This window comes from Phragmites australis, chromosome 16, assembly GCF_958298935.1.
Source record: "Phragmites australis chromosome 16, lpPhrAust1.1, whole genome shotgun sequence".
Taxonomy (NCBI): Eukaryota; Viridiplantae; Streptophyta; class Magnoliopsida; order Poales; family Poaceae; genus Phragmites; species Phragmites australis.
Genome location: NC_084936.1, coordinates 15043836 through 15104799, shown reverse-complemented (window position 1 = coordinate 15104799; position 60964 = coordinate 15043836). Strand labels below are relative to the sequence as shown.

Sequence of the window (60964 nt, the reverse complement as noted above, 5' to 3'; positions counted from 1 at the left end):
TCTTTCATGAAACATCTGATCTTTTGTAAGGCAAATAGCACTCTGACTATCACAGAAAATATTAATATAAGAATTATCTCCATAAAGCTCAGTGTATAAACCTCTCAGCCAAACAACTTCTTTGCATGCTTCAGAAATAGCCATATATTCAGCTTCAGTAGTCGATAAAGCAACAATACCCTGCAAACATGTTTTCCAACTAACAGCACAACCACCAACGATGAAAACATAACATGTGAGAGATCTCCTCTTATCCAAATTACCAGCATAATCTAAGTCAACATAACCAACAAGTCCATCTCCAGATTTTCCAAACTGCAAATAAGCATTAGAAGTACTACGCAGATATCTGAAAATCCACCGAACAGCTTTCCAATACTATTTGCCAGGATTAGCCATGAATCTACTAACAACACTCAGTGCATGAGATAAATCAGGATGGGAGTAGATCATGGCATACATAAGTGAACTAACTGCGCTAGAATATGAAACTCTAGACATGTACTCAATATCGTACTCTGACTCAGGACATAGAGCTGAAGATAATTTGAAATGAGCAGCTAATGGAGTACTCACTGGTTTTGCATCATGCATATTGAAACGACGAAGGACCTTCTCAATATAACATTGCTGACTAAGATATAACTTGTCAGCTTTCCTGTCTCTAATGATATCCATGCCAAGAATTTTCTTTGTAGCACCTAAATCCTTCATCTCAAATTCATTACTCAACTGTGATTTCAATTTGGCTATTTCTGATTTATCCTTTGCAGCAATCAACATATCATCGGCATAGAGAAGCAAATAAATAGCTGAACCACTAACAGTCTTCAAATAGACACAACTATCATAATCAGAACGCTTAAAACCATTAGAGAGCATAAAGAAGTCAAACCTCTTGTATCACTATCTAGCAGACTACTTCAAACCATAAAGAGATTTCTTTAATTTACAGACAAAGTCTTCTTTTTCAGGAATAACAAAACCTTCAGGTTAATCCATATATCTTCATCTAACTCCCCATGTAAAAATGCAGTTTTAACATCTAATTGCTCAAGTTCATAGTCATGCATAACAACAATACTGAGTAAAATGCGAATAGAACTATGCTTCACAACATAGGAGAAGACATCATTATAATCAATACATGAAATCTGATTATAGCCTTTTGCAACTAACCTTAACTTATACCTTGCTGCTTCATTAGGAGAAATACCCTTCTTTCTTTTAAAAATTCACTTGCAACTAACATGTTTCTTCTCTTTTAACAATTTGACTAAATCTCAAGTACCATTCTTTTCAAGTGACTCCATCTCATCTTGCATTGCAGTCATCCAATTATTGCAATCAGCAAAAGTAATAGCCTCATTGTAATTAGAAGGCTTTGCATTACCTTCAACTTCTTCTGCACAACTCAGAGTATAAACAACAATATTACACTCCTCAATTGACCTCTTGGGTGGATTAATTTGTCTTCTACACCTATCAACTGCAATAGAATGTTATGTAGGCTGCACAACGGATGAAGAATGTGAAACACTAGATAAATCATGATCAATAAATAAATTTTCAGAAATAGGTGTATCTTGGACAACAGTATCTGGTATACTTTCTGCATTAATAAAATGCTCCACCTGCACGCTAGAACTCTGCTAACTCTGAACAGGAGCATTTGGCAACATAGCAGATTCATTAAAGACAATATTCCTGCTAATCACCACCTTTTGTGTTGCAGGATTCCACAATTATAACCTTTAACACCAGATTTATAACAAAAAAAGATGCACTTAACAGCTCTAGGCTCCAATTTATCATTATCAATATGAGCATAAGCAGGACAACCAACAACTCTCAATTCTGAATAATTAGCTGTAAAACTAGACCATACGTCAATTGGAGTTTCCTTATCAATGGCAATGTTGGGTGATCGATTAATAAGATAGCAAGCAGTGGAGCTTCAGCCCAAAAACGTCTATGCATACCTGCATTAGACAACATGTAATGGGCTCTCGAGATAATAGTTCTGTTCATACGTTCAGCTACACCGTTTTGTTGTGAAGTATCAGGAACAGTGTAGTGCCTCATAATGCCTTCAGACTTATAATATGAATCAAATTCATCAGAACAAAATTCCATCCCATTATCAGTGCGAAGTTTCTTTACCTTCTTTTCAGTTTGCCTTTCAACCATAACCTTCCATTCTTTAAATGCTTTAAATGCTTCTAATTTATGCTTCAAGAAATAAGATCAAACTCTTCTCGAGTAATCATAAATAATAGTTAATATATAACGAGAACCACCTAGTGAAGACCTACGAGATAGTCCCCATAAATCAGAATGCACATGATCAAGAATACCTTCTGTTGTATGAATCGAAGTGTTGAATTTCACCCTCTTATGCTTGCCAAAAATACAATGCTCACAAAATTTTAGCTTACCGATATTATATCCATCAAGAAGACCTCTCTTACTCAATTCTGCCAAACCAAGTTCACTCATATGCCCAAGACGCATATGCCAAAGATTAGTAGCATCAGAATCTGATAATAACTATGAACTTACAACGGCATCACCTGTGATTATAGTGCCTTGGAGATGATATAAATTGGCAGACTTCAAATCACCTTTCATTACAATAAAATAATCTTTTTTACCTTCAAAACACCATCTCCACCTGACCAAGCATACCCTTTATTATCAAGAGTACTCAAAGAAATAAGGTTCCTTTTCATACCTGGAACGTGCCTCACATCTGTCAAAGTTCTAACAATGCCATCATGCATCTTTATCATAATTGATCCAATTCCAACAATTGGATGTGGGTTGTCATCACTCATCCTAACAGAACCAGCATCTTAAACAGAATTATAAGTGGTGAACCAATCTTTATGTATGCATATATGAAAAGACGCAGCAGAGTCAATAATCCATTCATCACCACTACTAGCACATCCAGCAAAAGCAATGAGAGTCTCTCCATCAGAACTATTATCGGAAGCAGCAACAGATGCTTTACCTTCTTCATTAGATTTACCTTTTCTCTTTTCTTTATTGTTCAACCTGTAACATTTAGATATGTCATGATTTTTTTTTTTTGCAATACCTGCAGAATTTTTCTTTGCCTCTGGACTTTGAACGACCCCTATAACCGTTCAAACTTTTATCTCTTTGGCTATTATGCGAATTCTTCTCCTTTGTCCTGCCACGCACAATTAAACATTCTCCATTGGAAGTAGAGCCATCAGTAGACACCATCTATTTCATCTTTTTCTTTGCAGCAAGACCTCATAAAACTTCTTTCAAAGTTAGTGTATCATGATTGTATAATATGATATCTCTAAAGTTTGCAAAAAACTGGGTAATGAACACAAAAGAATAAGACTCAAATCCTCACCATCATATTTTACCTTCATAGACTGTAGGTCAGTAACGATCTCTTTAAAGACCGAAAGATGATTCAACACAGAACCACCCTCCTATAATTTGTGCGTAAACAACTTCATTTTTAGATGCATTTTACTGGTTAGATCCTTGGACATGCAGATCGATTCCAACTTTAGCCATAAAGCAACAGCGATTTTTTCCTGCAAAACCTCTTGCAGAATATTGTTTGATAAATGAAGATGAATTTGTGATAAAGCCTTACGATCCTTTCTCTTTTCTTCACCGGACTAAAACTTTTGACCTTTGTTTCCAAAAGTATCAAGCGCATCATCCAGATCAGTATGCGTAAGAACAGCTCACATCTTAACTTGTCATAGAGAAAACCTTGTATCTCGGTCTAGCAGCGAAATATCATATTTCATAGAAGTCGTAGCGAAGAGTAATCAGCACAAAATAATCTACAGTATCTCTGATACAGGCTGTGTGTAACAAGCAATAAACTGAAGAAGTCCGGTTACGGTTTGTTTATGCTTAGCGACGAAGGCAAAACAAATCTCCTGGTACAGCTTTCTCGTGTGCGCGTAGCAAAATCGCAAAAAGAAGTCAGATGCGATTCCACGGCGGTTGTGTACTGCCGATTTAAAAAATTGATAATGAGAGAGAAAAGCCTGTTCGGTGGAGAAGAAAGTACGACAGAATTAAAAAAAAAATCGACGATTTGACCTGATGGAAGGCGATGGCTTCTGTCAACTCGCCGGACCGGTGCTCAGTGAATTTTTTTGTCTTTGAGTAGATTTGGATGCTCTGCAGCCGCGAAAAAAAAAAATCGATCTGTTTTTTCTAGTAATTCCGTGTGGATCCAATCTAGCTCGTGTATTATTTGTTAGGAATAAAGCACTCGAACATGAGATACGATATTTACGTGAAAAAATTTTGCGAAAAAAAATTACAGACGTCAATCGACGATTTTCAATATATCAGGGATTACAATAAGCATCTCAGCTCTTCCTACAACTTACAAGATATATTATAAGGGTGGACACATACGACTCGAGTCTAATACGAACTGTTTCGAATTATAAACCGAATATGTCCCTTATATGTTCCAACATAAATTCGGATCACAATCAACAGGATTCAAATATTTTATTGGATAATTCCATTTGTACTCCTCTTCCTGGTTTGTAAAGAGCAGAGAGGCCCTAAGTTTTTCAATTGTAAAGAGTTGTCACCTTATTTGATCTTAGTTCCCATGATCACACAACTCCGAAGGTACTGAGAGGCATGATCGTCCAGTTCCTCGTCTGAACTTCAAATAGAGCTGAACAAGTTGATTAAACATTTATGGCCATCCACTTCTGATCTGAATTTGAATAGACTATTACACGTCCATCAATGGTAGAAGCATAATTTAGTTGGACTATAGACGCTCCAACATACGCCTTTTGGTAGTTGATCTGTCATTTAACCGGAAACTGACGCTCAAAATAGTAAGCAAGGTTAAAATTTTCCATTGAAGTTCCACAAGACATGTTCAGAGTTATCACCTAATTTGACTCAGCACTTCATGCTTGATTAGATGACCGTCAATGCACCAAAAGGCTTGGCAAACTACCCCTTGGTCTGAAGACACTGAGCCGAGCGCTTTATCATGGAACATGCAGCTCTAGGTGGCTAGGTGCACGTTTAACTGAACTACATATACTGAATAATTTGATGGAATCAAATAGTACGCTCTTATGCAATATTATCCTCTCTTTTGGTCCATAAAAAAACAGCTGGAGGAGCACAACACCAGTGCTGCAAGCAAAGAGAGATGGATATTTCTTCTTGATGGAAACAGAGATGAGCTGTTTTGGAGTCCACTCCAGTGGCTTGCTATATGGTAGTGGGTTTGGGAGCTCTCATATTATTTTTTGAATAATGGGGAGCTCTCATGTTATGAAATATCATTAGGAATACTCGAAGGCACCGCGTCGCTGCGTTGGAAAATTGGCTTGAACGTGTTCTTGAAACTCTGGATGCCGAAGCGCTTGACTTCAAGCAGTCTGAGCTATTGGATCAAAGCTGAACAGTTCAGATCTGGTGCTACAATAACTGATAAGCAGTAAAAATGTGCTACAGTACCGATTGGAAAATATTATTCGCCAAGACTCAGTTTACTGGTGCGTCTCTGACATCACACGGCTGAAGTTAGAGGATCTCGATCCGTGTAAAGAAGGGGAGTACCTAGTCTAATTTATTTACATCATGGCTACGACATGACATGGAGACAATTTGGCTGCCTAAATCCAAGAGATGTTCAGATTTGTCACGTCAATTTGTTCTAAGCATTTTGAGGCTTGGTTGTATTCCTTACCTAATTTCACTTTAATCGGTTTCCTCTTTAGGCACCACAAGGCCATGCCATTGACTTGCTTGTCTGTACTGGTGAACTGAATGGAACATGCACGGAATCAGGTGGTGCATAATTATGCGATTGTGATACCCTTTTGGTTCATAAAAGAGCAGATGAAGGAGCATAAGTGCCTAGAGTTCAGAGGCGACGGATATGGCTTTGAAATAATATTAGGCCTGGAAGGCATCTGGAGCCCAAGGTATTCTTGCCCGATTTTTTAACGGGATCCCAAGATATTCTATCGCCAGACAGAAACTTTGGTGATTTTTTATTGAAACCAATCTTTTTTACAAACGCCAGGGTCATTATCTTTTACTTAGGCTTACACATCACCCTTTAGCCTACACAAACGACCATATGGTGATTTCGTACATTTTTACTACCACGACGTGTAGACATGCCAAGCCTGAATTGGGGATTTCTATAAAAATTAACGAACCTGTTGCCACCGATTTTTGACTTATGGCAGAAATGGCGGCAATAGAGCCTTAAATATATTAAATAAAATGCCCATACATTTGTGCATAACATAATAACATTTTTTCTGCCCCATCAAACGTCTCTGAAGGAACCAAAGCCGTGGCCACACATAACAACACAATTAATTCTTTTTCCTGATTTCAATCAAAAGAGCCTTGATTTTTTTGTTACTTTTTAGGCAAGAGCTTTAATTTCTATGGCCATTTCAAAAATAGAAAATAAAATCAATGTTTCTAGGATTTGCCATTGAATAGTCAGTTTTTACAATTTTTTAATAATATTATATTATTAAAAAATTGCAAAAAGAATAGCTAAATTCACAAAATTACAAGAATAGTATACTGCCGTCAGGTTAGTCGGTGACTAGTAACATGTCGTCATACCACCTAGCGACATGTCCGAGTTGCCAAATCGTACGGCGACAAGATACGGGCCACGACAACAAATACGGTTGTAGGTATGATAGGTTTCCTATCGCCACACCATATGGCGACAGATTGCTCTGGCCGAACCATGTGAAGATTATATGCTTTTAAGGCATTGAACAGCATGACCCACACGCGTCGCAACCGCACCACTCTCGCACCGCAACGCCGCTCGCCACCCGCCACCACGTGCCGCACCGAAGCCCCCCCCCCCCCACCCCCGCAGCCACGTGACGACGTTGCGCTGGCGCTCGACGGCGGGCTGGGCAACAACAGAGTAGGAGGAGGAGGAGAGAAGGAGGAGGGAGGAAGAAGGAGAGGTAATTCTTTTTTGCTTGTTATTTATGTTTGTAGAAATTTTAGAATAGTTTAGAAATTATTTTAGAATAGTATAGGAAATCTAGAGTAGATTATCTTTTAGAATAGTCTAGAAAATTTAGAGTAGTTTAGAAAATTTAGAAATTAGTATAGTTGTAGTAAAATATATAGCATGATTTATTAATAATTTAGACATTTTAGCAATGTTTTTTGAAACGGTAGTAATATTTTTACTAATATATTAACGTGATTATGATTGATTTGTGTGTTATTTACGAATGAGCGTGATTAATTTTAGCAATTATAGTTCCAATAAATATTTGAATTGAAGCATGATGTAATTTTTTTAAAAAAAATATTAGCAATACTTCTTGGAATGTAAGCGTGATGTATGAATAATTATAGCTTGATTTAGAATTTTTTTTAACTATATTAGTAGCAATAAATCTTGTAATTTAAGCATGATTTACCAACAAGTTTACCGTAAATTAGGAATAGTCAAGGAATTAACAGATAATAATATGATTTTGGATTAGGAAGTGGTTTTTAGTGTGTATTGCGGTGAAGGGTATGTTAAACAATGCGACAATAGGGTAGATTTAAGCAATTTTTGGGGGACTGTTACTCTGAATAACCCTGATGAAATGCGATGAAGTCAAGTGATAGGGATATTGTATGATGTGTTGGGAATTAGCACATCGGAGCAGCTTTTGTCGTTCAAGGTTATGTTACCTAAGTTATTTGAGATTGGGTGGAAGTGGACTTTACGTATTCATCGCAGCAGATATGGACCAGAGGACATGCTTAGACTTGTACTCCATACTACTGTTTTACTTGTTTACTTGTACTCCGTGCTTCTATTTTACTTGTACTACGTGCTATTATTTATATTATGTGGTTTTCATATCATATAGAATGTTTATGTCACTTCTATGTTCTCAGCCATATTTTTATTACATGTGTTCTAATTCCTACAATACTATACAGAACTTGTTTACAATCTCACTCTTCGAAGAGGACATCGGAAGAATCTACGACCTCTGTTAATGTTACCATCATATATCTGCACAACACAATCTTATCCATAGGAGTACTTCGATCGCTCCTCTTTCAGGTGGTCATTAGTCCTCAGATGATGGGATGGCTGAAACTCACTCTTTACTATCAAAGGGAAGTTCTGCAGTGCCTCATCGTATGCACTAGGACCAAAGGAACCCAGTAAAATCACCAGTGCCCTCCCCATGCCTATAGACCCTCTTATTTTCCCTCTCCTACCTCTAGCAGCCATTGTTTCATTATGCCTACGATTTGAACTATGTGAACCATTTTATAGATGCACTACAGTTAAATAATTAATCTAACATTATAGTTAAGCCTTACATACGATGCTTATCGTAACATTTAACCATAATCCAACAATTTAAGAGATAGTCTTTTTAGACGTAGGCTTTTTAGAACTTGAGGTCTTTTCAAAAGTAACATTTTCAGAAGTAGCTTTTTTAGACGTAGCCTTTTCAGAAGTAGCTTTTTTCAGACATATCCTTTTCAAAAGTAACCTTTTTAAAAGTATCCTTTTCAGACGTAGCTTTTTTAGACGTAGCCTTTTCAGATATAGCATTTTCAAACATAGCCTTTTCAAACGTAAGCTTCTCAGAACTTGATGTCTTTTTAGATATAGTCTTTTCAGAAGTAGCATTTTTAGACGTAGCATTTTCAAATGTAGGCTTTTCAGACTTTGGTTCCAACCGAAATCTCCATGGACTCATTCCATGAACCATCACTAATTTTTTGTATAAATAGTAGCCCAGGAGGGAACTTATCCCAACAAACTAAAGTCTTCTCCTCTTACCAAAATGGCACCTAATCCTCACCTGAAGAACTCAATACCAGATATTTTGCCTACCGGGGTTGAAGTTCCAATGTGCTGGTGTGGAGACCTATGTAGGGTTCGAAAGTCCAATGACTTCTCGGATACCTACGGTAGAAGTTCTTTATGTGCTGCAACTACGAGTACAACCCACCGGAGGGCAGCATCCGTGATGGCTACCGCAACCAGGTACTCAAATATTGTGAAACTAAATCACAACTATATGTCGATTACCACTTACGATTTTTTCCTTCTTTGGTAGTTTCTACCGCCAATATACAACTTCATGCAGTGGATCGATACTGAGCAGAGTGAACCAAATGTGTTCCTCCTGCACACCTAACATTGGGTGATATGGAGATGATTCCATGAAATGAAAGCCGATGAGAGGAGAGAGGTGACCCGAAAACGTCTACAAGAGGAAGAGCACAAGAGGAGAGAGGAGCGGAACCCACCTCAAATCAGAGGCGTGTGAGGTAGATAGGGAGCGGAAGAGCGAGAGGGCACATCGGGCTTGTGAAGTTGGACCTAAGACGACGAGAAAGGGAAAGTATCCACGCTGCACTCAGTAGACTGCCAGTAGTAATCGGCTAGTTTCAATTCCCTAAGTCATGTTAGGTTTACAATCAGTACATGTCTAGGTTAATTCTAGAATTATACCATACATGCCAATGTCATCATTACATTCTATATGTGCCTTTTTAAATTTCCCTAAGCCACTATCGCTGTTAGAGTCAGTGTCGGGCTTGTGGTGATTCACGCATTTTAACATTTCAATATTACAAGCGCACTTTAACATATTTGAATTTGTCTATTATTTTTGTAATTTTCCAATAAAATATTATTATTAAAAACAAAAAATCAAATAAAAATGGTAAAGGTCCTGTCACCAATCCATATGGCGACAGTAACCTGCCAACCTGTCACCAAATGCTAGGTCATGTCGCCATATGGATTGGCGACATGTACTATTGCCACACAGGCATGGCAACATGATCCTCCTGTCGCCGTACGATTTGGCGACCTGGACAAGTCGCTAGGCAGTATGGCGACATTTTGCTAGTCACTGATTAGCTTGACGATAGTATGCTATTCTTGCAATTTTGTAAATATAGTTATTGTTGGGGGGAAAATAAACCAGCCTGAGGATAATGGTTGAAGATTACTATCCAGGTCCCTCCGGAGCCTTGATCTCCGGACCCTCAGCTAAAGGCTTGACCTCCAAAGGCATCGGGCTCCTTCGTGCCACCTCTTCGTACCTGCGAAGCCTTCCCACGACACAGAACCACGTCTGGCCCCTCTGAGGCCTTCGGCCTTCGAACTCTCAGCAGCAAGCCTGACCCCCGGAGGTTGTGGACCCCTTCGGGCCACCCCACCGGCGCCCGAGCGGCTTTCCGAAGCCTCGGCCTCCCGAAGGCTCAGCCTCCCGGAGTACTGCCTCCCGAAGCCTTCACCTCCCAAGGCCCCCGTCTCCAGCTGCTCGGGCTAGCTTCCCAGAGGCTATAGGGTGAGTCATTAGGCCTCAGGAAAGATCGTCCAGAAGGGGAGCACCGGTCATACTTTGCCTGCAAGAAAGTGATCGGCATTAAACACCTACGCTGGTGGACGCCGCTCTGACACCCCGGTGTAATGAAGGCTATCCTGGCACCTCTGACAGTGCGGCGCCGGGCCGCAATTGGTGACCGACTCGCCCCCTTCAGGGGGCAGGCATCACGATAGTTACTATGGTAAATATTTATCTCCCAAGTACGGTAGAAAGTAGTTATCCAGAATAAGGCCCAGTAATTCGGTGAGATCCCAGATATTTGTACATTGTGATAACTTGTACGTCAAGCTACGCACGGCCCTACAAATAGGAGCCATGGTCGCCTGGGCTAAAAAGAAGGCCGAAGCGGCAGAAAGACACAGAGGTGATAAAACACCAAGTCATACTGTGATACTCCCCCTAGACCGATCCATTTTTCCTACCATCAATACATTCGTGGTGTTTCTTCCTCTTAAACTTCGTCTCCAAACTCGAGTCTCCTCCTTAGAAGAAACTCTCGCCATACTTGCTGGGGCAAGACAAACTCTTGCTCCAACAGCGCGACGTCCATAGGGATTCGAAAACAAAATGCTAAGAGAGGTAGGAATCCACCAGGAAAACCACCAAAGTGCTAGCCAAAACCGCCATACCCACCGTTGCAAGCATGCAACCATATGCATGGCTGTCTCAGCCATGCACACCGTATGCATGCTCCAGCCCCGCTGCCTTGTGGGACGACATTCCTCCGACCTTGGCCAACCTAGAACCCTGGGCCAGTACAGGAACTCCGGACAGCGCTGAGTCCTTCCAGCCTCTGCATGACAAAGACCTCGCCACCTCTGGAGAGGACGCGGCCGAAGCCACAACCAAGCAGGCCTCCTTCCAGTGGTTCTGGACAGTCGAACCTAGGAGTGTTCCTGCCTGGGCTTGGTCCCAAAGTATCCCCTTCGACAACACCTGGGATACCCCGGGCAAGCCAACATCTTCAGAAAGTCTGTCCACCCAGCGTCCTCCTTGGGCCCCTCAGGCGAAAGAGGGTTCCAAGGAGACACAGGGCTCTGGGGTGCACAGACCCCGCTAGCGCCTCCGACGTCGCCCTTACAACACCAACCGTGCGTAGGGAACCCCAAGCCCACATCGTTCAGGGAGGCATAGTCAGAACCACTTCGGCTCCAAAAGCCGGTTCACCGGACAGCCTCGACGGTCTCCCAAAGGGGAAGGAGACCCTGGGAAAACCACAGGCTCCGGGACACTGCCTTCGGCAGCGACCCCAACGACAACTCCAAGCTCCGGTGCCCTCGGAAGCACACGGGTGCATCCTGCACGGACCAGGGCGCGGCCACAACACCATCGACTACCGCACCCTCATGACCTTCCAGGGGGAATGCCTCGGAAGGCAAGCAGGATACCTGGCCGCAGAAGGAGCCGGCGAAGGATGACACAGGGTTCGTAGGCTTGAGGCAAACTCCCGGACGAATCCCCGGCCCCTCAACCTTGCACCGTCACTACCAACCCTACTACCAACGGTACTATATCCGAACGACGAGAACTAAGTCGGGGACATACCGTCGCTAGGCTCCAGACAAATTACCTTCGAAGCTGGGTAACGGCTAAGGGCCGAGGCGGTCGAGGACCGTCTCTCCCGACTAGCCTTCGACTATGCCTCCAATATGCTGTCGCTAGGCTCCGGACGAATTACCTCCGGAGCTAGGCAATGGCTAAGGGTTGAGGGGGTTAAGCACCACCTCTCCCGGCCTAGTCACAGGCTTCAAGGCCTCCAAGCCTCACAATAGATGCCTTATTTCTACAAAGGTACGCCCACTATTAACTATCGGTAGTTTACATAGTGATATATCTTTTATACAGCAAAGTTAGAGTATGTTGGAGGCCTCCAACCTTACTGCTAGAAGTCTTTTGCAATAGATAGCTACTAGGTAGAAGCAGTAGAACTTATGTTACATCCTTATTTAGCATGAATAGTTATATAACCTAGGTATGTTTTATACTACAACTAGCTTCTTATTGCCAACAATAGATTGCAAAACTTAGCTAATATGACCATGCAAAATCCCTACACTCCCGCAGACGCTTCGTGTCTAGGTCGCCTGGGGGGCGGGTCTGCCCAGGTTTTCTGGAAGGTATTGTGCTACCTCAGAAGTGTAGTTGCCACGTATCAAGGGATTTTCTTGATAGACCGTGTTGTGGCGCCACCCGTGGGACATCTTCGGGTGGCGTGACAAGCCCACGTACCGCGGACGTAGCATGCATAGGTCACCTGAAAGGCAAGACTGCCTAGATTTCTTGGAAGGCATTGCATAGTCTTGGTAGACAGTGAAGCCCACACACTGCCAGCGCCGCTTATGCCTAGGTCACCTGGAAGGCAGATTATGCCCAGGGTGCCCTGGAAGGCATTTGCATAGCCTCGGGTATCGAAGCCACGCCTCGGGGGATGTCCTCGGTGGCGGAGATTCGGTGCTCTGAGGAATGCTGTCGCAAGAAATCCTCGTTGCACGACATGCCTACACATCGCGGGATAATGGTTGAAAATTACTATCCAGGTACTCCGGAGCCTTGATCTCCGAACCCTTAGCTAAAGGCTCGACCTCCGAAGGCATCGAGCTCCTTCGTGCCACCCCTTCATACCTACGAAGCCTTTCCACGACACAAAAACCACACCTGGCCCCTCCGAGGCCTTCGGCCTCCGAACTCTCAGCAGCAAGCCTGACCCCTGGAGGTTGTGGACCCCTTCGGGCCACCCCACTGATGCCTGGGCGACTTTCCGAAGCCTCGACCTCCCGAAGGCTCAGCCTTCCAGAGTCCTGCCTCCCAAAGCCTTCACCTCCCAAAGCCATGCCTCCCGGGGCCCTTGTCTCCAGCTGCTCGGGCCGGCTTCCCGGAGGATACAGGATGAGTCATCAGGCCTCAGGAAAGATCTGTCAGAAGGGGAGCACCGGTTATACTTTGCCTGCAAGAAAGTGATCAGCATTAAACACCTAGACTGGTGGACGCCGCTCTGACACCCTGGCGTAATGGAGGCTATCCCGACACCCCTGATAGTGCGGCGCAGGACCGCAATTGGCGACCGGCTTGTCCCCTTCAGGGGGTAGACACTACGATAGTTACTATGGTGGATATTTATCTCCCAAGTAGGGTAGAAAGTAGTTATCCGGAATAAGGCCTAGTAAGTCGGTGAGATTTCAGATATTTGTACATTATGATAACTTGTATGTCAAGCTACGTATGGCCCTATAAATATGAGCCATGGTCGCCTGGGCTAAAAAGAAGGCCGAAGACCGCAGAAAGACACAGAGGTGATAAAACACTAAGTCACGCTGTAATACTCTCCCCGAACCGATCTATTTTTCCTATCATCAATACATTCGTGGTGTTCCTTCCTCTTAAATTTTGTCTCCAAGCTTAAATCTCCTCCTTAGAAGAAACACTCGCCGTACTTGCTGGAGCAAGACGAACTCTTGCTCTAACAGTTATTATTTTTGCAATTTTTCCATAAAATAGTATTAATAAAAAATTCTAGTTTTTACTCTACGCCATTGAATAAGTCAGTTGATTTTGTCTTTCCAAAACTAATGAACTTTAATTGGGGAAAAAAGAGAAAAGGCACGAACAATTTGCAGTTTTGCACACATGAATATATATAACTGGATTATAAAACCTGCATGACAACACAAGATTGCAAAGAAATCAGGCTTCACTTACTACTACCTTTCATGTTTCCAAGAAGTGGACAAAATCTGCAAGCATCTCTGGCTATTACATACTGGCCGATCGAGTAACATCTCTCAAGAACAAGAATTTGCTGTTTCATAATAATATCACGATAAGGGTAGGAACTACGCATATATATTGTATATTCACAAGACACTGGAAGCAAACAGCACAACATTTGCAGCGGTACATTATAATAGTGACAACTACTACCAAATCCTTATCTTCATTTTGTTAAGCTAGAATAAAGCATAAGTAATTTCTTTTACACTTTCCCCCCTCAACTTGCAGTACAGGTTGTCCAACATGAAGCAGGAAATTAGTTTCGCTCTGCTCGTGTCGTGGGCGGCTCGCTCTGCCTCAACTGCAGCTGCAGCCTCTCTCAGTTCGTCCCTCCAGGCTGAAAACCAGAGCATGAGCAGAGGGAGAGGAAGCACGTCCGAGTTGCAGCTTCAGGCTCTGCTCTACCTGCAACTGCAACTGCACACCCAAGTACCCAACTCGATGTGAGTTGTGATCAGCACTCAGCAGCGACGGAGTTCATGGGGGACAAGACCTGCGTGCTCACCTGCTACTCCTGCAACAACTTCCGAACTGCAGGGCACCTTTGCCACCCACCAGCCATCAGTCCGGGCATCTCTCTTTCTTTTTTAAGGGAAGCTTTATTAATTCTTACTCATATCAAGATGATATAATGTATAATAATTTACTTTCGGTATAAGAATGTACACAGCCAAATAAAAGGAAAAAAAACAAGAACAAAGCTAAAACAAAAGAGAACATGTTTTCAATATTATGGTGGTGGAGCTTTAATGCGAAGATTAGAGCACCACCCAAATCGAATAAAAAGCTCCCTAGCCGCTTGCTCCAAATGTGCAAATTCAGATGTAATAAACTAACGATGTTCCTATCGTTGCATCACTGATCACATACGAAGCAAATATGTACAAGTAAATATAACCTGCAAATGGTGAGCATGTTTCTTTTGTTAAAAACAATATCATTCCTGCATAGGTCTACTCATAGGCAGCCCAACCTAGCCTAGCCCGACCAATGCCCATGGCTGGACTCGGGCTTAAAAAATATGTCTAAAACCCAAAAGCCTAAGCCTAGCCCAAAAAAACCCGATGTCGGGTTGGGCTCGGGCCTAGAAACCCATCCTAGTGTCAGGCTTAGGTCGGACTCAGGCTTGTGATTTTGCTATCCGGCTTTTAAAGCTCAGCTTGGCCCGGTCTTTGAATAGATATATCTCCTGTATAACCATAGCGACTAATTAAAAGAGATCGCTGTCAGTAAAATATTAGCTTTCAAATTTTTATTAAGACCACACCTGCATCATCACCGGATAGATATCACAATCAGGTTGATTCGGTCTGGTTGCTCCTCCTAATCCGCGGCAGGATCGTATGTATACCCCACTGTGTTTCACACAAAGAAATATCAAGAACATCTTCCTCTTCAGAAATACCTGATAGGGTAAACAATACCAAGAACTGAGAAGCGTATCCTGTCCGATGCTCGACCATGACTAGACCAAAGCAATTTGCTGTTTTACAACACAAACAAACAGAACTGGTTAACCGACCTTCAAACACATTATTGTCAAACCGCAGCAACAATATTAATTGTACAACCCCTATGGTAATTACAGAACAGGCAAACAATTCTATGGCCACAAGCTTACATGTTTCTCTTGTACAAAACAAAGACAAATTATTGGGGTTTTCCACAGCTACTGGTGACCACTTCTTCGCCTATTACACCACATCACAAACATAAACTGTAGGCTGCGCCTGACCATGGCAATTGCTGGTTCTCTATTCAGGAAACAGCGCATCCATATCAGCCTGCATGCACCATCTCACTAAAGTTAAAAAAAAAATCTTCGTTTTAATCAAAGTGATTCGGTTAAAAGGGAAAGGAAAAAAAAAGACCTATTTACCTTGCAGAAGATTCAGCAAAGCCTTCCTCTACCAATGATGATTGCTTGACGCTGACAATGTGAAATGTATGGATCTAAATGCTTTAGAACTATACACTCCTATCTGCTTCAAAGGTTTATCATATACTCATTGTTGTCACTAATTGTAGTAAAATCAGCAGGATTTGGTTAGTCTCACAATGTTGACGGAAGAGAAGATGTCTTCTATGAATAAAGTGCGGCAAAAGTCTCTTCTACAGAGGAGACTCAAGCTTGGAAAAAAAGTGAAGAGGAGGGAGAACCAAAAATATGTTGGTAGTAAAAAAAAGATTGCATCTCCTTGTTTGGTGGCTAAGAGTTTGTATTTATAGTGTCATTTAAGGTGTAAATATACAGGTATACCCTTACAGAGATATGGATACAAGCTATTACTACACCGTAGGGAACTAGGACCAGCGGAATCACACAGCCCGAGCCTAGGTAGAATACTTTTACTCTGCTCAAAAGATATTATCTACTATGATAAATACAATAGTGCAAATAGCCCTAGGAACGTAGTACCCAGTCAATCGTTAATTGTGGAGCTGCATTATCCCAGGTGTCAGAGTGGCCTCCACTTGCATCGGGAGGTCAGGGTGACCACCACTTGCACCGGTATTAACTGTTGATCATTTCGTGTCAGGCCAATCGCCTTTGGTGTTCTCCTTTTGATGATATTCTCTCCGGAGGCCAGCTTCTTCCCCTGTCTTGAGAGGCGGTAGCCTGAGGGGTTCACGGCCTTCGGAAGCCTCTGCAGGAAATCCAGGGCCCAAGAGCTCCGGCAAAGCTCTTGACGGCATCCCCTTAGTATTATCTGTGGGCTAGGATATTTCCCCCAATAGTACCCCCTCATTTGTTGGCCCAGAGGCGTAGAGGCATTGGAGCCGAAGGCTGTTTGAAGCCCTACAACGGTCAGAGCAAGCTCTTCATCTTCTCTGATGGTGAGCCTCTTTTCGCCATTTGAACCGTCATAATCGAGATCGTATGCAGAGGCAAGATATCCCCCCCCCCTCATTTTTTTGGCACAAGTACTTAATAGCACGTGGTAACGTCAGTGTGTCTGATGGGATAATGCACTAATTCTCCTGGGGTCTTGTGCCGGTTTGCCCTTGCATGCGCCAAAAGGGATTCAAATAGTAAATGCGACGGGATGTGTATGCAGAAAACTAGGGTGCTACCATAGGGAGTTACCGCGTGTGCGCGGATTTGACCGGGATGTGGCCACGACCCCTTAGAATAATATTTGGAAAGGCCGTGGGACGGCACCTGTGGCTGTTCTGTTTCCTTCCCTAGGTGTACGCAAATGATTGGCCCAGCTATAAAAGCTGAGGTCTACCCAGTTGATCTTTCATTGTTATGTAAGGGAGCAATTCTTCTTTGGCTTGATCATGGCGTCCTCCTCATCATCATCGAAGATGTCGATGATTTTGTCTGGCTTGACTGGGGCGGGGTTACCTTTGGTGCTGTCAATAGTTTCGCTTGTTGTGGTGCCTCTGGGGGCGAGTGGTACTGCGAGCATGCTTGCAAGGTAGGAGCTGACAACCATCGTGCTTCCATCCTTGCAGAGAGAGCTGCCCCCCCCCCCCCCCCGCCACTCCATCTCAATCTCCAGTCTGATTAGTCGCTCTAGTCAAGATTATCAATATCTCTGATGATGGAGAGTAGGTCAACTAGGATCTTTTGGAGAAGGAGATCTATGAGGAAGAGAAGGTGGAAGCGAAGAGGCAGCCTAGGCGGAGAAGAAGAAGGCCAAGGAGGAGGGAGAGAAGGCCGTGGAGGAGTCCTCTTCGTCCTCATTCTCGTCCTCTGACAGCGCGGGGGCTGGCTACTCCATCAACTTTTGTCATGGTAGGCCGCAAATGAAGCGCCACTGTTAGAGCTTGTAGTTTTTTCCCCATCCTTTGTTAGTGCTTTTGGTCCCGAGTAGTCCAGATACTAGGAACTCAGGAAGGCATGTAAGCATTTTTTAGATGTGAAATTTATTAATATAACCAAGTCCTTGGGTCCCCTTAGTGTGTTTTTTTCTTTGATCGAAGTCTATGGCGATCCTCCAGGCATGCAGCCAGACATGTTTTATTTTATGTGCACCTAAGCTCCAGTGCCTCACCTTCTCCAGCCCCCTCGCATGTAGCAGTTGTTAATGGTCAGAGAATGCGATTGTAGGTAATTTTTAGTGCTTTAGGGGTGACTAGAGTAACAAAGTCTTACACAAGTTTAGGCCTCAGTGCAACCGAGGTAGGTGTCATCGACGTGCGGAGGGTTTGGACCCTGACGCCTTTGGCGGAGGATATTGACCACGTTGTTCCTGGCAAAGGAGGTGTAGCCGATAGTGGGGCCATGTGACGAGTTCTCTAATAGAGGCGAGGTAGTTTTGGAGCCTAATGGTGGTAGATGGAGGCAAAGCCGACGATTAAGGCCGAGGGAGGCAGTTTACGACCCCCACAGCCCTAGCCACCACTAGGCTCCACATGATACAAATATTCTTCTATCTGATGCTGGTGTAGACTCCTCTTCAAATTTGTTCTAGATTTCTGACTCAAAGCAATCTATTTGAAGCCCAACGGCAGTTGGAGGAGGTGAAGCTGATGACTAGGCTGACAGAGGCAGTCCGCGACCCCCTCGGCCCTTAGCCACAGTGAGACTCTGGAGGCAAGGCCATCTGGAGCCCTGCAGTGGATGTCAGAGGTGAAAACGATGGCTAGGCTAAGGGAGGCACTCCGTGACCCCCTTGGCCCTTAGCCGTGGTGAGGCTCCGGAGGTAGGGCCATCCGGAGCACAGCGGCGGTTGCCGGAGGTGAAGCTGATGGTAAGGCCGATGGAGGTAGTCTACGACCCCCTCGACCCTTAGCCATGGTGAGGCTCCGGAGGTAGTGCTATTCGGAGCCCAGCGGCGGTTACTGGAGGTGAAGCCGATGACTAGGCCAAGGGAGGCACTCCGTGTCTCCGTGTCCCCCTCGGCCATTAGCCATGGCGAGGCTCTAGAGGCAGGGCTATCTAGAGCCTAGCGGTGGTTGCCAGAGGTGAAGCCAATGACTAGGCCAAAGGAGGCAGTACGTGACCCCCTCGGCCCTTAGCCGCGGTGAGGCTCCGAAGGCAAGGCCATCAGGAGCCCAATAGCGGTTGCTGGAGGTAAAGCTGATGGCTAGGCCAAGGGAGGCTCCTTAGCCCGTGGTGAGGCTCCTGAGGCAGGGCCATCCGGAGCCCGTGGTGAGGCTTGTCAAGCTGAAGCCTATGGTGAGGCTAAGGCAACCTCTTTGGTACTCGGTCAGCACCTTCGAGTTACCAGAGGGTTCTGTGCCTCTATGACAACGATCCTATGCCTTCAACTTGCTGGAGGGTTTTCCGTAGTTTTCCGTACCTCTACTACATCAAGGCTTTCGCCTATGACCTGTTGAAGGGTTTTCGGTACCTCTATGGTATCGAAGCTTTCACCTACGACATGTCGGAGGGTTTCCAGTGCCCTATGACATCGGGGCTTATCCCTATGACCCGTCAGAAGGTTCCTTTATACCTCTACAACATCGGGGCTTTTAACTATGACCTTCCGGAGGGTTTTCAATACCTCTAGAGCATTAGAGCTTTCGCCTACGACCTGTCGGAGGGTTTCCAGTACCTCATGGTATATGGGGCTTTCGCATATGACCTGCCTAAGGGTTTCTTTGTACTTCTACGACATCGAGGCTTTCACCTATGACATGTCGGAGGGTTTGCAGTACCTCTATAACAATGGGGTCTTTGCATACAACCTGTCGAAGGGTTTCTAGTACCTTTACGTTATCAGGGCTGATGCCTACAACCTCAAGGTTTCTTTGTACCTCTACGCCATTGGGGCTTTTGCCTACGACCTGCCAGAGGGTTTTTAATACCTCTACGGTATCGGAGCTTTCGCCTACGACTTGCTGGAGGGTTTTTTTTACTTCTATGACATCAGGTTTTTTGCCTATGACTTGTTGGAGGGTTTTTAGTACCTCTATGGTATCAGGGCTTTCACCTACGACTTTCTGGATGGTTTCTTTGTACCTCTACGACATCGGGGCTTATGCCTACAACCTGTCGAAGGGTTTTCAGTACCTCTACAACATCGGGGCTTTTGAGGGCCCCAACCGCTCTGGAGGCTTAGGTAGGGCCCCCTATATTGGAGGCTTGCCAGACTCTATTTATGGCTAGAGCCTTTTCACGACTCAGTCCTCATCCTGGTGTGTTGCACCGTTGGCGGGAGCTAAATGTGGCATAGCCGGTCGAGGGGGGCTCGGTAAGGCCCGATCGCCCACCTGGTGGCCTGCTGTAGGCTTGCAACTCCTGGCTTTTTCCCTTGCCAGGCATCCCATCTGCCTCTTGAGGTAATCTTCACGGAAAGCTATGAGGGTTCAACAGTCATCTGTATTGTGGTCACATCGGAGTCCATGCAGGATGCACCAGTGCCCTTCCAGTGGTTCTGAAGCTTGTGGTCGGTGCCAAGGATGTCGGCGGGATCTGCGCCCCTAGGACAGGTGGTCTCCCCGGAGCTTGCTTCCACTTGGGGACATCGTCAGGGCTGCCGGTCGACCAGGCTATCGGAGGACACTGGCTCGACAAAGGTGCACTGGGCATCGTCACAAGAGGGGTCTAGGGGATTGGTAGCCATTAGAGTGTTTTTGAACTGATCAGGTATCTGGGTTTACCCGGAGACTCTAGGTAACACTTAGGCACTCAGCCGAAAGCACAAATCCTGAGCTTGCCTGGAGGGTCCGGATGCTCCAGAACCCAGAGGGTCCAGATGCTCTAGAACCTGGAGGGTCTGGGTGCTCCAGAACCCAAAGTATCCGGACTAACTCGGAGACTCTGGGATTAAAATTAAACCCCAACCAAGACCCCGTCCCGGAGCTCTACCCGGACACTCCAGGCAAGACATCAGAATCCGGAGTATCTGGGCAAACCCGGAGACTCTGGTTCAGACAACACTTCCCTTTTTCCCGGTGTCTATGGGTGATTGTGTCTCTCAACTTTTGGTTCTAAAAGGATACTTTGAGTACTGAGACATCATCAAGCCTATCATTACGCATCCCTCTTGATAGTACGGCATTCCTAAACTCAAATTCAACAAAAAAAGGGATTAAATCCTATTGAGTAACTACATGTCGCTTCTCTATTCTTTTTTAAGGATGCCAACGTCGTTTAACTTCTCCAAATAGACTTAAAACCTGTTCATAACCTCAGTAAACTCATTAGTCCCTTAATTGTTTATCATCAATTAGCCAAAACCCACATGGGGGGCCTAGATGCACTTTCAGTACTACTATTCTCACCGAATCATCCGGTGCTAATAGCTTTTTTGAGTCATTAGAAAAACAGTTAGCTGGTGGGTTTGAGGCTATAAATACATCTCCACTCAGTCATTTGACGTGTAGCATGCTGCAGGAGTCTAGAGAAAGCTCATACACACTTGAGAAGACATTCAAGCCACCAAAATGCTTAAAGCGATCAAAAGTCTAGACTGCAGGAGTCTAGTCCGAACGTCTGCATTTGGCTCCAGCAGGAGCAGTATCGCTCTCTACAGTGCTACATCCGAAGATGAATAGTGATATGGAAGAAGCAAATTTGCTATTCCCTCTCCATCCCTTAATACTATTCACAGAGTATGTCTGTGGGTCCAAGAAAAGGAGGAGAGTAATGGAAGGTAGAAAATAAGATAGCTGCTAGAGATGAAAAAATACGAGATGGTGTAATAATATTAGGGGATATTGTAATAGTGTTATAGAGGATAAATTTTTAAGTATCTGCTGGAGATGATCTAAATATTAGTGAGAATGAAGCAGAATAACTAGCTATGTATTAATTATGATTAGATGTTATTAGCTGTAATTATCTATTACTATAGGTAATTAGTGATGAATAGTGATATGTTAAGTTATAATTAATTATAATTAGTAAACATTAGTACTAATTCGAATAACTATCATCCTACAATGCCACTTGTCCCCACCGAAAGTTGCTAGTTTGTCGCTGTAAGGTCTGCACTGGATTTGGAAATCAGAGGGGACAATAACTTGTGAGTTGAGCTATAATAACTTACAGTCGGTTACAACGTTTTGAAAAAAATCAGGTGATCTCAATTCCTAAGCACTTCCCCCCCTTCACTTGGCATATTTTTCGTTTATTTTATTAATTCCAACGTCCTTGCAGCCTCTTTAAGTGGCAGCAGCGACTTCACGAATGATTGAATTTGCTGTGACAATAAAGGACGATAACAAGGGTTGAATTTTACTGAAAAAAACAATCGGCGTTTGGAAAGGAGTAACGAGACTACGCGAGGCCGAATTCACGAGCATCATGGTCAAACTAATTGGGAAGGGTGAGTTTTCTGGTTTCAATACATGCCCCAATTCCAAGTCGCCGCGGGCGCTGCGGTCCCCCGCGCGATCACCTGACCAGAGCTCGTCTCCCACCTAGCACGAACGTGCGTACCCGGCCGGCGGTACCATAAATAAACCACGACGCTACCGGCCTTCTCCCTCCTGGATAGCCATGCATTCTCAAACGCCGGTGGCCAAGAACAAGACCAGCCCATGCCGGGGCCGGCCGACGCCAGCGGCGGCTGCGGCAGACCGCCACGAGGAGCCAGCACGGCACCTGCACGCCACCCCTCCTCCACCGCCGCAGCACCCGCTGACACCAAGCGCGCCCGCTGCTACGAGCGCCACGGACAGCAACGGGAAGGCCGCGGCCAAGAAGCGCGGCGTGCAGAAGCTCCTCAGGTCGGCGTTCAAGCGCGGGGAGCACGCGCCAGGTGCGTCCAGTCGCACCGGATCAGGAGGCCACGCGGGCGAGGAGGCTCAGGACCTCAACTGGTTTTCCTCGTCGTCCGCTAGCGGGAGCAGCGGGAGGAAGGGGCACAAGGCCGGTGGAGGAGGGGGCGATGACGGCTCCGCCGACAGCGACCGCTCCAGCCATGACAGCAGCCTCGAGTTCGAAGGTGCATACTCATAACTCTCTCTCACACACGCACATACGAACGCACATTATCATGCATGACAAATTTTAGTAAAAATTAATTACGCTCTTCAACTAGCTCTACTCTCTTCATTTTATTTTCCTATATAGTATGAAATAATTTGATTTTTCATGAAAATTAAGCTCTTGTCCACAGCTAGTGTAGTGATTAGGAGTCGAAATGTTGGTGCCGCATGGATGTGCAGTTGTAGGTACATAAGGATATCTTCAAAGCTAGCTATGTACATAGGATGGATCTAAGGGGTTGAGGGGGCTCCAACCCCTACTGTTTTGCAGTCGATAGAATCCCTTTCCTAGACCTCTACCCTCCCCGGTTTTTTTCTTTTTTGGTGGTGAGTGGCAGACTGGCATTAGCATTGTTGTCGATGTACCACCGTAAGGCACCGCTTGGGATTGGAGAAATTTCTCGTAATGCATATTCATTGAAATTTCTACGTTGCAAACAGACTCATCTTAGGTTGTTCAAAGATTGGTAATATGATTCCCAACATATAGAGCGAGTTGAATAATAGTTTTGAAGTTGTCGAGCCTAGGGACAATACTGAAATATAAAACTCATTTCTATAAAACGGTCGGTTACATTAATAACATTATGAGATAACCAAATAGCAATATAATGGGAACATAATTAATACTTTTTTGCTTCTTTGCTTCTTTTTTATAGATTGGAATCGTGGCGGCTTATTAAGCTTATTGTCATATTTCCTGTATCCTCGATCGCATATACATGTAGCATGGGCATATGAATTGAATAACGGTAGGCGAAAGCACCAAGATAATTCTTTTTCTCCAAGTAGGGATGTTCTTCAATCAATTTCGGTATCAGTGCATATGTGTTCTTTCTGCAGATCCATATGAATTTATTTGATTAGATCGTCTCTATTTTTAATGTAAGTATGATGATGACTTGAGTAGTGGCCTTCATGTCTGTTGAACAAAAAGAAAAGGAAAACAGTAATAAAATATTGAGAGTCCAATTTCTTTTATGCCTCTAACTATACTCTAGAACAATAAGGTACAGAGCAACCGCTTGGGACATATTTATGGTCCAGTCTGCTTTGCATGTTAATAGTCTAAAAAATACGGGATTTGCTATATTTTGTCCATGTGATTTGAAGCATCTCCACACACCCGATTTTCTCTTCCTCATCTTCACCCTCTTCTAAATCTTCTCCATCTTTAGCAAAACTCTGAGATGTTATGGTATAGGGAGGGGCTTCTTAGGCGAACTTCAACAAGTTAGGGTTAGGGATTAGAGGGTTTGGGGATTGGGATTTCACAATGTCTCCAGGTTTAGAGGGAGTTGTTTAGGGAGGAAGGCCAGCCTAGCGGTGAAGGTGTTGGTGGATGGGTGGTGAGGCTACGAGGATGTTGCCGATCGGGGTGGTGGAGGATAGCCGGTAGGGTGGGGCGGGGTGGGGTGGGGCATCAAAACGAGAGGGGTCAGCGTGCAGGCGGGCTATGACCACGGATCTAGCAACATGAGCCACCGAAGATGGGTACAAGAGGGCAGGGGTGAGCTCACCAGCAGCGGAAGAGATCGAGAGAAGGAAGGAGATCGAAGGGAGAAAAATATCGGGAGGAAGAAAAAGGTCGACTGTTGGATTGAGATGAGGAGGAGGATCCGACGGCTCAAAATTTGTGTGTTTCAGCCCCAAAACACCGAGTGATGAGTAGACTGGGCAAAAAATATTATATACATATTCACTTTTTAAGGGCCACGATATGTGATAAGATGTTACGTGGTCTCAAGAAAATATATATATAGTGATAAACAGTAAGCTTAGGCTTTGTGCTCTTTTTATGCATCACTACGTTTTTTCTAGGAAAATCAACGGTGAGCTTTTTCACCCCGCCTGAACTTTACTAATATGAGTTGACCAGGGATCAAATTACAGCTAGGAATAGAGGCATAAGATTTTAGTGGTATGTCCTATAGGATATTATAGAGATGATTGTATCACTTATATGTACTTTATGAATAATTTGTTATTTCGTTTCTTGAATAATCATTATAGATATTTCTTAGCAAGCATGTAACTTGCTAGTCATTGTTTGATTAATATTCTATATAATGCCCGGTCTCTATCATTATATGGAATAGTAATGATTCGTAGATCACCACATGTATGGATTGATAATTATGTTTCACTGATCATATATAGAGATATCAAATCAATGATGTTGACATATGTTAGAGAATATGATCTTAGATTGACCTGCTCTGAGACATTATTGAGATTGTTACGTTTACATGTGCCATTAGCCAGTTACGTATGAACATATGAGATCATACACTTAACGGGTAGGGACACTAATTCAGATTGGATCAATGCTGGGTTTTGTATTTTACGTGAGGAATTAGAGTTCTAATAGGCCTCAAGGTAGAAGCTCACTGCTGGACTCTATATAAAGAGAGGCGAAGGGCTGAGAAGAAAAAATGCAATTGAGCACCACAAACGAAGATAATGTTAGTGGCTCAGTAGCAGTAATACTTGGATGTCATTTAAGCTTGCTCAAGTCACAAACGAATGTTGTTTTGCTTATCAAACGGTTGCAAGCATAACTTTGAAAATGTTATTATATATTTATAGACACTGTATAAAAAAAATTATTAATGACGGATGATAACCAATATTAGTGACGGTGATAACCATGATCCGTTACTATTGACCGAACATTAGTGATAGGTTGTAATCTTAACCTGTCACTAATGATCGAGTAATATTTTCCGTATTTTTTGACCCAAAAAAAATCAAAAAAATATTTTTCTCACCGAGCCATTCCAACACATGCCCATCCCATATACCTCATAGGTCACTTTTTTCACATTATCTTCAAGTTTGTGATCCATGGAAATCGAACCCGCGACCTCCTCCTTGCATGTGTAGCCACCTTACTACCTCTACTATCATGGAGTTATGATAGAAACTGGACATTTTATTCTTTTAACCTTCTTTGCTGAAGGTTATTAGTGACGCGTCATAATCATTACCCGTCACTAATGACTAATTTTGCCAAATTTTATTGAGGGTTATAACTTGATAGGTGATCCGGAGCGTATTCGATAAAACGGGTATAACTTTTGCATACGGACTCCGATTTTAACGTTTTTTTGACTCTACGGACATATAAAGAAAAGTTATATCTGTTTCCCCCTAACTTTGTCAAATTCAAAGAATTTTTCAAGTACAAAAACGGCTTGGAAGATTGAGTTCTCGTCCCCGAAAGTTTCTGCACCGTTTTCAAAATACGTGTTTGTGTCCATAGCCACCACACCTTACATTAAAGTTGAGCAGAAATGTATAATAGTTTCTATTCTAGCGCTACCGAGGTGAAAAAAGATAAGAGAAAAATAAAATAAAAATAAAAAATATTTACAAATACTGTCATTGGTGACTGGAGTTGGTCATTAGTGACGGACTACAAGTTGATCCGTCACCAATGACTGGCATAGCACGACTCGTCACTAATGAGTGTATCATTAGTGACATGTCAAGTTGTGACCCGTCACTAATGACTAGTCTAGAACGATCTGTCACTGATGATCTTATCATTAGTAACAGGTCACAACTTAACTCGATACTAATTATTGGCCTAGGACGACCTGTCACTGATGATCTTATCATTAGTGATGGGTCACAATTTGATCTATCACTAATGACTGATCATGTTGCGACCCGTCACTAATGATCACACATTAGTGACGGGTCTATATCTGGTCCTGATCAGAAGGGACATTAGTGACGCGTCCTTATTGGATCCATCACTAATAGAACATCAGTAACACGTGTTAAGTAGATGACACTAATATGGTGTCTTCTTTGTTGATAAACGTAGTGAGAACAAACAAAATTAGTATATGATAGCACATATTTTGAGAAAAATATACAATATCATATAAAGACTATATATTATGCCATATTAGAAAGGAACATCAACCAAAATTATAATTTGACAGCGGTATCCCAAAATGATATTTAAAGAAACAATGACTAGTATGTGTATTATGATAAAAAAGAATGAGCTATATTAAGTAATGAAGATATACATTAAATTAGTTAGAGGAAAATTCTTGGTGTAGTACAATAAAATAACATCATGTTTCAGTGCTAAATGTCAGTATCATCAGAGCAACAAAAAAAAAATGCCAACAGCCACATTACGTGGATGTTGTTTTCTAATATATATACTTTTGCAACATTGTCGAGCCAGATTGTAGAAACTAAAATTATTATTATCATTCATCGTGCAAAAACATGCGCCACTCGATCTCAGCCTCTCTTAATAAGGCTTCTGCGTGCGTAGACCGATGTAGGAAAACCACCAGATTGCTTTGGCTCTACGCAGATCTGAATTTCAGTTAACAACTTATGCACAGGTACAGTACAATGTTTTATATTTGACATTGTTTCTTCCCCTGAGGACTTACTTACAGGTATTGTGACATTTCTATCGTGCATTGTGCTCTTGTCCCTCTCCTTGGCTGGAATGCATTATGCATGGCATGATTGCTCTTCAACTTCTTTGCCACCAGCTATATTTGATTACCCCCAAGGATAAAGAAAAGGAAGGATATATCGAAAAGCGCTAGATCTTCTGTTGGATCCCAGCAGATTCCTTGGAACGATAGCGAACTATCATGGCGGAACATTTCCAGCTATGAAAATGAAACTGAAGAGGACCACTTACATGCATGTCTTGAGCTACGAGAGCTTGAGAAGGTCATAGGATCAAAGTCCAAGGCTGCATTATTCCCAGTTAGCCAATGATCAGCTACTATACGTTAAGTAATTTGATGCTTGTTCCTGGATCCAAAGGTCTCATGAGTCATGAGTCCCATTCTTTTCTTCTTGTGGCATTTGTTTACCTCATGCATTTCCTATGTTGCAAGTTGCAACCAGTTTCTCACTTATAAGATTGCCCAGCATTAAGATCAAGGAGAGCCAACTAGTCGTATACTAAACTGCATAAGTTCGTCAACTCTCCACAGTTCCAATATACTACTACTGGAACAGTCATCACATCTGCATCTTTGCGCATATTTTCGTCGCATATCTGGTTGGTTCCCTGACTCTATGCAACCCAACCATGCTCCCGAAGGATCCAAGAACGCAAAGGCCGCAGCCGCGCTGCGCAATGCGAAGATCGGCACCTCCTACGAGGCGTTCCCGTGGGAGAGGAAGATGACGGACTTGCTGCCGGTGCCCAACGCGAGCCGCTTCCTCTCCTTGCTGCTGCTTCCACGGGCGGCCGACGAGTCCCAGACCAGGTTCCACTGCCTGGAGGACACGCTAGCCAGGGCTGATGCCTGGCTCATGTCGTCCCAGAGCTCAGGTGTCCCTATCGTGCCCATGAATGTGCAGACTGAGGCACTGCTTACCAAGGTAAGTACGTCATTGTGCCCATGAGTATAACGATTTCAGCAAAACATTTGTAAGTTCTGTAGGTGTTACGGTGCATAGTTTTGGTCTTCTCTCATTATTCTAGTCTCTTAAGAGTGAATTAGGATGGTTCAGAAAGTAATGAAATGGCTGTGTAAATATGGCAGTAATTAAGCTTTGGCATTACATAAATGTTGAGACCAAAATGAAAGGAGTGTTTGATGTGTCCTTGATCTGTTCTAGATATCTGGGGATACCGCATTATCGACGGTCAATATGGGATCCCTAGGAGACCTTGCAAACTTGGCGACCGTGAGCCTCTACGGGTTTGAGGACTACCATGGCATCGACATTGGTGTTGTCAGGGCGGTTCGCCTGTGGTACGCTCCTGTGGCAGGGGAGCTGGCACTGCAGATCAAGCTGCAACCGGGTGACACCAGGCTTGGCTTCGCTATAAGTCGCACAGAAGAGGTGAGAACCCCTCACAAGCACTCAGTTTTCGGGCATGCTACAGTAGAATACACTGTGAACTGTCTATGTTAATTTGACCGATTAATCATGGATTCATGGTTTGAAATTATCTAGTGTCATACTTCCATTCTGCGGTCATTGTTATTACATCAATTTTTCTGATGTAATCAGCCTCTTAAATCTCTATTGATCTAAAAAAACTCAAATCAAACACTTAACATTAGTTACATTGCTTTAAGATTCATTAAACTTTTATAAAGAGATGGGCTGCTGTCACTACGAGTAATCACTGAATGATTGCTTTGCCGGACAAGCAGGGCTTCATCTACGTCTCCTCGGTGGCGGACGAGAGCACGCCGGGGGTAGCCTCGACCCGCTCCGGCCTTCTCGAGCTGTACCGCCGAGCGCGCTGCGCGTCCAGGCTCCTCGTCGTCTCACGTGTCGGCCGAGACAAGGTGCTCCCCTGGGCAGTCTCGACTGCCGGCGACGTCTGGTGCGCCGACACCGTCTCGCTCAGCCAGCGGCTGTCGCTGCACCGCTACGCGCTGCGCCCCGTCACGCTCGGCTTCCTCTTGTGGGAGCAGCTCACGGTGCCCGCCGTCCTCAGGAGCGCCGCGGCGGCCAGGACAGCGTCAGCGGCTCAGGCGGTCGTGCTGGCAGCGCAGGACGGCGACGAGGCGTCCTCCGACGAGATGGCGCTCGACGGCGACGGGCCGGATATCGTGCTCAGCAAGGATTCTGACGACTGCACGTTCAGGTTCCAGAACATCGGCCTCCCCGACAGCTGGCTGTGAACTGAAGCGCGCGAAATTGCAACGGCAGCCGTGTCTACGGATTCTATGTCCCAACGCTAGTTTAACTCTTCGAATAATTATCGTGGAATAATAGCTTATTAATTAACGAAACGGAAAATTTATTCATCAGTCGAATGAATTTTTTTTTTCTAAATCAGCATTCGCCTCACCGAATCCATCATGATTAGAACTTTGGCGCCTGTTTGGTTCGCGACTGCAGTTCTACACATCAGGCATACAAGTTTGACTGACTATGTTTAGTGCTTGGTTTGCTGTCGGTCATGGCATGCCAAACTTTCTCTTCGCTGGAGCCCGGCTATCACAAACTCAATTAGCAAATCTTGCCACGGTGGTGGCAAACGATTTGTTAAAAGGAAACCGTTGCAATGCAAGCCAAACTTTTGCCATAAAATTGTGGAAGGTAGCAACCAAACAAACCCCACGTTACTTCTCCGACACATCCGATGAACGGCGCCACCCCGGCCCGCGATCCGGCTGCTGCGAGCAAGGAAGAAGAGGCTTATAGGCAAAACCTGTTAAGCAAACCACAGGGTTGGTGAGACAAGTTAGAGACAAATGAATAATGCATTGGAGAGCTCAAACAAAAGCTGATGTTCCATAAACTCTTATGCACCTTCACGTGCAACAAGAGAATTTACAGAAGGATATCTCACCATGATGCGATTTGTGAGCAGTTACCGCGTCAGTATTCAACTCCAAAATTCAGATGGATCAACAGGGGTGGTCATCTGACTTTCAAGTCACAACGACTTATTGATCACACAAAGGGACACAATATGTCAGTTTGAGCCACAATGCTGCATCTAATGTACATTCATTCCCTCGCATATCACATCACATGTACCAGCCCAAACTTAGAAAATTTAGAATTTTAGACAAGCGAGGAAATAAGTAAAATAAGCCAACTAAAATTTTGCTTAGATGTAATTTTTTTCTTTAGTTTTTCTCTCACTGTGCTTGTTGTTTTCCTTTTTGCTTTGGTAGGTGCCTTGGTATTCCTTGGTTCCTATGGTTTTCCTAATTAAACCTTAATCAGGATATAATAGAAGCACTAGAAAAAAGTATTAAGCAATAGATAATAGGATAAAAGAGAAAACCCTGAAACTACCCTTGGGCCAAAATCCATTTCTCCCCTCCCTTGGCTTAGCTCCTTTCTCTCTTTTCTCTGGGCCAAAGTCTGTCTTTGCAAGTCGGCTGATCCTTCTATCTTCCCTTTTCCCTTCCACATGGACTGTTAACCAACGCCGAGCTGAAACCTTTTCTCCCACCCCGCCCCGGCCAAGTCCTTCCCGCGCTCCCCCTCTTCAAACCCAGCCGCACCCTTTTCTCCCTAACCGGGATATAAGTAGCCAGCCCAATCCATCTTTTTAGCCTCCAGCCCACGCGCACCAACCTACCAGAAGCTAGCAAACCGAGGCCCACTTCACCATGCGCTATTGGGCCCTAGGCCGGCTGCAACCCAATTGGCTGACTGCACCTGTTCCCTCTCCCTTCCCCTCGTAGACCACCATGGTCCACATGTCAAACGCATCATCCACCCTGGCCGATCCCCATCGTCACGATTATTCCCAAACCAACAACAAACCTTCACGAAAAATCTGACAAGGATTCAAAGGGGAGATCGTCTAGAAGAGGTTCAATGAACTCATGAAGGACTCCTCAGCCGAATTTGGTCTTTATCTCCAAGAATCCCATGTTTAAGCGAGGAAACCTATGTAGATTTTAACCTTGCCACCTCCAGACTCTCCTTAACCCTAACCGACCCCAGTCCTATCTGAAAGTGCATCTAACCCCTAGGTGTGGTTTTGATTATTAATGACAATATTTTGAGAATTGTTAGTAGGTTGTTCCATATCATGGAAAAGAGAGATGCATCAAGATGAATGAGCTCTAAGTGATGCTCGGGTAAGTCAATGACAATACCTATGGACTAACAATTATGTTGAGAATTGTTATTAGGTTATTTCATAGGAGATGCATAAATGATGAAGTATGGATTAATTGAGAAATATCATGAGTTCAAAGAATTGTATCAAAGTCATTGAGATCTTAGTGATGCTCACAAGAAGAAAGAAAAGCTCACTGAAGATTGGTGATAAGTGTGAATGCTAAGCTACTTGTGGAAATCAAGTAGCTAAAGGTATGTTATTGTTAATTGAGTTTATGGACTAACCCACGTGCTTTGTGCTTGAAAGTGGGTTAGGATTAGGATCTATAAGAAGGCATAAGTTGAATTGAAATCATATATGCCAAAAATGAAGAATAAGATTGGACTCCATATATGATAAAGTGAATTTATTGAAGATGTCAGATACAAAATGGTTTCTATGGCAAGACAGTGAAGGGCAAGCAAGACTCGGCTATGATGGACTATCCGGTGGTGAAGGGCAAGCAAATGACTTAGCGTCGAAGAAACAAAGCGGTGATGAAGAGCCAGTGAAGGCTTTGCCCCAATATCGTATGAGGCCATGGAAAACTATGGATAATTCACATCAATCACATGAAGAATCAAGAAAAGATGGAGTGACGATGATATAAAAGTTGACAACCCTCTAAAGTTTGAAGGAAAGAACCGATACTTGAAGGTATACAAAGGCTCAAAGTGGTTCAAATGTGTTTTATCTTTGAAGTTGAGTATAGGTATGTCGCGCTATTAAGAGGGATGCAACATTGAATAACTTGTCGTTTCTCAATGCTCAAGAGTTTCTAACAAACCCAAAGTGAGAGTTCGCTTTAGGAGCCCAGTGCCAAAAGTGTGGAAGTGTTTGAATTGGGTTTTGGAGAGTTCCTAGTTTTATCCTATGAGTTTAATATCATAAATTCAGTTGGAATGTGTAGTCCTCTGAATAAGCTTTTTATAGAGTTCAAAATCGTCAAAATCGAACTTCGAGATCAAAAGTTATGGTGTTTTCTCTTCGGTGACCTAGGTTGTTTTGTTAAACTGCGAAGACTCCGCACCTTTTTGCGGAGAGTCCGTATTTTTTATGGAGGATCCGTAAATTCTAGGTCTAACAGCTAGTTTTTTTAAACAGGGGTTTCTTGTGTTAAAGTCCAAAGGGTCCACAAATTTTTACAGAGATTTCGCATTTTCTCAGGTGTAACGGCTAGTTTTTGGGGGTTGGGTATTATACCCCCTCCTTTGGTTGCTGCTGGTGCCTCCACGAAATACCTCAAAGCCAAAGCTATTTGTGCTCTCTCCACTCTATTCTAGTGTGAAATTTGAGAAGAAAAGTGAGTTGGATTGAGAACTTAAAAGATTGAGTGTAAGTGAGCTAAATCCCATATTGAGCACCCAAGTTCATCAGCAAGAAATTTGTCGTCGCCTCTTGGAGCTTAGAGCTCCTAGGTGGCTAGGTGCACCGGCGAGCACCCATGGTTGTGGTGTGCTGCGAGAAAGTTTGTGAAGGCTTTAATTTCACCTCTACAAGGAAGAAATTAAGAGTGAAAGCCAAGCTCAAGAGTGATCAAGCTTGGAGAGGAAAAGGGTTGAGAGAGACCCGACTCAAGGTGATCGAGCCTCTCAACGGAGACGTAGGAACCTCTAGTGGAGGTGTCCGAACTTCGGGAAATTAATCGCGTGTCTCCTCTCTTTGTTTCTTGTTCTTCAGTTCTTGCCCTCTATTTATGCATATTGTTCGATCTACTTTCTTGTGAAGTTTCAGCTGCAGGTACTTGGTGAGATAGGTTGGAATACATCCACTAGTGCTGGATAATTCATGGATTTGATCCATGTTAAATTGCATAGGCATCTACTTAAGTTTTTTCTGAAATCTCTAGAGTATCCGCATATTTTTGCGGAACCTCCGTATATCTGCGGAGGTTCCGAAAAAATATGCGGATTGTCTGCATATTGCTAATCTGCTGCATTTAATTTGTAAAGTTTTTTAGGATATGCCTATTCACCCCCTCTATGTGACATCAGATCCCATTTCACTATCTCCCTCTCGCCCTTGGCCTATAAATAATGGCCTAGAACTCGACCCTAAGGCTTTCCGCCCTGACTAGACTCTATGTGCAAAGCTTCCGCCACCAAAACCGCTCCGCCGCTTGCCGAGTTTTCCTCGCCGACCAAGTAATTGGTTGCGCCCCTACGATGCCTCCTGACACTAGGTGTAGCTTCTATTGAGATTATAGGATGCCTCTTTGTTAGATTAGATCCAATCCATCCGATTGCGATCCAACGCCCCAGTTTTAATGAAGCCCTACCCAGTTAGCTTGCCACATCAACTACCACGTCACCACCTTAATCCGACATGGCAACCCAGTGGACAACACCATGTCAACCCTTTTGTCTATGTGGCATCCCAGTCAGCCTAATCACATCCTTTGCCACATCAGTATCATCCTATCACCATGTTAGTCTCCCTTGCACACATATCATCCTAGTTAGCAACCCAAGCATCAATTATTTAAGTTTCCTTGTTGAAATCATAATAGGCCTTAATGATGCAATAAAAAAGATTTTTGTATTAAATTAATTCTATTAATTCCAAAAAATCTTGGAAAATCCTAAATTGCTCTAAAAATGCCAAAAAGTCCTAATCACTTAGTTTCACCTATAATTAACATTTTCCCCTATTTTAATCTTTCAGAAGTTTGATCTTGTCAACCGTAGCTCTGATTTGATCGGTTCTTTTGCTAAAATTCTTAGAAAATCTTTTTGAAGTCCTAATCTTTCTAGTTAGGTTGTTTGTTTTATGTTATTTGGTTCTTTTCTATCTTAGTGTTTATTTGTTGTCTTTCCGCTTGTTTTCGCAAGTAGACGTCAAAATTCTGGAGGAATAGGAAGGATTGAAAGACCAAGACGTTGAAGATCTAACTGAGTATCGAGAAGGCAAGTTGTGTCCTTGACCACATTGATCTTATGTTTTAAAATATTTTGTTTTATACAATTGCATGCTAATAATACTGTCAAAAATCTCAAGTTAGGTTTTACCCTAGTTTTCTCTTAACATCCTTATCGCCATAGTTTTGGTTAGTTTATGGAAGGGTAGTTGATGCTTAGCGTTGCTTTTAGGATAGTGATAATGATAATTGTTCAACTAAATATGATAATGGTGTTATGCAACTATGATAAAAGTGATGGAATAATTTTTTGTTAGCAACATGAAAATAGGGTTTAAGAAAGTGTTTGGTGGAGACAGTGCAGATTGCACAGAAGGGTTTGTGGTAGAGTTGCTCAAATCGTTTAAGGACCAGTTTATTGTGCATTCGGACTGAGCTTTACAGTACAACCACGAGCCTGGTATGGAAAAGTTCTAGCCAATTAATTAGATATTTTTTTAAGTATAGTGCAGGCTAGTTGGTGGTATAGGGTCAAAAAGGTGAACTTTTTGAAACTATTTGGCATAAGAGGGAGCTGCCATAGTGGAGGGTGTACTCTCACGCCGGTGAAACCTTAGCGGCCATGCATATATTGAAAAATGCTTTGTAAATGTTTTGTAGTAGTCTCTCAGCGCACATCTCGAAAAGTGTGTAAGAAACTGACAAGTATCAACAAATGAGTTGATCATAACTTATAGATAAAGTATATAATCTCTGTAAAGTACAAAACTAATTAATAAGTCGTGTTCATGGTTAAGAGCAGCGAGGAAAGCCACGCGTTATTAGAACTTGATGGTTTGATCTTTTTGGTCAACGGTGGTGGTAGAAACTAGAGTTGACATGGTTTGATGGTGGTCAACCTTAAAGATGGAAATATTGGTTAAGGTGTTTATTTTTTATCGGCTATAGTGGTGAAAATCATAGTTGAGGTGGTTAAATCTTTGGTTAAGTTCAAAGGTGAAAATTTCAAGGTTATTATTTACTTTATTGTTATTTACTTAATTAATTACTCACTTTTCAACTATTTTAAAATAAAAGTTGCTTTTCTGCAAATAAACTATGTCAATTTTATCATTGTTTAAACCTACATATATATTATTTTTTTCCATAACTTACGAAGTACGACATATCTAACACTTACTATACCCAAACCACACTCAGTTAAGAAAGAAGTGCAATCTATAAAGATGTTCTCCGTCGATTGACTTCAGGGTTATCAGTGAAGATAAAAACTACGTTTAAAATTGCTACAGTTTAATTTGCTTCTTCGACCCTTAAAAATCTCTTTTGTAATATGATTTATTCAATTAAGTTATAGATATTAATTTGTTATCATCAATAAAATCACTATATGTTTGAATTGATTTCTAAACTCAATATATAATTATTTTCTTGCTCCGGTGTCGACACCGCATCATGTCTAAACATATATATTTCTGTATCAGGGTCAGCACAAACATACTGGCTCATAATCTCAACTCCACATCTCATGTCCGGAGATGCCTCAGTTTAGTCCCAATTTTGAGTTTCTGCCACCTTGACTTCATATAGTCTTAAAGTCACTTCCAAATAAAGTTCTTTAATTTTCACTGCCTCAATACAGGACACTTGTTGGAGCATCCCTAATGGCTGAAGACCACCCAAGCCTCAGTTGCCCGCACCGAGCAAATCCTAGTTCTAAGGGGCCGCTGATGGAATCCTTTCAAAAAACAAATGATCACATTAGTGACAGATTAGACGCCTATCATGCTGACTTGTTGTCCAGACACGCTACAATGTGCTCCACAAGCTTTTTGGGGTTCAATACTTGTGATAAGCAGCACAGTAAGCTGAAGAGCTTAGCAATCTTTATGTACAAAATTATACGTGATGTACCTCAGATACAAGAAGCAAACATCATAAAAGCCTTCGCAGGAAAGCCCCTACGTTACCCACTGTGTCGAGCGCCTTTGTATTTTTTTCAGTAAGGAACAAGATTCCACCAAGCATATTCCTTAGTCTGCCAGCAGTCATCTAAGTACCATTGTCATGGTATATTTGAACTGGCAGAAAGGGGGCCATCTCTTAGCTGCTGTAGGGAAAGTTGTAGCTGCTTATGGACCATCTCAGCAACCATTCGCAGTCTTCCCTGGCCTGTATCTCCAATCGCTGGAGACCCATTTACTGTTTCCACTGCTCTGGCGACCGTTTGCTTGCATCTTTCCCAATCTTCGTATTGCAGCCAGCAAGCTTTACCACCATGGCTTCCCTCCATTGCAAGGAACGTGATATGACCATTGTCCCCGAAGGTGTACCTCAGTCTCACAGATACACAATACGGCAACCAGGAAGCTCCACCAGACACACTCATACGATGAATAAGAGCATGGTCGAGTACAAAAGTTAGACCAAAATCTACTGAATGGTTGGCTCTGTCATGATTAATATTGCTCTTTGATGACGATGAACTCTCCGCATAATCATTTGGAACCGATCCTTGGTGCTTTTCCAAACAGAGTTCAACCTGGGCCCTCTGCGCACTAGCAATTTCCCCATGAGCCTCGAACTGACTTTTATTCCATGCAAATAGCTTTATGAATTCTCGTATGACTGAAATGGGCAATGTAAGCAAAGTGATAAAAGAAGCAACCCTAGAAGCATCATATGGTTCACAGGCGACACGCCTACTGAAATAGTCACATATTTCATTTATATCTGATGTTGCTAGCTCTTCCTGAGAAGGGCTCTGAGCTTGCTGCTGCTGTTGCTGGTGGTGAAATCGTTTGACATTAAGAACTTGAAGAAGCAGTTGAAGTCGTTGAACACTAACCGCAAAGACATAACCACTGCAGGACAAGAATGGGAAAACAACATGATCAGATTCAATACAATATTTATTTAGAAATCTACAAGTTTTCTTTTTAAAAATAAGGGATATATGCCAAATCTTCAGATGAGAGCATATAAATGCATATTTCAACAACAGGATACCGCTAGCAAGCCTAGCAGTTCAACTGGGAAAACTGGAACTGCTTTCAGATTTGATTTGGTTCAGAATTATGTACCCTTTATAAGAACAGCATCAAAATGGAATTGACATTGTAATTTGTATTAGGATAAATCAAACAGAACATTCACGGACTTGGCAAAAACAAAAGGCTAAGGGCTGCAGTGCCATGATGCCCATGACAGGAAAAGTGATTTTGACACTTGGAGTCTCCCAGAACTAAAATCTTACCTATGATATAGACATACAAAACCATGCTCTGAAAGTTTCTTCTTCTACATATTATGGAGAGAAGAAAAAAGATGTACGCAAAACATTTATTTTATTTTAAGTTTGTGAGAATTAAATTTAGTTGAATCTACAATGGTCACAGGGAAATAAAAATAATAATGTGAAGCACATATATTCAGTAAATAGCAGAAGTTTTAGAGAACGCAGATAAAACTAAATGTTTGCCATGTCTTAAGAGCATAGTACCACCTGCATGCTTAACCAAAGGAAAAATAACATTAAACATGCTCATCTAAGATATGACATTATCACACAAACCCAAAGAAGAAAACAATACGAAAAGCTTAATGTATAAAACATTATTACATTAAAACATGCTCGGTTCTAGGACGTTCCTGTATGCAGTGTTGTTCCTTTATTGGGCATACATGTAAACGTGTGTATACCCCATGGCATTTATATTAGCACATTCAAAAAGTTGGGAACTTTGTCTTTCTGTGAAGTATGAAGCAGAAGGTGAAAGTTCCATATGTTATCAATAAATTGCTTCTTACCCCACAAAAAAACGCAGTGCTGGCTGCTCCTGATCCAAATTTAAAAGTGCTCCTTCATTCTCTTTCAAAACTGACCCTAATATCTCTTTCAGAAGTTCAGGAAACTGCGAGAACAACCATAGAACTCCAAAGTACTTAAGTATGCCTCGCAACACCTTCTTAAGAGCAGCAAGAGGAACCCAGGAACCACCATAGCCACCATCGTCCCCAAGACCAGTAAAAGCTGAGTTCAACTCACCCTTCATATGAACAGGAAGGTTTGTTCCAGGAGAAAAGTGTGCGGGGGCTCCTGCAATTCCTGAAGCAAATTTTGAAGATGCCACCATGGCACTGCCTGCTCGAGTGAAACTAGGTACCACCCTTTTACCAACATTTGGAATTGGGCCAGAAATAGCAACACCATGAGCACCATTAAAGCGATTCGGAGCAGGGGCTGATTGCTGACTTCCAGAAGCTGTATTGGCATTGGCCTTCAACTGTGCACCACTATGTCTAGCACTCATAAAACCGGGTTCAAAAGCATTTAGACCCTGAGCAACATGCTCCATTATGAATGGTCGAAATTGTGGACAAGGTAAAGATCCACCCACTGAAGGTCCACCTTTTGGAGGGGTTGCTGGCTGCAGCCATACCTGATCCCCAGCAAAGCAGCGTATGTCAACAGAGAAAATCTTGCGATATATAATGCGTATCCAATATGGTCCACGGAGCACAACAGAAACATCAAAAGGGAATGATGAGCTTGGAACTAGTCCAGGCCCACCCCGCCCTGTAGCAGACAGCACGGAACTCTGAAGATTATGATTGTTAACATGGGTAATTGCAGGGCCCAGTGGGACAGATACATTTTGCATAGTAGTCGATGATGAGTCATTTGCCGGAGCCCCCTGTGATGGAATGTTGTTTTGCTTTGGTGCAGAACTGTAACCAGTAGGAACTGTTACAGGCATCTTCGCAGGGCGAATCGCACTACTAAGGGCAAGTAAAGGTCCAGCTGTAAGCCTGATGCAGTCCAAGAATGAAGCTACCTCACCCACATTCACGAAATCCTCCAAAAACTGCATTACGTGAACTTAATTAGAAAAACAACAACGAGATCTCATGGAAGATCAATTCCTAAGCAACAGCTTAAGAGGCTGTGCTATGGTGATAAACTTGAAATGTCCAAATAGAATATGAATTTGTACTATAACATGCTAATTGGTTATGGCAACCAATTTTGCTCTTACATCAGTCTGTCCAAAACAGAATTCTATTTGGAATTCATTTAAATCATTAATTTACCGTGATTTTGATTTGGATGAAATAAGCTGTGGTTCAGTAAGATGCTATATAATGCATCAGAAAACAAACGTAATGCAGTAACAGAAGAAATAGCACTTAAGGGAATCAGTGTTGCATTACTACCTATCAGGACAGCCTTAGTGAGATTCTTTACCACTATCTAATTTACTAGACGGGTGGCAATCTTCACATACCAGTAATAAGTGAAGTCTGGCATTATTTACCGCTACTTGAGTAAGGGCTTGTTTGGATTGAGTCCTGGCCAGAGCTGTCTGGCCAGGCAGCTCCCTCAGGCGTCCGATTTCGATCGCCTGGGGCTGACGCTGCTGCCTGGCCAAAGCTGCCTGCGCCAGGGTCCGAACCAAACAGGCCCTAAATAAGTTACCTAAATGGAGCAGTTCACAACAGGATGACTACAGTACAGAGAAAGGCCAGACAACATGGCTTGAAAGAGGCTAGGGTTTTAAAGTAGGCAGAGGCATAGATTGGGATGAGAAACCTTTAGATGGGAGAGACTTAACTATTTCCTGCTTAATTCATAACGGATAAAACGCTATCCCTTATTCCCTTCTATAGGGAGAACTTCACCTGACCCCTAAGAAACAGTATCTTAACTTAGGAAACTTATATCTAAACATGGAATATATACATATATGAAGAAAAAAACACCTAACAAAAACTAATTATTATTATTGTCTATAAGTTCACATGAACTGAACAGTACTGCTGCAGTTCCTAGCAGTTCCGCTAAGCAAAGAAGCATACTCAACCAAAATATTAAGCAATGCATAATTGCATATAGTGTACGCATATAATGTAGCAGTAAGCGCATATGCCAAAACCAAAACATGGGCTGATAATATTAAGCACAGACAAACCTTTGTGTGTGGCCAAAGTTGGTCTGGAGAAACATGGATTGTGCAACCACTATTACCAGCCTCCCACTCAACAACAAAGTGAACCATAGGCACGGCACCATGACTGAACCACAAGCTCATCAAACCAACAGCTTCAATCCTGAAAATTCTCCTCATCTGTTCAGATAACCTGTGTCTACTACCTTTTCTTGCAGGATGTAACTTCGTCTCTGAAGATGTCACTTTTTCTTCTAGCTTGTCATCAACTTTTATACCAATCGATCTCCGCATTCCACAAGAAAATGCACGAGCATTTGAAAGCCGTTGTAAATCTGAGACAAGCTTCTGTATACTATCAGCCTCAACAGTATGATAAGTCAAAATGACCCCATCATCATCAAAAGTGATATGTGAATCTATTTCAGAAGTGTTCGCTATGCGAACACCAACACCCCATTCAGTAGTAGTGCTGCCACCATGTACTTTCCAGAGTGAACTGTAATATGGATCATTGATCCTAACATCCCAAGACATACGTGCAGCATTACCTAGGTGTAAGCATACATGTTTCCAGGAATCCTCTTTGGGAAAAGGTAACCGCAACCAAAGATTAGAGGATGATGATGTCCACAGCCCTACTTCTTCGGCATATGGGATGCCAAGAGAATTCATCTGGGTAGTCAGTTGAGCATATTTGATACAAAGTGAACAGTGCTTTATGACATGACGAAGTACAGAAGCATAAGTAGCTGATGTAACACAATGATTTTCTTCTGTAAGTACATTTCCATATGTAAGGGGTTTTCCAGATTGTGCACTGGATGAATATGCCATAAAAACAACACCATCCTTCATACGTTCTGGTACTTTTCTTCGTTTTGTTGGCCCATCACTGATTCTGGATTGTTGTAATGATGGGATATTCAACAAAAACTCCGAAACAGATCGTTTTCTAGAAGGCCCTCCAGGTTTTGCAGTAGAGATATTTCCCAAAACTGCAAAGTGCTAAAGAGAGTCATAACAAGAGCGATAAAATCAGCATAGACAGAGACAGCTATTTGGATAATGGAGAATACAATCCAAAGATTTTTAAGAAGTAAATGGTAAAAGTACCTCGTTGGCCATCTGAAGAAAGAAGTTGAAGAGATTTACTTCCATGCACAATACCATGGCCCTCTGGAGATCTCAATGAGCTAAGGTCTTGACCAGATTTACAGTCTGACGACATGAATGAAATTCCAGCAGGGACTGAACTGGAAAAGGCATTTGTACCTTTTGCATAATTCAAATTACTCAGCAGATTACTGTTCAAGGTTACACTAGGCGTAACTTCAGAGGTGTTAATGTCAGAATACATAAAATTTCTGCCCAGCTCAGGCAGGCCAGCTGTGCCAGTGACTCCCTCAAGATCAACTTGAATAGAACTTAAATGAGTAGAGGGCGAACTATAAGGTGGCAAAAGTTGATTTTCTACTGTTGAAGAACTTGGATCAGATCCAAATACTTCATCAACAACAGAAGAAAACGAAGGCGAAAATGAAGGTATTAAGGGCACAAGCTCGCTATTTCCACTTTGCCTTAGTCTACCTTCAATACTTTGGTTGTAGTTAACCATGTCTTGTAGCACCTTCTCAGCATCAAAAAGGTTCACACTGTATTCATTTTCACCTATTTGCATACTGTTAATGTCAATCCTATTAAACCTTATGGCTTCGTTAGCGTCGGTCGCAGCATCGGCATTAGACTTGTTACTTCCATCAATCCATGTCTCAAGCAAATGAAAAACAGGCCTAAGGTCATTATCAAGTTGTATCAAGAGATAATAGGCATTTGCGCACTGAGGAAACCCCATGACCACAAAATCTGAACCATATAACACGGACTTTGGAATCTTTAGAGTAACCTGAGACTGAGAGTAAACCTGGAATAGCAAGAAAAATTAAGACATGTATGTTACTATACAAAGAAAAACCTGGCATATTCTAACCAGGTGGTTAATTGTTCACCAAAGAGACCATTGAAATTTAACTGCATGATATAACACATAAAACGCTGCAAGGTTCAAATTGTTGGAGCCTTGGAGGCGTTTTATCTGGCAAATATAGTGCTGAGTCCATTCACTGTTTTTGAGCAGGCGATATTAAACAATACTCAAACGAGTTGTCCAAAAGTAAGATAAGAAAAATGGAATACTGAAATAATACTCAGTATATAGATGGGATATTCAACTGGAAATCATTCAAAAATGGCATGAATGGTTCGGACAGAGGGTAAACTTTTGTCTATTTATGTTTCAGGTACTTTATTACTTCCTTTATGATTGTGTCAATGTACAAACAGCCCAACAAGGACCACTGCTATTTAGGAATGAAACCAATACCAGGTTGGTTCACATTGGGTTCAGGTATGATGATTACCTGTCAATTGTAGTAGGATGTACTAATGCTATATTGAATTACTCTATATGAACACAGATACTGTTCGGTGCTCCCTTTATTCACACCAGGTTTCATACTTATCACATACTATTTTACTTTCAAGTGCATGCTATTTACTCAGTATAAGAAACTTGAAAAACTTCGAAGCCAATGATCACACACTACAAACGAAGTTATACAAAGATAATTGGTCAGACTTGGGATTCCAAAATAAGTATGGCTTTTAACTCTAGGCAGGTGGCTTACTACAAACGATCAAATTTCCATTTCAGTCTCAAGATGATTCAGATGAGAGTAACAAGACTGTGATTCACTGATTTGCTACAAGAACATTGTTGCAAGAATAAGCTCTGAGAGCTAATAACTAACACAAGGAAACAGGTCTAAAATATATACGGGGGAAATAAAAAATACTAAGAGGCAGTAGAGTAAGATAACCTTCAGGCCCAGAAACCTTCCAGTTGCAGCAAATAAGTGGAGGATGCTCCTGGTCTTTAAGCTCACAAAAACCTCGCTTGCTGTAAGACTCCCTTTGTTTAGAGCTTCTTCAGATTCTAACAACGCAGAAGGTGGCAAGATATTTTTGGATGATTGAAAGAGGAGGCGACCACTCCTATTGTGGAGAGAAATAAGTTACAAAATTAGGAAGTAAATGGGTTGACCTGGAACAAATATAGAAACAGGTGGAGAATTCATCTTTACTATTCCGTTTGTTCCATAATACAGGGCCCAAATCTTATGCACACAGATTAAGAAGTTGTGAAACAACAAAGACGTGGAGAATTATCTTCAGGCTTCCCCAAGAGTCCAAGTGGTGCCAAGTGGTTCATGGGCACCCAGCCTGTACACCTTGATAACCATTCTTACAGCAGTACAGCACAAATCTTTATCGCATAGTTACTTTTGGACACTTCTCTTTGTTATATTTTCAAGAAAATGCTGGATGTTAACATGTTAAAAGCTTGGTGTCAAATATGATAGTACTCTATCAAGTAGAGCATAGAAATTAACTAAGTCATAACTCATAATATTGAAGAAGTGTATCCCAAAGACTGGACATGGGGCGAATCCAACACTAAAAGTCCTCCTAGATACATCATTTAACCATGTTCAGAATCCTGGAACTTCTGCATGACCATTAATTTTACAAAATAGTTATATATACAAAGTTGTGGGCACATCTGCTGTGATGAACATGATCTCTTCTGAAATACTCATTTTGGGCATGTTTGGTTCCATGGCTAGCCTAAGCAGTTGCCTCCTAACAATGTTACGCAAGAATATGTGTTTGTTAGAGGCTTAGAGCTTAAAAACCTTGCTAACAAGATTTGCTCACATGGGCAAGGAAAGAAGGTTGCCCATTGACGGAACCCAGATTGGCTCCCACATGTGGGCAAGGATTGATTGCTCAACATTTTGTCATGCTGAGGTCCACTAGACAATACTAAGTAATATTTTGAGTAATTATCATACTTATTTTAAGAAAACATACAGCCATTCAACAGTTCAAGGCAAAATAACTAAACACCTAACCTTGTTGTCATCCTTTTCATGAACTATATGCTCATGTGGCTAGTTTATGCTTATCCTTGCCTAATAAAGCATATGCTCATGTGGCTAGTTTATGCTTATCCTTTGCCTAATAAAGCAAAGTGAACAAGGAATCCAAGCATGCCCTTAGTGTCTACATGTAGGCAGCCATCATCGTATGTGGTCAAACGCTTTAAATTTGATTACTACTATGCATAGAAGTTACAGGTTGATCATATGGCAATGATATCATTTGACTTTTCGTGAAAAAAGTACTTACACAATATTGAAGTTCCTTGTAAAATTTACTAATATATTGCTAGAAAAAATTATGGTCAAAATCTAATATATTACTAGAAAGATGATGGTCAAGGTCTTACATTACATAATAGAGAACTGCATATGTGCAATTAAATTTTTTATACAAAATCATGACCTAAGATATCATGTGGAATGTAAGGTAAGAAGACTAACAATGTATCAAATAAATAACAGACCTGATATTTATCCCAAGGTGAATATACGATTGTCCATACGCCCTAACCTGAAGAACTTCATTTGTACAAGAATTCTCAAAGTTCCTTCCATCCACTTTCTGCATGATTTATGGACATAGAAAAGGCACCAAAAATTAGAGTGAAATCAGCCAACCAAGAAACCCAAAAGCAAAAGGATATCCCAACTAACCATCTACAAGTCCAGTTAAAGAAAATGTAAGAAAATAAAGTGCTTAGAAAACAAGCATTTCATATGATGGCATGACAGAACTTCATGGTCATGATTTGTTGATTAGTAGATCAACCACAAACGCAAGGCACTTGCACTAAAATACCCATACCTTTCCTAAATGAACTTCTTCTCGTTTCAGGACAACATCAGTAGGTGATTGCGAAATTTGAACATTTTTCCTCAATTCCCTTTGAATTTCTAGAAGACAAGTGTGTCTATTGCAAGCAATTGCTTTCAAAATAAGTGCTTCAACATCAATGCAACTCAGATCAATAGAAAGATCAGCCTCTTTGTTGGTAAGTGGATCCAGTATAAATGAGCTGTGCAAACACTTTATCAGCATATCCTTCCCTGCCTCAATACTGATAAATGGGGATAAATCAGGTTCTGCTGAGCCACTGCTTTTTTCATCTAGCCAATAATTCACCTTCAAACCAGGTATCCTAAACCCACTTGAATCTAGCTCCCCATCTTGACCAAGCTGCACTGGAGCATTATTCCCACTTTGTGTTGCACTACTATCTGAGATAAGTTCAGATTTTATTGCATCCTTCCATCTACCTTGCCGTAGAACATTAGCCTGCCTAATTACAGTATCCATAACAAGAGAGATGCATAACTCATGCAGTACTGTATACAATATCATGAAGGGATTGTCAGTGTTAGCCATTCTCCGTTCAATATCATCGCCCAAAGCATATCGTCTTGTCTCTTCAAGCTTAATAGGTCCAGTCTTCTCACCAACAAGTAACTCCATGTGCAATACCCTCCACAGCGAGAAATGCCCACGGTAGCCCAATGTAAGAAGAACTTTAAACTCTCCATCTACACGAAGATTTGCTATCCCATCAGTCACTGAAACCTCAGATATTTCTTTAGGAAGTGAGGTTTCAAGTAATTTTGCCCGTACAAGTGTATTTAATTTCTTCAAAGTAGGCCTTCTTTCATCCAGAAAAAGTGTATTCTGTGTACCTATTTCCTCTATACATTTTGGTAATCTCCTATAACTCCCTGTACGTAGGACTTCTGTAGCAAATGGAACATCGAAAATGGGAGCACGGGCCTGCTGCAGTCCCTCGTGCATAAAGAACAGTGAGTCTGCTGTTTGGGTGAAGCATGTTTCATGGCTAGAGAGCGTTGACGCAAGCTGCTGGCAATAATGAACCAGAGGAACCTGAAAAAGATCCAAATCAAATATCTCAATCACGAATTTAAAAAATGACAGTATCTTTACTGGCAAAAGAATAAAGGAGAAAAGTTCTGAATAATTAAAGTATTAAACAGAGTTCTGTAATAGTGCCTCAGTTTCACAATATTTGTCGAACTACCCTACATTTCATAGACCAATGAGGCACAAATCTAAGTAATAGCTCAAGGAACTGGATCAGGATCATCAAAAATAAATAGTTCAACTATACCTTCTTAAGGACCCCTATTAAATTGTGTATGTCAACCACTAGACATCTCTTTTCACATCATTAATTTAAGGGGTAGAGGGTACAATAACTAACAAAACTTTTGATTCCCTCAACTGAAAAATACTGTCATCATGGTGCGCGGGCCACAGGGCCTAGAATAGATAAGGAAGTAGGGATTGTTAGGATTAGTTTCCATCTATTAGACATCTACTATGTATAAAGAGAGGATAATCATCAATAAAGACACAAGCAAGAATCAAGAAGGAAAAGTCCTTCTTGTCGTCCGGCTGCTCTTGCTCCCAGCTGAACATCTCCCTCCCTCTCTCCACCATCCAAATCCCAGAAATATAACAAATATCAAACAGCAGTTCCAGATAAAAATCTAAGGTATGATGTTGCCAAGGGCTATGTGCAGCAACCGGGCATTGACTTCGATGAAGTATTCGCACCCGTTGCTCGTCTTGAGTCTGTTCGGTTGCTGCTAGCTGTTGCTGCGCAAGATGGCTGGCCGGTGCATCACATAGATGTGAAGTTGGCTTTCCTCAACGGCGATTTGGGGGAGGAGGTGTAAGTTACGCAGCTGCCAGGCTTCGTCGTCGCCGAAGCAGAACAGAAGGTGTTGCGCCTACGGAAAGCGCTCTACGGGTGCTTGGAACGAGAAGCTGCACACGACATTACGAGCTCTCGGGTTCGAGCAGAGCCCGCATGAGGCGGCGATGTACAAGCGTGGCCATGGCGACTCGCTGTTGCTCCTCGGGGTCTATGTGAATGACTTGATCATCACTAGATCAGCCAAGGCGGAGATCAACCGCTTCAAGGAGGAGATGAAGGCGAGGTTCAGGATGAGCGACCTTGGATTGCTCTCCTTCTACCTTGGCATCGAGGTGCAGCAGAGTAGCAACGGGATCACGCTGTGCCAGGCGCATTACGCCAAGCGCATCCTAGAGATGGCGGGGATGCAGGACTGCAACCCTGCGCACACCCCCATAGAGGAGCGGTTCAAGCTGAGCCGTGACAGCACGGCGGCGGAGGTGGACATCACTCAGTACCAGAGGATCATTGGCCTCCGCTATCTTGTCCACACGCGGACGGACCTCGCTTTCAGCGTAGGGTACGTGAGTCGCCTCATGGAGCGGCCTACGAAGGAACACATGGCGGCAGTGAAGAGGATCCTACGCTATGTGGCTGGGACTTTAAGTCTCAGTTGCCACTACGGGAGGACAGCGGAGGCACAGCTTGTCAGGTACACCGACAGCGACCTCGCCGGCGATGTTGACACAAGGAGGAGTACATCCGGCGGTTTGTTCTTCTACGACAGCAGCTTGGTGAGTTGGCACGCTCTCAAGCAAAAGGTGGTGGCACTCTCGTCCTGTGAGGCAGAGTATGTTGCTGCCACTACCGCAGCCACACAGGCGGTGTGGTTAGCTCGGCTGCTCGGCGACTTCAAGGGGAGGGACGCCGACACTATCGAGCTGAAGATTGACAACAAGTTAGCCTTAGCGCTGATACAAAACCCTGTCTTCCATGAACGTAGCAAACACATCGATGTGCGCTACCACTTCATCAGGGAGTGCCGGGAAGATGGGAGGATTAGTGCTGATTTCGTCGGCACTAAGGACCAACTCGCTGACATTCAAACGAATGCACTTGGGCGAGTCAGATTCTATGAGCTTCGTGCTAGGATTGGAATGGTCAACATCAATTCCAAGTCCACACATAAGGATTAGGGGGAGATTGTTAGCAATAAGCCTTGATGTGTGCAGATTTTCAGCTAGTAGATTAGGGAGAATAATAGCCAATTAAAGCAGTAATTGCTGTAGTTATTAGCTGTTTGAACCAGGGATTTCTAGCTAGCAAATTATGGAGAATAATAGCCAATTAAAACAGTAATTGTTGTAGTTATTAGCTGTTTAAACCAGGCCATATTATAGTGGTCAGCAGTGTATAAATAAAGAAAACAGAGAAGGCAGCAAGCAATTGCAGCACCAAAAATACCACTGCTAGTGTACGTGTGTGTCTTGGATGAGTCCCTGGGCTACCTGTGAGGCTACAAGCCTTTCATTAGGGACATAATGTATCATGTGATGTAAGGGTACCGAGATTTTTTCTCTCCTTGGTTTGAGGGCTGTCTTGCTCGAGGGTTCGTAGATGAGAAATATTTGTGCACAGATAGCAGATAGACGCATTCACTTAACCGCAGCAGCAGCAGCATAGAGGATCCCTGTGTGTTATTCACACACATGGTCCCATAGCACACACAGTCCACAACAGTGTGGAGGATCCAGTGCCTGAACCAACCTTATCTTCTCTCTCCCTCTCCCTCTCCCTCTCTCTCCAACCACGTGAACCAGCCTTACTCTCTCCCGACACCGCCACCTCCTCATGAGACCCCCTATATCCAGCGCGCGGAGGTGGAGTAAGGGGGATGGATGTTACCAAATAGTCGTAGTTGCAGGTGTGGCTCGGCGTGACAGCGCGCCGGCAGGGGCGGCGACGGTGCGGATCGCTCCGGCATGGGGGGTGCAGGTGAGGGCGGCATTGGGGGATGGAAGCAACAGCTGGATCAACTCCGCAGCCAAGTTGCAGCACCGTGAGATCGAGGGCTGCCAGCTCACCACACATACCCATGGCATCACCTTGGTGAGCCACGATTCTCCGCCACAGCGATATATCGACATTATGGCGACAATATCTCAACACCATGATAACTATGCTTATAGCAATCGATTTTATTTCTATTTTTGTGTCCAATGTTTCTCAGAAGTGCACTTTTGTTTACTTTTTGCTCCTTAGGAATTTTAAGGGTGTAACACATCTACTGCACCTTGCTCCTGAGACTGCACAGTGCATCTCCAACGATCAACTGAAACCTTGCAGTCAATATAACTTTTCGACATGAAATGGAAATGTCTAATATGCAAGTTCAAACACTTGCCATCAAAGTGCTATTACATTAAAAAAGACTACAGAAAAGATCAATCTACTAGAAAATGAATCATCAAAATCTACATACTGTGGCAGCATACAGTATTAACACTGTGAAACAAAAACCATGCATACATAATTCATGACCTAGAAATTCTAATTCTAAAACAACCTTGAAAAAACTGCAACCTATCCATAGCCTAATCAAACATAGTGTCAAGCATAGGTAAAATCATTTGCTATTGAAGATAATGTATGTGCGAATATCAACTCTTTCTTCGTAAAAAATGTGATATTATAAATTTTAATTTAATATCAGTTCCCTGAAACAAGAGTTATATGTAATCTTTAATTGGCACGATCTTAACTGAACAGCCAATATATTTCATAAAATCATCGCCTTAATGTTAAACGTTATTAAAGCACACATCATATTAACATCAATCTCATCAAATTCATTGTCTCAATCAAAATTAAGGCTACATTTATTGATGCAAAATTTAAATCCTAGTTACCAGAATAGCAGTTTGTTGGGTTTGCAATACGGATTATTGTACACTGGTACCCTATTCAAAAAAGTGTAGTTGATATGGCATGTCTCCTTGGTGAGGTATGTAAACACGATAACTTTGTTATAACAACTCTCATACCCAACATATTTCTTTTTTAAAATGATGAAGACACTAAGAAAACCAAAACAAAGATCCGTACATAACCATAAACATTAGAAACAGGAAGAAAAACAAAATGAAAGGAAAGAAGAATAGATGGGCCCAATCAGTCATTTCGCCCTTTCGCCCTCGTGCCACTGCAAATAGGAGAGGATCCCTGAGGCTACTTTATTCGCCTCCCACCCTCCCAATCCCACCCATGCGCCACCATCTTCCACTCTTTCGCCCCTCTCCATCTCAATCCTATCCCCCCCTGACCTCTCCCTCTCACCCTGTCTTTTCTCTCACCTTTCTCCATCTGTTCACACTCCTTCCTCACCCTTAGCTCGTCCAGGTCAAGCCCAACATGGCGGAGATTGTGTCAACGCCGAGCATACACGCCACAGCCTAAGCAAGGGCATGGTGTCCATATTCAGCTGCAAGGGCAACAGCAGGCAGAATCACTCTAGGTAGGTTTCTCTGAGGATGCTTTTATTTAAATGGTTTAAATCTGTAGCAACACTTATAGAACAAACAGCAAAATCTTTTTTTCGGGAAACTAACAGCAAAAGCTTATGCTCACCCCTATGAGGAACGGAAGCTAAAACTTGAACAGAGCAACCTACGTGAAGATAGATGCTTGATTTAAGATGCAAATGAAACCTACAACAACCATACAAATTCATAGCTTCCTCAATATCTGCTGACACAGGGTAAAAATATTTCATAACCTTTTCACAGAACATACACGGATGAATGGATAGACCTACAAAATGAGAAGGCTCTGCCCAGTTACACAAGGGGCAGAACTAGAATTGGGGCATTGCCCAGGCTGGGAAAACATGTCGTTGTGTTTATTTCTTTATTTTTTTTATTTTTCAATGAACTTTCATAGGCTTTTGGTCTAGGCCCAGGGCTGAAGATCTGCCCCTGTATACACAAAATATCACCCATTTAGCAATCTACCATATCCCAAAATACAAGATAATCCCTCCGTTTCAAAGATAAGACCTGGGTTTTTTACACACGGCCTTCAGGATCCAACACTGAGCATTGGTTAAAACTTAAAATGAATTATGTTTGCAACTGCCAACGAAATTATGAAGTTATGATATGGTGGTCAAACATCAATCCAGTTGTGATTTGCATGCGCACGGAATATATCATTGAAAAGATTGCTGCTATATTACAAAGTTTGACAAATTAAATGTGCGCAGAGTCTCCCATTTGAAAGGGAAGGGGTGGTTTCTATAAGATGAATTCAGTTGATGTCACAAACGTACGACTCCTACAGTCCTACTATTTTAAACACTTCTTTCTCAATCCAACTACATCCTAGAATAATGTTAACTTCACTCTAAAAATGCATATAACAGCATGGAAAAAGAGAAGGACCAAGAAAGCCTGATCGATCCTAAACAGTTACGAGTATTGCACTAATGAACAACAAAATCCCCATAGCTCACTTCAGTCTACAAAATTGTATCTCTCATTGAACAATAATAAGGTTCGCAATTAACATGTAGGGAGGTGAAATAATCGACTGGGGCTGACCTGCTGGCACCACTTAGCGAGGACATGGAGCCGGAGCATGCGCTGCCGCGTGCGGTCGACGAACTTGAGCAGGTCGATCTTCTTCTCAGTGTCCGACCTCTGCTGCCCCTCCTTCCCCCGGGCCTCCGCCTCCGCGCGCGACTTCTCCACGAGCTCCCGAAGCGCCAGGTACGACTCCTCCGCGGCCCCCCGCACCATCGCCCCCAGCTCCACAGTCTGCTGCCCCAGCTCCCCCGCCATCGCTCGCCACTCAGCTGAACCTCCCTGCTGCTATCAGCAGTCCAACACGACCAGCTGGACGGTCAAGGAAGGGGAGATTCTGCGGGACCGGGCGAGCAATCCGTCCCAGCAGCCTAGGGCTTCCTCACCGACGAAAAGAGGGGGGAATCGGTCCCAGTTCGGATGGATCTCCGCTCCGCGGCGGTGCAGGAGGGGGACGAGGACAACGGAGACGGCGAGAGGTGGAGGCGCGGTGGAAGGGTCGACGCCTGATCTGGATGGAGGCGGCCGGCGCGGAGGCCGGTGGAGGAGAGCCCGCTGGAGTTGGGGGAACAAGTGACGGCTTGTCCCGTCGACTCGGCTGGTTGTACCGAGCATGGTTCGAGATGTAGGGGCTGTTCGGTTTGCTTTTGCCAAAATTCGGCGTTACCGATACCTGGGCAATGCCAGGTCGCGCACAAAACAATGGCGTTTGGATTGTCAAAATATAGGCAAAGTTTGTGAATATTATGTGCATATCAATTTATGTGCATAAGAATATAGACAAAAAATATATATTTGGATGTAACCTAGTCAAAGTTTGTCAATATTATAAGTATGGTGTATGTGCCATCGAATATTTTTAGCACAAAATATAACTAATATCGAAGTTGTTTTATTGATAAAATGACAATGGATATAATGGTCCAAATGAATTACGAATCGAATGCATGTTTTATGAATTATAGTGGTTTGAAGTCTGTTAGCTCAAAAGTTTTGAATTTCGTTTAGCCAGGGGCTTGCTTCCACCTCATCGCATTCACCTTCGGCTGCACAGCTAAAATGCGGTCACTTGGCTAAGTCTCGCCTAAATTGTTATGTGTACTGGATGTTAGTGTTACCATTTTTCTGGGTATGCCATGTTAAAAAAACAGATATTGTCGAAGGATGAATTCCTCAAGCGGGGATCCTAGGAGACCTCCTTTGAGATTCGGTTGGGGGGTTGATTCTGGATCTACCTCGTACGTGAATTTAATGCAAATATGTAAGATGTAGGCGGGACGGATGATCGTCTGCTAGTGGGAGTAAATGATTAAATGATTTTTAGACAGGTTCGGACCGCACGGAGCGTAATATCCTACTCCTGTGTGTATGCTATTAATGCTCTAGTGCCTTTCTCTGGATCTCTTGTGTTAGGCCTTCTCCAGCGGAGTCGGCATTTGGCCCGCGGTCTGTATCCACGTCGGATACGGGACGTCACGCGCCCGCAAACGACGTCCAGCAGAGTCGGCTTCGGGGTGAACAGCGATACGGCTCGCGTTCGGGGGCGGCAAAGTTGCGGGGAGGATGCGGCGTCCGCTTCACTGTGGGAGGCGCGAGTGGCGAGGAGGTCGTTGGTCCCGCGGAGCGGCGGAAGCGGAACTGGCGAGCGGGTGCGGAGGCGAGGCGGGAGGCGTCGGAGGCCGGCGGAAACGAAGAGGTTCCGGAGACCGGGAAGGCGACGCGTCGTCCCCGTTGGGCGACGAGTGCGCGGACGTAGATCCGGCCGGCGAGGTGCAAGGATCGCCACCTTCGGTGTGCTCGGCGGCAGTTGGTGGCCCGTGGTCATCCCGACGGCCCAGGTATGTCCTCGGCTCCCAAATCCACATCTTAGGGTTACGCGGCGAGCGGCCGGAGGTAGGGTTCTCCGGCGGGGGTGGGGTTCTTCCGTTTGGTCGGCCACATAGGTTGGTAGGGTTTGTATGGATTGCTGCAAATCGACATTCGCAGGGGATCGCCATGTGCAGAAAGGTTTTGGCACCCGATCCCCTTTGGTAGGAACCTCTAATCGCGTCGAAATGTGGCCGGCACTGACCGAATTGGTGAGGAAATCTTAGGGTTTCTGTGTGCGCATGTAGGATCATCTCCAGACTAGCAAAAGGACCTGTTCTTGGTCCATTTTTGTGGTGACAAAAAAGTTCTTGGTGACTGTAGTGTGCTTGTTAGAGGAAGGGGCTCAGACAGTACATTTCTGTTTCGAATGCAGTGGGAAATAGGTTACAATTGATGAACTTTGGACACCCTTCTTTGTGCCTGGAGATGATGCTAGTCTGAAAGATTGCTATGTGTTTTGGTGGAAGCGAATTATGTGACAATAGCTTCGGAAAGTCATGAACTATTGAAAAAGTTTACTTGGGAATGTGATTTTGTGCACTAGAACATTGTTGTTTAACTGGGAAAGGTAGGAACAGCAGGCAGTGTTTTAGCAAAGTTGAACCTCACTGCATAGGCTCATGTAGGATATTTGTAGCACACTATCCTGGAGTTAACAAGATGTGTAACAATATGCAGTGAGGCTTCGCATCCTTTGATTGGTGTAGGGCAGGGATGAGTAGGAAGTGTAGGGGATAATGGGAATGGCAATTCGGACTGGAAATGGTAGATCTTTGGCAATCTGGGTAGGAGTAGGAGGTGAACATTACTGCTAGTTGTATGGAAATAATGTTTTTTGTAGTGCAAGAATCACTGTTGTCTGGTGCACTAGAGTAGGATATGATCTGTTGCAGTAATGACATATGTTGTGTATGGTACGTATGTGCAGTAATGATATATATAGTGTATGTATGTCATAAAGAGGTACCCTTTACAAACTGTAGAGTACACCTGCATTGATTGAGTTCCTGCATATGGCACAAATAAGCACATGTTCCTTTAGTCATCCTGAACCCGTGGTTGTAGATGGACCGCGCAGCGCTTGTTGCTCTTGTGTCGAAGATGCAGGACCATGTGGAGGAGTCGGCGGCCGCTTTGAAGAAACTGGCCATTGACAACTTGAGTCCAGAAAGCACCCCGGCTGCCGTGGATCTCAACATGGCACTTCTGCATGTGGAAAACATAGCGGAGGACTTGGAACAGCTTGTGTTCCAAGTTGAAGGCTGTATGCGGGACGTTGGCGTCGACAACCATGGTCTTGACACCGAAATTTCAAGCGCAGCAGTGTTAGAGGAAGGGGCTGCATCACAAGACAACGACGAGGATGATGTCGTTTAGTCTGACTGGAGCACCGATGAGCTCCTGTGTTCCGAAGATTCAATGTCCATCGAATCCGATAGGTCATGGAGGCTGTAGTTCAGAACAATCTCTATTATGTTGTATGGAATGTATGCAGTGAAGGTAGCCTGTAGTTCCTGTAGGTTAATGGATGACATTTAGGTGTCGGTCTTATCCTCTAGTCGTCAGTCCTGAAGTCGGCATGTTACCGTGGTAGTATGTCTAGATGTATGAGACATTTCGAGAAGCTTGGTTACCGAATGCTATCTATTTTGGTGAACTTTTATTTGAGCTTTCTTGAGCACATGCTATGGCAATGTGCATTAGGTGTTATTGCAAAAGTGTTGTTTTTGTGATGACTGACAGTAGAAACTTATGGTTGAGTATCGAAACATTACATGTGGCCCATTCATTGCTTATTGTCTGGTAGTGAACGATTACATACTTCCTACATGTACTGCAGTGCTTAATGTCTTGTGGTCAGGGACGAAATGGAGTACGCTGGATTCCTTCACGGGGACATGGAGAGCATGCCGTGGGATGATGTGTTGCCGCTCACCGAAGATGCCATCATCGGCACCCAGACTCCTTCCGCGCAGGTGCAGGACAATGAGGCACCCGTAGAGGCGGCAGCAGTTGGTGGCCGTGGCTGCAGTTACAAGTTGGAGGAGGACCTTCTCCTTGTTGCGGCCTGGTTGAACGTGAGCCTAGATCCCGTGGTTGGGAGCAACCAGAGCTTAGGTGCATTCTGGCACAGGATCGAGAGTTACTACAATGAGAACAAGACTTTTACATCAACTCAGAATAAGAAATCGCTGCAGGGGAGATGGACATTCATCAACACGACGGTCCAGAAGTTCTGCGGCCACTACGCAAGAGCCCTGCGCACTAAGAAGAGTGGAACGACCGAGGCGGAGATGGTATGTATCTTTGTTGCAGCCTTAAAGAAATGTACATACAAGGTTCTGTCATAAATTTATACTTGCCTGCGAAATCCATACAACGTTCTGCCATAAATTTATACTTGAACATATGGCCTGCATGCACGGTCCTGTCTTCATTTCATAGAACTTGATCGGCAAATACGTTGAAGTACCATACTGGCTCGGCATTTTGCAGGTCGTTGAGGCATGTAAGATGTTTCAAGCCGTGGAGCATAAGGAGTTCACCTTGCTGCCGTGTTGGAGGGAGTTGCGCAATCATCCGAAGTGGCAAGCGGAGTCGTCGCGCAAAAAACAAAAAACCGCACCTTCCGGAAGTCCCTCCTCGACACAACAGGGAGGGTCTTCACCCGGGATGAACATACCTGAGAAGGTCGGCGCACAACCTTCCACCTGCAGCCCTCGTACGAAGAGGCCTCCAGGGCGCACACGATCGAAAGAAGGGGCATGGGGTACGTCTTCCTCTAGTTCTGCTTCAGGGCCCATGATAGATCTTTTTGATCGGCAACTGGCAATGAAAGAGATGATTGAGAAGGAAAGGGCTAAGAGGTTCGCAGAGTTGATGGAAGTTGAGCGCAAGAAGCTCCGGCTTGAGGAAGAGCGTATGCAAATGGAGAAGGAGAAGGAGGAGCGGGACATAATGAACATGGATATTTCACATATGGATGAGGACCAGCAAGCATACTACAAGAGTCTCCGGCAGAGCATCATTGCAGGTCGTCGTGCCTCTTCTGGCCCTTCTGCCTAAGTGTAGCACTTCTTAATAGCCAGTGTATGGAAATTCGAGTGCTTGCAGTATATGACTTGATATGAGTAGTGTTATGCAGTTTCAGGCAGTTTGTGTCTGTTTTTGTGACGTACTCTTATTCATTTTTCTGGAATTTGAGACTTCATATGTTGTAATGTTTACTGAAATTATCCCGCCAATTGTACTTCAGTCTTTCTGTTACCTTGTACATTGTGATATAATTTTTACTGATCCACTTGGTGCAACATCCACTATCATGTTTTGATCATTTTTTTCGGTTCAATGATATAACCTGACATACTCCAAACAAATTACATAGTACTGAAATTTCATACTACTGAAATTACATCCCCATAGTTCGAAATTACATAGCAAATTCGACATACTTTCAAAGAAAAAACCCACTACCAAAGGACAACGTGGACCTCATTTTATTTAGTTCTCTACATTTAAGTTTGGACTACTCTCCACCATGGAGCTGCCATAGATGCTCCACAAGATCTTCACGAAGCTGGTGATGACCCTGCCTGCTAGTTATCATCCCATACCTATGTGTAAATTCTTCAACAGCGGGTATCGGGGTGTGCAACGGCTCCACATGGTCACCTGAACCGTCGTAGACGTGTTCAGCATCATCATCACCTCTCTCATTTTCCACTATCATGTTGTGCATGATAATGCAGGCGGTCATGATGTCATGGAGGGTTTCCTGATCCCATATCCTTGTAGCCCCCCTGACTATAGGAAACCGAGACTGCAGGACACCGAAGGCGCGTTCGACATCCTTCCGTACCACCGCCTGCTGAACGACGAAGTGTTGCCGCTTCAGCCCAAGCGGACAAGATATGGGCTTCACAAATGTGGCCCATTCCAGATAGATTCCATCTGCAAGGTAGTACCCCATGTTGTATTGGTGTCCATTTATTGAGTATTGTACCTGTGGTGCCACACCAGCGGCAAGGTTGTCGAGGAGATGCGAGCGGTGCAGAACGTTGATGTCGTTCAGCGACCCCGGCATTCCAAAGAAGGCATGCCAAATCCACAGGTCCTGCGACGCCACCGCCTCTAGTATGATCGTCGGAGAGTTGACGTGGCCGGTGAAAGAACCCGACCAGGCTGTCGGACAATTCTTCCACCTCCAATGCATACAATCGATGCTTCCCAGCATCCCCGGGAACCCTCTTCGCTCGTTTGTAGCAATCAAGCGAGCGGTGTCCTCCTCGTTCGGAGAACGGAGGTACTCATCGCCAAACACCCCGACGACGGCCCGAACAAACCGCCTCATGCTCTCAATGATGGTGGACTCTCCGAGTCGGAGGCACTCATCCAGCGAATCCGCAGGAGCATCGTATGATAGCATACGAAACGCCGCAGTGACTTTTTGCAACGCCGACAGTCCGAGCTCCCCTGCCGCGTTCCTCCTCTGTTGGAACCACGGGTCACGGTCCGCAACTGCCTCCACGATTCTGAGGTACAGGTCACGTTTCATCCTGAACCTGCACAAACATGAACAATAAGACACCACACACATACATGTGTTCATAATACTACGTGAGGAGACTTTCTATTCACACTTGTACCTACGCCGGAATATGTAATCGGGGTACATAGGGGGATCGGCGAAGTAGTCATTGAAGAACCTTTAGTGCCCTTCTAGGCGATTCTGCTGGATACGGCGACGTCCGGGCACTGAACCGCCCCAAGCTCCGCGCTGTGTTGCCGACGACTCATGGATCGCGGCCACAGTCGCAAGGAACAAATTATCTTCCTCATCGGAAGAGTCATTGCCGAAACACAACTCTCTAATGGTGTCGTTCCAGGCTTTGCGAGGATCCATTTTTCGCTTTCTTGCAAGGTCTCACTACCTCATCCCCTTATATATAGGCCACGGTTATTCCTTCCCTTATAAGCCACCGCACGCGAGCCTTCCGCAGCAAGACTGGAGGCCTCCTTCCTATCCTTCCATGGCACATCAATCCCTTCCACTACAAGCCACTACTCATTGGTCTTCCGCAGCAAGATTGGTGGCCCTGCTTATTGTCCACGCTAGACAGAAGTAGAAGGCAGGAAATACTATCGTTGCAAACATTCATTTCTATCTCCGGTCACAGCAGGGGCCGACAAACACATTGTTTACACGCTTATCTCTCAATTGCCATATATACTGCGCAAAACATAATTCAATTCAGATTACCTCAGTTCTATGACACTAATTTGTACCATGCTACATGTCCAAATGAAATTGCTACGGTGGAGGTTATGGCGGTTGGGAAAAAATCAATTTAATATAGGGGAGAGAAGATAGCGGATGACATATAGAGTACCTGCTGGAGATGGCTGGAATGAGGGAGTCTGTAATAGTGATAGAGGATGCTGTAATAGTATTTTAGAGGATGAAAATTTAGGGTAGCTGCTGGAGATGGCCTTACAAAGTTTTCTGTCTAAGACTAGAGCTTCAGTCTTGCTCCTGGCTTCCGTCTTGACTTCTCGGAAAGCTTCTCAGACTTGTTCTGGCTTGTTTGCTTCGGACTTGTTCTGACCTCTAGCACTTCCTTAGGCCTTCTTTTTTTACTTGCCTGCCTTCGGAGTGCACCCTCTTTTATTCTATCGGGGGAGGCTCGGTGTGCTCAGAAATGGGGGCACGAGTTCCCATGAGCTATAAATAGAAAGCAACCGTCATGGGGCTGCAGTTTGATGTTACAAGGGGTTAAGAATGCGCCTTTGGCCAGTCTTGTCGCCCATTACGCCCAACTTTAGCAGGTGCAGTGTCACGTCCCAAATTTTTAATCACGCAATTAAACATAATCATGCTTTTAAGCATTATATTTAAATTTGCGTAATTATAATTCGGATTACTAATGCAATTCGTTTAAGATCATTTGGATGAGAGAAAGAAATTTGGGAGAGAAAAGAATTGGATTAGCAGTTAAAACGGACTCTTTCTCTAACACGTGGGCCCCACCGGAGTGGACCAACCACCCCACTCTCTCTCCCTCTAGTGTGGCAGCTCACTCTCTCTCCTCCTCACTCTCCCTCACGTTCCCCACTCGTGCTCCCCTTCCCTCTCACTCTCCCTCTCACTCCCTCTCTCTTTTCTTCCAAAATCCGAGCTCAAGAGAGGGATTTGAGGTGAGTATGTGGTACCATTGCGATCACAAGCTCATGAGCTATCCATCTCCCCAATTTATTTTCGTTTTCCCGGAGGATTTAAGCCGGATTTGGTGTCTTTTGGTGTTAGGGTTGAAATGTGAAGAACACCGGATTTCTTCGTCTCCCGAGCGTTTCCCTCCATTTCCTCCTTCAATCGACGGTCCACAACCTTGGTAAAGGAATTTGGGTGAGTCCCCTAAACTCCCATAGCAAGAATCCGCCTTTTGGATGGTTGGATTTCGCATTTTGAGCTAGGATTGTGAAGTTCATGAGTTCTTGATGAATTAGAAGCAATAGCCGAGTTTTTGTAGATTTCGGCGTATGCATGTTGTCCTATGTGGTAGAGGGAGTCAATGTGATGCTCTAGGTCCAAGTCCCCACTCCAAATGTCGCCGGAATCGTCGTCGGTGAGCTCCCCAAGTGCCCCCGGCAACTCCCAGCGGTCTGACCGCCACCCCAGGCCGGTCAGACCGCCAGGGGCCAAAACTCTCTGTACTGGGGCGGTCTGACCGCGTTTCCGGTGGTCTAACCGTGAGTCTTGGCGGTCTGACCGCCAGTGACCCTCGGTCTGACCGTTGTATACCCAGACAGCACATTTACTACTTGCTGAAACTTGTAAAATTCATAATAAATTCTCTGTAGCTCCAAAAATTATGAAACAAATTTTGTTGGTTTCAAAATAACCTACTCTACCTATTAAAAATATCTCCAGCCATGAAATAATGAATTAAATTTCTGATATTAATTAATTAGGTTAAAGCTTCATTAATTCACCGTTAATTCATCATAAATCCAAAATTGATGAATCCAATTTTGCTAGTTTCCTTATGACTTGTTCTATCTAGGAAAAATGTGTTCAGCCATTATATGCATATTGTGGCATGTATTTGCACTTCATTCATACTCATTGCATTGCACGCGTTGATCCTTTTTAGAGAACGTCGATCCGTCGATCCCGGAGGCCGAGGTCGATCCCGACGCGCCACACCTTTGTGAACTAGTGCATCAAGGCAAGCATCTATCATATTGCACCGTGTTAACTTGAAAGTCTAAAGTGTTATCTATGCTTATGTATGTATGCATGTGTCGGGCACCTTTGGGTAGAACCTATGCCGTTGCATTCTTCTACCTTGGTCACGAGTTCATGTATGTTCCTTGAAGCCTAGAGATGATG

General features: G+C 43.5%; 4 protein-coding genes across 5 annotated transcripts; 2 read left to right on the top strand and 2 right to left on the bottom strand.

Moving 5' to 3' along the window:
* The first annotated feature begins 22587 nt into the window (after nt 1-22587).
* Nucleotides 22588-29861, top strand: LOC133896366 (uncharacterized). The gene is made up of 4 exons (XM_062336954.1): nt 22588-23035; nt 28177-28460; nt 28701-28928; nt 29246-29861. The coding sequence occupies exons 1-4, from the start codon at nt 22588-22590 to the stop codon at nt 29720-29722; spliced, it is 1437 nt and encodes a 478-aa protein (XP_062192938.1). The 3' UTR covers nt 29723-29861.
* A 6120-nt stretch (nt 29862-35981) lies between these two features.
* On the bottom strand, nt 35982-52333 carry LOC133895539 (mediator of RNA polymerase II transcription subunit 14-like). 2 transcript variants are annotated; one of them, XR_009905623.1, is made up of 9 exons: nt 51724-52333; nt 45286-46350; nt 44945-45042; nt 43356-43530; nt 41593-42400; nt 40501-41474; nt 38339-39396; nt 36443-37392; nt 35982-36266 (listed from the first exon to the last, which is right to left on the bottom strand). XR_009905623.1 is itself a non-coding variant. In XM_062335943.1 (8 exons), the coding sequence occupies exons 1-8, from the start codon at nt 51961-51963 to the stop codon at nt 36594-36596; spliced, it is 5217 nt and encodes a 1738-aa protein (XP_062191927.1). In that variant the 5' UTR covers nt 51964-52333; the 3' UTR covers nt 35982-36593. The 2 variants fall into 2 exon arrangements, 1 of the variants encoding a protein (XP_062191927.1); XM_062335943.1 differs by having other exon boundaries at nt 35982-37392.
* Nucleotides 52334-55442: 3109 nt separating this feature from the next.
* Nucleotides 55443-55925, top strand: LOC133895081 (glutathione S-transferase T3-like). Its single transcript, XM_062335280.1, has one exon. The coding sequence runs from the start codon at nt 55443-55445 to the stop codon at nt 55923-55925; it is 483 nt and encodes a 160-aa protein (XP_062191264.1).
* A 1567-nt stretch (nt 55926-57492) lies between these two features.
* On the bottom strand, nt 57493-58249 carry LOC133895080 (uncharacterized). The gene is made up of 3 exons (XM_062335279.1): nt 58221-58249; nt 57578-58136; nt 57493-57525 (listed from the first exon to the last, which is right to left on the bottom strand). The coding sequence occupies exons 1-3, from the start codon at nt 58247-58249 to the stop codon at nt 57493-57495; spliced, it is 621 nt and encodes a 206-aa protein (XP_062191263.1).
* Between the last annotated feature and the right edge of the window lie 2715 nt (nt 58250-60964).

Bases quoted from the DNA above. Each gene is read 5' to 3' on its own strand.
- LOC133896366 (XM_062336954.1), top strand. From the start codon at position 22,588: ATGCATTCTCAAACGCCGGTGGCCAAGAACAAGACCAGCCCATGCCGG. The intron at 23,036-28,176 runs GTGCATACTCAT...ATGCTCCCGAAG, and splicing joins CAGCAGCCTCGAGTTCGAAG to GATCCAAGAACGCAAAGGCC. The intron at 28,929-29,245 runs GTGAGAACCCCT...CCGGACAAGCAG, and splicing joins CTATAAGTCGCACAGAAGAG to GGCTTCATCTACGTCTCCTC.
- LOC133895539 (XM_062335943.1), bottom strand. From the start codon at position 51,963: ATGGCGGGGGAGCTGGGGCAGCAGACTGTGGAGCTGGGGGCGATGGTG. The intron at 46,351-51,723 runs GTCAGCCCCAGT...GATCTTTTTCAG, and splicing joins TCGCTAAGTGGTGCCAGCAG to GTTCCTCTGGTTCATTATTG. The intron at 43,531-44,944 runs GTCTGTTATTTA...TCTCCACAATAG, and splicing joins CACCTTGGGATAAATATCAG to GAGTGGTCGCCTCCTCTTTC.
- LOC133895081 (XM_062335280.1), top strand. From the start codon at position 55,443: ATGGAGTACGCTGGATTCCTTCACGGGGACATGGAGAGCATGCCGTGG.
- LOC133895080 (XM_062335279.1), bottom strand. From the start codon at position 58,249: ATGTACCCCGATTACATATTCCGGCGTAG. The intron at 58,137-58,220 runs GTACAAGTGTGA...ATGTTTGTGCAG, and splicing joins GATTACATATTCCGGCGTAG to GTTCAGGATGAAACGTGACC. The intron at 57,526-57,577 runs GTACAATACTCA...ACTACCTTGCAG, and splicing joins CCGCTGGTGTGGCACCACAG to ATGGAATCTATCTGGAATGG.